Genomic DNA, 72,089 nt, shown 5'->3' with positions numbered 1-72,089 from the left:
AACTCCTGTACTTGAGAGACAACAGATTTGCTATCTATAATTTTGAAGTTCAGGAACCGTGCAACAAGGAATTTCATAATTTCCACATCCTCCGTCTTATATTTTTGTTCAAGTGCCCTCCACAGTTCCTTTGATGTCTTGGTTCCACTATAAACATTGTAGAGTCGTCTTGGAGACCACTCAGAATATAATTCCTGCAAAGGAAGTCCAAATGTTTTCAAGCTTCTACAATAACGAAGCGGTCTTTGTCCGAGGTTCCCTCGGGCACCTCAGGAGCGTCTTCGCTAGTGAACCGTTGCAGACATAAAGTGGTGAAGTAAAAGAACATCTTTTGCTGCCACCGCTTGAAGTCAATGCCCAAAAAATTTTCGGGCTTCTCCACCGGTGCCATTATTGGCGGAGCATTTGTGCGACTTGATATGGCAATATTAGTTGCCCCCACAGACGTTGTCGCATCCATCATTTGACTTTCGTTAGTCATCTTTCCTGTCAACACAAGACAGAAAAATTTAGTATTTTCAGAATACTACTTATAAAGTTAAATAACTTTTCAACTTTTCTTCTTGTTTCTAATTAACGATGAAGTTTTTATAACTTCAAATCGTCAACCGAGTGAACTTTAACTTGTGATGAAGATTTTATGTCTTCTAATTACTAGTTAAATTCAAGCGGAGTAGAAAGCTTAAAGCTTTAATCTCCAAAAATAAGTTATACAGATTTTGTAAGATTATTCCTTAAGATTGTTATTTCCTTCTACGGGTACGCAGAATCTGTATATGCAGAACAACAACTTCAACAAAAATTCAAGTATAAACAAGAACACAATGAAGTATATCAAATACCCTCAACACAAGATCAAAATGACCTTTCCAAAAGGTGTATTTTATTCTTTCAGAAAGTAGATGAAACAGAAATGAATAAGGTCAAGTCGTCCGAATTCACAGACTTTCCTTAAGGAATAATTCCACTCACCGTACCCGAAGTTATGGAATCTTCCTCCCAGGACAAAATTGTCTTCAATCCGACTATAGCGGTACCTCAAATAGGCGGATTCTTCGAACGCACAGAACTTTTTGATTGATCACATAGAATATTTGTAAAGAAAAGAAGAGAGTTTTCATTTTGAAAATTTCATAACAAAACCTGTGAAGGAAAGCAGGTTTATATAGCCTAGCAAATGCCTTTTCGAAAAGGTGGCATTGGTTCACTTAAATGGTGTGATGTTTCTGAAAATGCATGTCTACAGCTTTTTTGTTGAAGCAGTATACCATTTCACCAAACAGTGCACCTTTTTGAAACAGTGCATCACTTCATTGAAGAATTGCATCCATTTAGTTGAAACAGAAACAGTATATCAGTGCAGTGCATGCATCAGTTCAGTCGAAAAGAAATACTGCATCATTTCAAAAACAGCGTATCAGTTCAGTCGAAACAGTGCATCAGTTCTGTCGAAACATTGCATCTGTTACTGTTACTGCATGCATATAAATGGAGTATTGATCAGATTTCATCAAATAAAGTTTGTCCAAAAAAATAGATCTCATCAGTCGTTTTCCAAATCCGAAGCCAAGCAAGCAACAACGACAACGACGACAACGCGAGGCATCTCTTATTTCTTGCCTCACTTATCATGTGGAGTAAGTATTCATCATTATAAACACTCCAAAGTTCCTTTCTCCCACCAATGTGGGAGAATTAGTGAACTTTCCAATTTTGGGAGTACATTTCCAAATTGGTGTCTCCTCTTTTCCACCATTTTTTCTCCATTTTCCATTCACACTTCTATGAACCCAACATTCTTAATATAAATGAATTTTTAAATAGAACAACACACTTTTGTGGAGTTTTTGCTAAATATATGAAACCAACATGCCTAAAATGTTGATAGCATCATTAAATACTTATCAAAAAAAAGATATCATTTTATTAGACGGACTAAAAGGAGTTTTTTGCTAAATATATGGAAGAACCAACATGTCTAAAATGTTGATAGCATCATTAAATACCGATAAAAAAAAAACGATCATTTTATTAGACTGACTAAAAAGATAAGTGTGTCACATGACGCGGCAAGAGTAGAAAATAACAAGAGAAAATAAAGAAAGAATAATGCATCCTATACTCATAACTATAACAGATAATATTACATATTTATATAGCAGATCTATTCAAAAACTCCTATGCACATTCTACTGCAAAATGCAAGTAGAAGAACTCAAATTTTGGTCATGATAAACATACAAAATAAAAAGGAAACACCATTTTCTCACACTCAAAATGATATGATGATCAATCATATGAATGAAACAATATACATTACTTAGGATTTAGCCCCATTTTCTTCCTGGTTTTCCCTACATATAAATCTTTAGACTTGATCATCCCGGGGACTAATCCAATGATCGTTGTGAACGGAAATTGAGCCACTGCATCTTGCCTTCCCAACGAAACAATAATCTTTGGTGATGAACGAGGCTCGTATTTTGCAAGTTTGCTTTCATTTCCCCCGCTCATCAAAACTTTTAAGTTCTTCGCAGCCACTAGAGAGTGTTTCTGAGCCGCGTATCCTTGTTTAGGTTCCTGGTATCAGAGAAGCATTAGAATTCAGTTGAACAGTAGAATCGAAAAATTCAAGTATGTATTCTCGTACTCGAACTAATATCAGTCCACGACATTTCATGAATAAAATGTGATCAATTTAACCAACCAATGTATGACCAAAGGCATGGTGGAAAATGCCCCCCATCATCGAGAAATAGTATTGACTAATCCTAAGCAAAGTGGTCGACAACATTAATATCACTATTCTCGAACAAATTGGAGCTAGTCTTCTTTTCGTACTATTAATAATACGAAAATAATGGTCAAAAATCGGATTCAATTGTCAACTGACCCTATCGGAAATAAGATTGTATACTGATTCAAGAGAAACCAGAGTTACATCTCTTTTCCATTCAAGAGTTCTTATCGATTTCCACACCCCTTAGAGACTATGAAAATGGACAAATTCCTTTTCTTAGGAACACATACAACATTCGTCACTACAAAAAGTAGAAACACACCTTCACATATAATGAAACGGAGGGAGAATAAAATGCTATTGACAGTGCTTACCTTAATATCAGTTACATCTCCAACAGCAAATATGTTTCTATGACCCTTGACTCTAAGATTTTCATCAACTTTCAATCTTCCAAAGTTATCGATTCGATCCTTCAAATATGTCTCCCTTAACCACTCCGAACCCGGTGGCTTTCCCGTGCAAAGAAAATGGAAATCTGCTTTGATAGTTTCTCCGGATGAGGTGAAATATGTTCTGTTTCCACCCGAGGTGTTCGTGTTACTACTCATATCGACTGATTGCATCAATTTCACTTCAACATTCTTGTTTTTCAACCATTCTAAAGTCTTGTCAGACGCTTTTGGACCAATGAATTCCAGTAGTCTGGATCCATCGTGCACTAAAGTTACTTTCTTCTGAGGAAAATCGACAGCGATTTCTGCAGCAAGTTCAACACCAGTAGGACCACCACCAACAATCAATATAGAATCAGCTGCTTTTATCTTTTTATTCTCTGTAACAACGAGAATGATACTAAAATCAGTCAAACCTCGCAACATTTGTGACTAGTAATATCGGATTTAATCACTAGTATATCTCGACTACTTCTTTGTGAAATAGTAAAGCAGTCACGATCAAGACAATTGGCTGAATCCCTTGAAAACTTGCCAGAGAAGCTGGTTTACAAGTAAAGAATCTTAGCACAATGGATACAAAATTACAATGCTTTAGTTTCTTTTTATCATTTTTCAAAAAGTTGATAAACTTGGCTTGAATAGATATCTCATACGATTACTTGGTTCTAGCAAAACTTAGCACAAGTAATTTACAACATATCTCGCTTAATCCCATAAGTTGGATCTGGGGAGGGTATAGTGTACCTTGGAAGGTAATGAGGCTATTTGCGATAGACCCTCAGCTCAAGAAAAGCATATCAAAGTAGATCGAAAAAGATATAACAAAGGTGAAGAAATCATGACACGATACTATAGAAAAGGGAACAAATACTACAACAAAATAGTATGATAATCAAAGTATAAGAGAATAGATAGTAACAGAGATCAAAAGACAAGCTTACTAGTAATTTGCTTGCTGGTAAATCGAATGAATTAAGCACATAGATCTGAACAAATTGCTATTGCAAAAGAAGCCTTTGATGCTATTTAAATATACCTATTAGATACTCTTCAAATCTGTCTGCTCTAGTTACAGGCACGGGATCATAGTGACCGGTGGCTACCACGAGATAGTCATAGGCAACTTGATGTCCGTCTGCAGTCAAGACTTCTTTGTGGGTGATACTAGTAACTTTGGACACTATGAGACGCCCATTGACAAGGTAATCTTTGTGGTGGATCAGTGATCTCTCCGCGAACAAAGGCTCTACTGTTGCTCTTAAGCTTGCCCATGGTATCTCAAAATAGTCCTTCCTGTTAAACAGGTGATTCACTACTCATTAAGACACATTGAATTCACCAAATTGAAATGCAACATTCAACTAAGTGCACCAGGAACGTATGTGGTTAAGCTTAGGACAAACGTTTTACCAGATTTTGCATAAGGAGTTGGGTACCTAGGTTCACCTTAGGACTACGTTCCACCCACAAAATACCGATGGTCAGTCTGAGCGGCTTCAAGCCTTGTGAACAATCTTTGGCAAAAATGCAAAGTAAGGCCGCATACAATAGACCCTTGTGGTCGGGCCCTTCCCCGAACTCTGCGCATATTAGTGCACCAGGCTGCCCTTTTTTTTTTTTATATGTGAAGGCTCCTCCAACAAATATGCTTCACATATTAATCTTACAACAACAACAACTATGCCTCTATCCCAAATAAGTTGGGGTCGGCTATATGAATCCTCATTTCTTCATTTAAGCTCATATCATATCGCTTCATACGTTAGTCTTGATTATTCAATATTGTACTACATTAATAAGCTCCACGACGATTTTATCAACTGTGTAAATTATAGTGCCAGACAAAACATTTTAAATCCAAATGATCTGTCAAGCAAATGTGAATTTGCTAGTGAATCTAAAAAGCAACAAGCAAATTTAGCTTTGACATTGCATCCAGAATTTGTCTAAACTCAATAAGCAAACAACAACTAACATATAGTTGAAAAGTTCCTATTTTACCTTTATAAACATGTTCATGTAGCCATAAAAATGTCATGACCCATCTAAGACCACACTTCTTAATGGTGTAGAGATCACAATTTGTGAACTCTACCAGAAAATTCAGTTTCTGTTAGAGTTCTTGGAGGCTAATTTACCCTATAATTTCATGCAACATCACAAAGGGATCAAAATCCTCGATCTTGATAATCAAATACATCAAGAAGATCCACAAACCCTCCATCAAATCTAAATATTCATAAGTTTGAGAAATACGTCATTAACGACCCTCAAATTACAGAGATCAAATCAAACCTTCCTACATTCAAGACATACACCACTAACGCCCCTTCAATTACGGAGAAAATCAAAAGAGAAGAATCACGGGAGGAACAGAATTGTACCCATATCATTTATCAATAATTTCTTCATATTTTTTTTTCATGGTTGAAATTTATTTTTCATGAATTAAAATTATGTTGCAAACAAATGGTACTTGTCATGTTTTTTCTATCATGAACTCTGCGTTTCAGTCAAATATCATTACATAAAATGAAACATAACATGTCAACCAAAAATGCTACAGCAGTGGTTGAGCCAGAATTTTTATCAAGGGGTTCAGAAGTGAACATACGAACTAACCAAAAGGGTTCGACATCTACTATATATACATAAAAAATAATTTTAATCATGTATATATATAGTCTAATTTTTCATCGAAAGGAGCCCATCCCAAGTGTAGCTCCGCCCCAGGCAACAGCACTCGAGTTCGATCCTTCAAAAGTTGTGCACTTTTGAAAGATCCGACACACACCTTGCAGAATTTTTGAAGAGTCCGAGCAACAATAGGGAGAAGGAAGATGAGCTTACGGATCAATAAGAGTTAAGTCAGCATCAAATTGAAGAGACTTAGCAATGAGGGAACCAGCCACTCCACCACCAATCACCACCACCCTCCTCCCTCTTCCACCACCCCACTCAGCTGGATTCTCCATCTCCACTATACTTTCTTTTTCTTAATAGGAATGAAAATGGCAAAATCAAGAATTGAACTAAGAAAGAAGAAGAAAATTAAATATAGATGGACATTGTCAACTCCGCGGGAGCTACAGCTGTTTAAAATAATACTTTTTAAATGACAAGTAATGATGAAAAGGACAAAAAAAAAAAAAAGATAAAAAATTACTCCCTCCGCCCTCCGTTTCAAGAAGAATGATCTTTTTTAACTTAAAATCGAGTTTAAAAATATAAGCGAAAAAAAAAAATTTACTTCCTCTGGCCTCCATTTCAAAAAGAATGAACGCTTTTAACTTAACGCAGAGTTTAAGAAAAATAATTTACTCCGTCCGTTTTAAAAGAATGTCCTCTTTTAACTTAGCATGGAGTTTAAAAATTTTTAAAAGATTTTGAATCTTATAAAAAAAAACGACAGTCCGGTGCTACTAAAGCTCGCTATGCGCAGGGTTCGGAAAAGGACACGATCACAATGATGTATTATATACAGTCTTACATTGCATTCCTACGAGAGGTTGTTTTCAGGACTTGATTCCATGACCTCCTAATCATATGACAACAACTTCATCAATTACTTCAAGGCTCCTCTTTGAATATTTTAATCTTAAATTAAAGTTATATCAAATGTACCAAATGCATTTTAATTTTATGGTATCAGATATCACGTGAAAAACTGAAAATAAATATTGCCAATAAAAATGAATTATGTTTTTAAAACAAATTTTTTTAAAAAAAGTAGAACATCTTTTTAAAACGGAGAAAAATATTTTTTTATTTTTCCTTATAAATGTATTAGCATAAAAGATTCCAAGTAAAAGGAAAAAGTTATTTAATTATTTCAATAAAGTCTCGTCAAAGAAACCTTCAAACTTGTTTAGTGCTTATGAAATTGGTTGTGGTTGGTATGAATATACAAAGATATGAGTCATATATATATAAATACAAATAATAAATTGTACATATTGACAACTAAATTATTCAAATACAAATAATAAATTTATTTAAAATATATAGTATGATATAAATAAATTTAAAACAAAAAAAATAAAAAATGCAATGACAAAAAAAATATGAGGAAAAGAATATAAAAAAATAAAAAAATGACAAAAATTGACGAATCAAAAATGAAAAAGGGGGAAATGAAAATACAAAAAAAAAAAAATGAAAAGAAGTAAAATTGAAAAAGGAAAAAATGATGAAAAAGAAGAAAGAAAAAAAGTAAGTGGAAAAAATGAAAAAGAAAAAAAAGTAAATTAAAGGAAAAAGAAAAGAAAAAAATAGTAAATTAGAGGAAAAAAGAAAGAAAAAATAAAAAAGGGAAAAAAGAAAAAAAAAAAGAAAGAGAAATAAAAGATAGAAAAAAATAACAATAAAGGAGTGAGACTATGTATTATATTTCATTGATAAAAGATGTTATGAATTATATAGGCTAAATGAGATAATTAGAAGTTTATATTTATTAACTTATGTAGGTGTCAAGCGAATATGAATGATGAAATAAGAATGAGAAAAGAGAAAGCGAAAAAAAAAAAGAATACAAAGAAAAAAAATAACAATAAAAAAAATAGATGAAAAAATGAGAAAGAAAAAAAAGAAATTATAAGGAATGAGTAAAAAAATGAAAAAAATGAAAAAGAAAAAAAGTAAATTAAAGGGAAAAAGAAAGAAAAAAAGAAGAAGAAAAGAAATTAGAAAGGAAAAAAATTGAAACCTTAAGCATATTTACTCATTTGAAATATGAGTGATTCAATCACTAAATATGGATTAAATAAATTCTTTTTACAAATATGGGTTGAAATTGCCACCCCTAGATATGACAAAAAAGTATTGGTTGGAGTAATTAGACAAGAGATGATACATTTGTAATTTATGGAGAATATTAAGATATGATGTATTCGTAATTTATTAAGGAGATAATATCATATATGAGGATTTGGAGGTCGAGTATCAGGTTAGTAGATCGTCAAACATTATTAAATTTTCCTTATCAATATTGTCACTATTGTGCTCTTCTATGATCTCCTACTATCTAATTCTTTCATCACTAATTAGAGGTTTCGATTCTGAGTTTTAACTATGAAAAAATCTTAATAGAGAGTGCTATTTTGAAATGAAATTTACTTGACGTGAATTTGGATTAATCGGGTTTCAATACAAATACATAACATTGGATGGAAAACACAAAAAAAAGTCCCATTATTGGTGACAAAATACTCCCTAACAAAAGCAACTATATACCTATTACTCCACCATAATCTCTAGTGTAATAAAAATAAATATTATTATAATATAATAATACATAAAAATATCTTTTAATTTAAATTCAGCCTGCATTTATGCCCTTTAATTTTAAATTTACATAAATAAATATTTAAACTATCATAACTTAAAGAAGAAAACACACACCTCAACCTTCGATTTTCACAACATGCACCTCAAAGTCAATGCTTTAGAAGAGTGAGTTTTTTTTTTTTTTTTTTAAAAACGTAAGTATTATCAAAGAAACTTTCAAACTTGCTTAGTCTACGTGAGAGGTTGGATACGGTGGGTATGAAAGGATGTATAGATATACTTCCTTCGTCTCAAATTATTTATCTTAATTTCTTAATTTATTTTTTTATTTTATTTATTTTTTTCATTAATCAAGAAGAGACGAATTTTTTTTTTCATATTTTACCTTTTGCATTAATTACCTTTTCTTCAAATTAAAATGTAAGCATCATTTAATAGGGGTACTATGATAAATTAGGTATGTTATTAATTATTTTTTTTAATTAATGTATCGTCTCTATTTGGGACGGGGGAGTATATGATAAGGTGATTAGATGTGACATGATATATATGAGAATTTGGAGATCGGGGATTATGTTAGTAGGTAGTCGAGCATTGTTTAATTTTCCTTACCAATATTATTATTATTGCTCTCCTACGGTCTAGTTCTTTCACCACTAATCAGAAGTCCCATTCCAAGCACAAGTATGAAAAAGTCTTGAGAGAGAGTGCTACCTAAATGGAACTTACTCGACATAAATTTGAATTAATCGAACTTTAATGTGGGTACGTAACACCAAGTTAAAACACACAAAAAAGTCCCATTATAGGCTGCAAAATACTCCCTAAGAAAAATAACTACATACCTAAGCCTCGAAAGTGAAATCCTCTAGTTAAGGATAGAAGATCGTACTTACACTCCATCACAATCTATAATGATATATAAAATTAAGTATTACTTAGACTCGACTTGTATTTATATCCTTTAATATTGAATTTACATAATAGACACTTAAACTATTATAAAATTAAAGAAGAAAACAGACAACTCAGCCTTTAATTTTCACAACATGCACCTCAAAGTCAATGGTTTAGAAGAATAAGTTTTGAATTTTGACCAAGTCCCCCATCATGGAGTCCAACAATTTTGATACATTTTAATAAGCATCACAAGAAGATTCTAAGAGGCCACTTGTTATTACTCAAATTTTTGTATTGTCATCATTTACATCGTACAATTAATATGACCAACTATTTTTATCATTAATATCTATCTAACAACTACATCCACCAAATAATCATTATTATCATCGTTATTATTATAGTTTAATCAATACTAATCACTTTCATAAATTGATATTAATATCAACTCATCATTAATTATTTCTATCTTCGATTGTTTTTATTATCAATCACTATCGACAATCGCCTGCAAGTACCAAAATTATCACCTGCCAACATCTCAGATGTCATTACTAACCAGTAGCATACCACCATCTTAAGAATGTGCTTCATTAAATTTACAGCTTTTACAATCCCCATATAAATTATTTTCTCTAAGCTTTGTTATGAATATACTATTGGATTATTTGTTCACTTCATGTGTGTACTTATTTGTTTTTATATAATGACTTGTATGTATTCAAATGTTGTGGAACAAATAACTTAAATTAGTCAGTATCCAAATTTAAAGATAATATCTTAATAACCAGATAAGTATTAAGATTTAAATTTTTAATCTTAAATTTGTTTTTGTAAAAATAAAAAGGAAACAGCAAATGAGACCCAATAATGTCAAACAAACAGGGCTACGCAAAATATCACATGGGCGTGGGCTAAATATGACTTTTGACTTATACGTCAAAACGCATTCAAACAAACTTTTCAACAGATATAATCCATCAAAACTTCCTCTAAACTTGTCACTTCAATTATTTTATTACTTCAACTTAATATGCATTTATTTATTCCTTATTATTTTTAAAGTGAATTAATTTAAACTCTAAATCTGACGTGAAATTTTTCTCTTTTAAAGAGAAAAAAACGCGTGATTTAATTTTTTTTAAAAAAATAATCCCACTTTTATATAGTATATATATCCAAATCACACCCTTTCTTATCCTATATATCCAAATCACACTCTTTCTTCTCCAATGCCATCCACCTCCTCACCCTCATCCTCACCCCACACCCCCGCAACCCCTTCTTTTTTTTTTTTTTTTCTTACGCCTCCACCTCTACCCTCACCCACCTTTCTTTCATTTATTTTTTCTTACACCTTCACCCCTACCCCAAGCCACCCTCCCCAATCCCCTTTCTCCTTCTTCAAATCCATCATCTTCATTTTTATTAGATTTCATCAATTTTATAAGAAAAAAATGTGTATAAAATATTTGATTGTTGATGCAAGTTTTGATTTAAATAAACAAACAATTTTAGATGTTTGGTTTGGATGCAAACTTTGATTTGAAGTGACAACTTGATCTTTATGGATTACAAAATTCGTAATCCATAAAGATAAATTTGAATGTTTGGTTTAATTCATAAATTTGAATTTCGTACCTAAATTTGAATGTTTGATTTGAATTTCGTAAGCTTTATTTCGTAATTCATCTTTATGAATTTTAGAGTGGGGTGCGGGCTGCCAGGGGTGAGGGTGCGGGTAGAAGAAGAATGAGGGGGGGGGGGGGCTTGAAGAAGAAAGGGAAAGGGGCAGGAGGGGGGGGGGGGGGGGGGAAGGGGAGGGGGAGGTTTTTCCTTTTTTTTAAAAAAATATTGTATTATAAATAAATTAGTATGGTCACTTTTTTAAAATAAACTTTGATATGGCGCTAATGTGGTGCAAGTGTAATACACTCTCCATAGTGAGAATGGTGTTGTATTTTTACGGTGGTATATAATCACCAAAAAAATTTAAGGAGGTAAATAATTATTCGTAAAGTTTAAATGTTAAAATAAGTTGTCGAGACAAGTTCAGGGGATTTGATGTATTATCTCTTTTAGTATCAAATACGATATGTTGATGTTTGAAGTTACATAAAAATAACTTTACTATAATTATATGTGCATGAACTTTGAATAGAATATCTCAATTTCAACCACTTGTGGTCTAACTTCAAAACACATATATTGTACATTTAAAGTTGTTTAAAAGTGTCTTTATAAATTTTACACATGTAAATATAACTTAGGTAACTTACATAAATCCCTAAATCTTTGAGTCTCTAAATCTTTAAGTGATATTACATAAAATCCTGATTATTTTATTAATTACATTTTATCCCGATTTTTTGAAATGGTGATACATATGTTTTATGCTGATACATTTTAAAAAGTGATACATTTGAAACTAACAAGATATTTATTTAAGAAAATAATAGATTCTTCTTTATTCATTGTATTCTTTTATTTAAGAAAAGATATTTAATTTTTTTTTCTATTTTTAGATTTAATTTAGGTGTTTTAATTATGTTTCTCTATTTCGTCTTTAATTATGAAAGATATGTTTTTTTTGTCTCTTTTCTCTTTTTTCGTCTTTAATTTCTTCTTTAATTTTAGCCTGTTTTTTTTTTATTTAATTTTAATTATGTTTCAATTCTGTTTTTAGTTTTTTTTTAAAAAAATATTATTACTTTTGTCTCCTACACCGACTACACCATTACCTTTCATTAATAACATATGAATCACCCTAATATCATATATATATCACCCATTAATATCATAATATCACCCATATGAATAATATCACCCAATAATTGAAATAAATAATTATATCTACCATATGAATCACCATAATATCATATATATCACCCATTAATATCATATGAATCACTCAATAATTGAAATAAATAATTATGTCTATCATATGGATCACTATAATACCATATATATGAATCACTCAATAATTGAAATAAATAATTGTATCTACCATATGAATCACCATAATACCATATATACCACCCATTAATATCATACGAATCACTCAATAATTGAAATAAATAATTGTATCTACCATAATACAATATGTATCACCCGTTAAAATCATACAAAATGTATCTATTGTATGAATCACCATAATACCCATATAATGATATCATATTTATCATTCATATGAATCACCATTAAAAAAATAAACATGTATGAATAACTAATATAAATTTATATATGTATCAATGGATTTAAAAAAAAATAAAAAATGGGAGAGATTTTAGGAGAGGAAAAAAAACTGCATGCATTAATGGAGTAGAAAAAATAAGGAAGAAAGATGATTTAAGCATTAATGAAGAGAAAAAATCAGGAAAAAGGATGATTTAATTGTTGAAAATTAGGGAAGGAAATCTTGAATGAGTTAACGGTGGAGTAAAAATAGGATGTGGGGTTTTCTTGATATGTATCAAGAGTAAAGTTAAAAAATGAAATTTTATGTAATTTTTTCAAAAAATAAAGAATAGTAAATAATATACTCTCTTAAGTATGGGATTTGTGTAATTTACCCTATAACTTTAGTGATTTCAAAATCGAGTATCTCCGCACTTCTCCGATCCGATGGGCTTCCCTATATAAGACTTGGGCTTTACTAGAGATCCATCAATTTGTGATGCTTAAAATGTAAATGCTTGTATTGTATTAAGGGAAAATTACAAAATTAGACAAACACCAGCATTTAATCTACATCATCTAACCTTAAAAAAACTGCAAATTTTGTATATCTTCGGATACACATTCTAGCAACGCCTAACGTAACAAATATTCATGTATTTTCAGATACAGATGTACGAGTATTTGAAAATATACGTTTCTTTTTTTTTATATAGAATGTGTATCTGAAGATACATAGATATACGATCTCAGCTAATCTATCGAAAATACACGACAGATACTATAATTTTTTAAAATTTATATTGCGCTATGTAATTATGATCCAAAGCTCTACAATTTTTTTTTTTTTTGATTGCCCTTGTATTAAATCACTATATACATAATAATTAATATGTGTTTGTGTACTTATTTTTCTTGCTTAATTGTGGCTGATGGAGATAATTTTTAATTATATTCAATTTTAAAACAAATACTAATATCTCAAATTTCATAATTTTTATGTCTACACTCCCCTAAGTCGGTCTAATCATATTATTATGTTGTTTCTTATTCTTCCGTGAATACTTTCTCTATTTATATTACTTCGTCTTTGTTGACCTAACATATTTTTTAAGAAGTTTTAACTAAAGAAGTATTTACTAAACTAATCTATTAATGATGATTTAAAATTCATAATTATTTGACAACTGTTATTTTTTGTACTAAAAATAATATGAAAAAAAAAATAAAACTATCTTAATTTACTAAAATAATACATAAAATATAATATTAATAATATTTAATATTAGGCCAATTAAAATGAAGCTAATTATCAAAATTGAGGGAGTAAAAATCTGCACCAAAACCAAAATCAAAGTAGAACAGTGAGACCTTTCAAGCTGCTCACATTCCCTCTTATTATATGAAGTAATAAAATAAAATTGGTGAATAGGACTTTTGATTTGAATTTTGAAGTCAATTAAACAAGATCTAAATTACAAGTAGATCGAAAACTTAACAAAAGCCGATATCATAAGTTCCATTTTTTTATTATTATTTATAATATTCATATTAGTTAACAATTTAGTATCGTATCTTAATTGATATGGAATAAGATCAAGAACACCATAATCATGTGGTATCCTGCATTAAACAATTTTTCTAATGAAATAAATATATCCTATTTTTTGCCATGTTGTTAGTATAAATTTAATTTATATTTGTAGTTTACTCCTTATTAAACTGAATAAAGGAGACAAGATTATCTACATGTCATATATAGTTGTAGAATAATACTAGAGACAAATGATTCAAAACAAATAAATAATTAGTGATTATCACATGTATGCTTGTAATTATAGATCATAAGCATGTGGTGTGTCTAACTAATTGCAAGGCATAGTTTAGCACTTAAAAAATCAAATTAAGGACCACAACAATTAATTCTTGAGTAAAGCATTTGGCAGCCTCTGAACTATGACCAAATTTGCTATGACATACTCAACTTTATGGGGGTTTTATTATCCTCTGAACGAAATTTTAGAGTATTTTTATCATCCTTTTTAGCCGACGTAGTATCTTTTGTCAATATTTTTAAATGACATGCCATTTTTAATATGGGCTCCATTTTATGTAATAAAAGTGTTAAACCAGCATAAAAGGTTGATAAAAAATATGCTAAAATTTAATTTAAGGGGTAATAGGATCCCTGTAAAGTTGAAGTGTATTCTGGATGCTTATCTCTGAATTCTTCAGGAAATCAATTCTTCACAGAGGATAGAGATGGGCTTATTTTTAGGTTTGGACAAGTATGGAACACTAAGGTGTGTGGAATGGTCGGAATAATTACTTTATTCTTAAATAGAGATCTCAGATTGGAAAAAAAATCTTGGTAGAAAACTTTTTCCTACCGTACTTAATTGAAGATTACGAGTTCGAGCATTGAAGGAAATTTTTTTTAGTAGGGATTAGGGACTTCGTTCTCTACTTCTAATAATCTTAATCAGAGATCTCGAATTCGAGCATTGAATGAAGAACTCTTTAGTCAAAAGTTCTTTATTCTGCCTATGTCTATCTCTATCCTTGATTAGAGATCTCAAACTCAAACGCTACACTAGAGTTAGTAAATTTTGAATATCGAATATTGATTGGTGCTGCATTAGGCAAACTATTGTACCAATGCTTAGGACTTAGGAGAAATTAAAGGCGTTGCAAAAGTAAAAAATGGTTTAAATTAATACATTATTTTGTTGTTATTATAATAATTTCAGAAATAATGACTAATAACTTTGCCTATGCCAATTTATAGTATATGCTACAAAATTAAATGCATAATCTTATAATTACATGAATTTTTCCCAATTGGTGATGTAATGATTAAACACGCAATAATATGATTCATATTTTTTAACAAAAAGGGCATCATAGCATTCATATTTCTCTAATAATTTTCTGGTCCCTCCTAATATGCCTTAATTAGTACGTAGCATGCATAAGCAACCAAAATTAACTTCCTTTTATTATGCTCTATAATTAGACATGGAAGTCTCATTATTAAATAACAACATGTCCAGTTTAATTCAACAAAAGTCGAGTCTGAGAAAGATAGGGTGTACGCAGTTTGTATCATTACCTCAAAGGTGAGATAGAGATGTTGTTTAGGACAGACCCCTGCTCAAGACAAAAATAGTCGAGAAAAAAATTGTAGTGTAGAAGCAAGAAACAATAGGTAGTACCAAAACAATAAATAATGTAAGAAACGAGACAACCACAAAATAATAAGATAATTATCAAAAGTAGAAAGATACAAACATCCGCCAAAATCCAAGAACAAAACACTACATGGAAGTCACATCATTAAAAGAAAAATTGATTTCTATATGTAATTGGAGTAACAAAAAAGGTTAATCTTATCAATATCTTTTTTTGGGAAAGTTCAATATGAATAGCATTGCTTCATAAATCAATTAATTTACTCACCACTCAAGTAATTCCATTAATTGTACGTATCATGCTTCTTGTGGTAAAAAAAAAGAAGTTAAAACCCTAAAATCTAAATTGTTTGTAATGAAAAAGTTAGTGGATAACGTAGAAATTAATTTGTAGAGTTATCTTTCACATCACAAGATAAAAAATTCCCCCATATTCGATAATTATATTAAGTAATAAAATCCAAAATAAGCATCTTTTATATGAGAGTATATAAAAAAAATGTTTGTATTGCATGAATTGATTTGAAATTCATCCTAACCATATGGACCATATTTTTGGTACCATATTATGAAAAGAATTATTAATGATGGTATAAATGATGGTTGACACATGTATTTGTTCATCAATAACGGCGGAGTCAAAATGTTTATTAAAAAATATTAGAAATTAAATATCCAAAAACGTAAAATGATTCAATATTTATTATATATTCATATGAAAATAATCTTGCCCTTATATATTATAATGTAAACAAGACTTATAAATTTGGATTTCGTTTTCAATCATGTATACCGGTATTTTTAAAGAGGGGGGGGGGGGGGCGTAAGATAAAATGTTTTATCTGATATGAGGCGAGATGTAAGTCTCAAGTGTTGGGACGTAAGCCCCACAGATTCTTTAATTTTTAATATTTTATAACACAATATAATTAAAAGTAAATATCTTTTGAAAAACACAAATCACCCAAAAAAAAAAAAAGTAAATTGTATCAAAATTGTAAAAAAAAAAAAAGTGAAATATGTATCTAAAATTGCTTCAACAAAAAATAAATCTAATCAAAACCATATAATATAACTACTAAATAAAGTCAAATTTAACCACTAGAGTTGGTGTGGTGGTTCAGCACCTCATCCCTTAAGCAAGAGGTTGGGGTCCGATCCCATCTCTGGTGAATGGAGAGAACTTTGTGGTCAGTTTCCTACCGCTTAGTGCGCTAACCGAGGAATAGAGGATTAGTCTCATAGCTGCCCGCTCTAGGGGATACCTTGGGAAACCAAAAATAAAAAATGAAGTCAACTTTCATATGCTAAACTATTATATGTACTCAAAATCATAAGTTTGTAATAGCACATAATTAATCAACTCTCACCTTCTCGTAACTCAATCAATATATTTAAGCACTCATATATCATATATTGTATTTTAAAAGAGAGCAAAAGAAGTAAATAGGAAAAAGTCATCGTTTATACCCTAAACTATACACAAAAAATCGAAGACACACTTAAACTATTGATGTGACTTATTACACACCCATACTACATAAAAGTGAATTTATTTACTCCCCGTAACACCCATGTCCAGGCATGTTTCTTACACTCATAAGAATCGCGTCCAGCCTTTTAAAAGTAAAAAATAAACGATAAAAAAAGTTGAAATTTAATAAATTGAAGCCTCCAATGGATATATTGACCAAAAAATTTCATTGAAGCCAATTTTGGGTTTTCAAACTCAAGAACCCTGATTCCCGAATTGGTCATCAAAAATCAAAATTCAAACTTGTTTCTTTGAAGAATTGACAACTAAATCCTTTTAATCATTTGATTTCTTACTATATTGTGAGAAAATATAGTTATTTTATCTTAATTTTTTTTTTCAAATTTTGGTAATTATTTCTTCCGTTAAGACCAGACCTCACTATGTGGAAATACACTGGGTTTGTTGTTGTTGTTGTTGTTGTTTCTTCCGTCAAGTGTTTCTTCATCTCTTCGATCGAGTTCAAATTTGCTACTCAACTTGGAATGAAAATTGAAAAATAGTATTGTATTTTATCTTCATGGATCCTCGATGGTCTCAAATTGGGTTTGTCAATTCATATTCTACCCGAATGGATCTGGTTAGAGTGCATTAATTTGAGTTGGGTTGGGTCGGGTCAGGGTGTAGTAATTTGAGTGGGGTCGGGTTAGGATTTAATATTTTGGGTTGAATTGGGTTAGGATCAAATATTATGGGTTTGGGTCGGGTTAGGGTTAAATTTGATAGAAATATATCAAATTAAATACGTGGCATCACCACAGGGCAAGTGTGATACAAGAATAATCACGGAGATGAACTTATGAGAGTGCGCGTCGAACCCGAGACTCGAAGTGTGCAAGTGAAGTGCAAAGAAACACCATATCACACACCAAGAACGGGCAATACACTACACTCCATAGGCACCTTTGTCTTCCCTTCATTAAGGGCATTTGAGACATTTCATCTATGTTTGTAATAAGTCTATAAATAGACTAGTTTTAGGTCTTTAGTTGTTTATTGATATTGAAAGTTGTGACACTTGAACCAAACTCTCTCTAGCATGAAAAGTGTAATACCTTAGTTGTAGGGCTGGAATAGCCACCAAACTGAAATGAGGGTGATGTTAGTGTGGAATCACTAGTATTGCAAAACATTGTTAGAAACCTTGTTGCTTGAGTGGTCTACGCCCTCTTGTGTCATATTAAGATTGTTGGTGTTGCTTTTACATTAGTTAAGGGTCTTAGTGTTTAAGATACACCTAGGTTCTTAGTTCTTGTAAGGGTTAATGTCTCACTACCTATCCCTTTCATTCTTGTAATTGTTTACTGTTGTTCTAGTGAAAACCGTGGGTTGTTGTTATCTCTTGTTGCTGTTCTTGTTATATTGTGTTAATCACGTGTTATCTCTACTGTTTTGGTATCGAAATACACCTTGTGATCCCCTTGGTGTTCTCGGTTCTCTTGTGTTTTAGCTACTGCCGAGAGAGTGTTCTTATTGAGCTCTCGGTTTCTCTTATGTTTGTGTTTTATTTCTGTATTGGGGGTTGGTTCCGCTATCATTTGGTATCAGAGCTAAGGCTGGTTGTTCCTACACTACCAATATTGGGCTCTCTAAGTCGAAAAATCAAAAAAATAAATGTTGAAAAACTGAAAATTCCAAAAAGAAGCAAATCTGTCCATTCTTGTTGTCTTGGCCGAAATTATGTCTTGTTGTTGTTTCGGACCAAGATTTGTGTCTAGATTTCAGCGTGTTTTTGTTGTCTTAGTAGTTTTTTGTGTTATCTTGTTGTTCACTAACACCCTTTGAGTCTAAAGTCCAAGATTTGAGCTCTTGTCAAATTGTTGTTGAAGGGTGGACGGCTAAGAGGTTGTTGTTGTTCATATTGTTCTTGTTGTTGTTCATATTGTTCTTGGGGTGGTGTTCAACAAAAGGAGTTGTTTAATTTTGAAAACATAAGAGAGAGACAAGGCTTTGTGTTTGTTTTGGGAATACTTTAAAGACAACACCAAAGTGGTAAAGAAACAAAGGGCATCCAAAAAGCTTAGTTACTAAAAAGGTGACAAACACTTTTCAAGAAGAGCCAAAAGAGGAAAGAGACAAGACTACTACAAAAAAGTGTTTTACCAAATTAGTGCAAGTTAGTAAAAAGTTGATGGAAGCCTTTGACTCTTGAAAAGAGAGTCCAAAGCTTGTCCACCTACACTACAACCAAATATTCATCATCAAGGAGAGAGATTGAACAACTCAAGTTTGAAAATCATCATACTTCAACTATAACAACAATACGAGTTTAATTTGTGTGGTATTGTTGTTTGCGGTTCAAGACTTGAACATTTGTTGGTGTTGTTGTGTGTGACATTTTGGAACTGTTTTTGTGTCTTTTATTGGATGTTTTTGTGACATTGTGGACTGTTTTGGAGCAATGGAACCCGAGACCTCATCTCCTCAACCCACGGTGGACCACAATGCTATAAGTACCATTTTGGCCCTCCTTGATACTATGTCCCGTGACCTTGCTAGGGCGAATGCGGGTCTTGAAACAATTAGCTCGTATGTGGTAACTATGAGTGGGATTTGAATCGAATGGAGAGTCGAAGGAACTCTTGTGCTTTTACTCCCGACACTTTACTTCCAACGACCAATCCTCCAAGACCATCACCTAATGCCATAATCCAAACTCCAAATAACCCTCGAAACCGAGACATAACTAGGTCTATTTTCCCATAATTCGATCAAGTCCAACAAGGACTTGGATGCCAAATGCCTACACTAAAACCAAACCATTCCATCCAAGATCCATTTACCAAAGACGTCAACTTTCACCAATTCAAATTCCTTCCGTCCAAGCTCCACAACCGAAGCTCCGCTTCACTAAACCAACCCTCTTGACCAAAACTCCACGTTACCAAAACCAATATGTCCATGTAGAGGAGAATGCTAGAAAGAAATATGAAGGATACAGGGTCTACGACAATGTTTGTATGATGGTAGGAGACTTGAATCGGATGAGATTGAAGGTAAAGCTCAAGATGGAGAGGAAGCCAAGATTCAAAATAAAGATGTCGATTGAGATGTGTTGTTATTGAGCTTGTGGGTTCTCCATGTCTTGCGGACTGTTTTGAGTGGCTTCCTTTAAGTGGCCAATTGAACGAGGTGAAGCCGTGAATTTGTGGGTAAATTCCTCTCAAGATAGAGAGGAGCATGAGGAGTGTAATACCTTAGTTATAGGGCTTGGAATAGCCACCAAATTGAAATGAGGATGATACTAGTGTGGAATCACTAGTATTGCAAAACATTGTTAGAAACCTTGTTGCTTGAGTGGTCCATGCCCTCTTGTGTCATAGTAAGAGTGTTGGTGTTGCTTTTACAATAGTTAAGGGTCTTAGTGTTTAAGATACACCTAGGTTATTAGTTCTTGTAAGGGTTAATGTCTCACTACCTATTCCTTTCATTCTTGTAATTGTTTGTTGTTGTTCTAGTGAAAATCGTGGGTTGTTGTTATCTCTTGTTGTTGTTCTTGTTATATTGTGTTCATCATGTGTTATCTCTACTGTTTTGGTGTAGAAATACACCTTGTGATCCCCTTGGTGTTCTCAGTTCTCTTGTGTTTTAGCTACTGCCGAGAGAGTGTTCTTGTTGAGCTCTCGATTTCTCTTGTGTTTGTGTCTTATTTTTGTATTGGGGGTTGGTTCCGCTATAAGAGTGTACTTCACTCCACTCGTTAAACTTGTGCATTATTGTTGCGTAGAGCTAATAGTAATAGATCACATCAACAATTTAAGTGTATCTTTGACTTTTCATGTATAGTTTAGGATAGAAGCGATGACTTTTTTCGAAGTAAATACCTTAAAAATTCATCACTATGCGACTTGAAAAGAACTAAGGAAAAGAAAAGAACTAAGAGGGGAATCTTAGTAGCGTAGTTGGTTAGTTACCTGAACTTCCACCTTATTGGTTAGGGTTCGATTCCCCACATTGTAATCCCCTCCCCCATTCCCCTTCCCCTACCTCCAATTTTTTTTTAAAAAAAAAATCTAAGAAGAAGAAAGTACACCTAGTACCTTCTTGAGTAGCAGTGTCGTCGACACCCAACGGCAAATATGTTTGTAAATGTGACTTTTAAAATTCTTGTTACTTTTGATTTGAATATTTAAATATTTACCAATCATATATTTTAGCAGAGTTTAAATTAGAGATTTAGCAAGAAAAAATTATTTTATATTGTAAACTTTCTACGATTACACCTAATTTGTGCCTCAAGCTTAGGCGAACCCTCAAATTTCGGAACGTTCATTTTTTAATAATTTTATCTTCCCAAAATATCCCGGGATGTTTTTGGCTATGCCTAACTTCGAGACAAGCCTCGAATTGTCTTTTAAAATACTGATCTCGACTTCGAGTTATGAGAATAACTTAACCTTAAGCAAAAAATACATTATCCTAAAGTACAACTTCCCAACTCAAATTTAAATCGGAAAAGGGCCTAAAATGTCCTTCAATTGTATAAAATGGTCCAAAAATGTCATTCGTCTACCTATTGGGCCTAAAATGCCATTTTCGCCTACCTATTGGACCTAAAATGCCTTTCTCACTTATCTGCTGGGTCTAAAATGCCTTTCTCATCTATTTATTAGGCCTATTTTGCCCTTTTACTTAGGCAAATTATATGAAAAGGCCATCCATAAAACTTAATTACATAAATAATAGTACTTTTTCAATATTAAAAAAATAAAAGTTTTTTTCTTCATATATAGCCATTTTAAGAAATAAAAAAAATTATAATTCTTAATTTAATATAATAATTAATTATCAATTCACCTTAATTTAAGATATATATTTTCAATTTTTAAATTAAAAGTAGAAAAGATAATCCTTGTTTTCAAATATTTTTCTCTCTTATAATCAAAATTCATATATTTTTAAATAAACTAAGTATTTCATTATTTGCTCGTGTATGTTTCGTTTTATTTTCATGTATGTTAATCATCTAATATTATTTCATTATTGTGTATTTTTAATTCTAATGTAATGGGATAACCATAATTTTTTATGGATAAATATTTATGAAATAAAAATCATTTTGTTGGAAGTCCAAATATATCACATATTTTTGTTGTATAAATATAATTAATGTAAGAGTCATATTATTATTATTATTATTATTATTATTATTATTATTATTATTATTATTATTATTATATTCTTTATATAATTTATGAGATAAATATTCATGATATTTTTTATATAATTTTTGCACCATTTGATATAATATCAAACACTATTTAATATTATATCAAATGGTGCAAAAATTATATTAAAAAAATAATAATAATCTGACTTTGACATTAATTATCTTTATACAACAAAAATATATAATATATCTGTACTTCCAACATAATGATTTTTATTCCATAAATATTTATTCATAAAAAAATATGGTTAACCCATTACATTAGAATTAAAAATACATAATAATGAAATAATACTAGATGATTAACGCACATGAAAATAAAATAAAACATACACGAGCAAATAATGGAATACTTAGTTTATTTAAAAATATTTAAATTTTGAATATAAGAGAGAAAAATCTTTGAAAGCAGAGATTATTTTTTTCATTTTTAATTTAAAGATTGAAAATATATCGCTTAAATTAAGGTGAATTGATAATTAGTTATTGTATTAAATTAAGAATTATAATTATCTTTTTTGATTTTTTAAAATGATCATATATGAAAAAAAAAATATTTTTGTAGTATCGAAAAAAGTACTATTATTTATATAATTAAGATTTATGGATGGTCTTTCATATAATTTGTCTAAATAAAAGGACAAAATAGGCTCAATAGATAGATGAGAAGGATATTTTAGGCCCAATAAATAAATGATAAATGTATTTTAGATTCAATAAATGGATGAAAAAAAATATTTTAAGTTCAATAGGTAGATAAAAGATATTTTTAATACTAGTTTACATAATTGAAGGACATTTAAGTGAGCAAAAGGCACATGGTTCTGACTAAACTGCCAGAAATATAAATACCCCACCTCGTTTTACACAATTTCATAAAAGCACCACTGTACTAACATGCATTTTCTTTTTAAAAAATAGTTTAATTATGTGAATATTGATTAATATTTTAAAAAATATATGATTTTATATTATAATAATACGAAAAAAAGATAATCTACAATATTTTTTGTTTTATTTTAAATATTTAAAATATTAAATTGATTACTCTATTTAGTCTTTAAGGTTAGTTAATTTAACTATGAAAAGTAAAATACAACGATTAATTTAAGACAGAAACATAGATTATTCAGTCTTTGATTTCATCAGATTCTAAAAAATTGCAATAAAAATACATTAAATAGAAACTTAGTTAAAGTATCATTAAAAAAGCTGTACATCAAATTTTATAAATAGATCAAAAATAACAAAAATTACACCTACAAATATAAATTTTCTGCAAAATTCTTTTTTCCTTCATTAAATATAACCGAAAAATCTATTAATATTTGACGAAAACCATAAGGGCTCACTTGAAATATATTTCTTTGTTATTGCCGAATAATAAGTTGGAGGTTTGGAGACAAACCCTGGAAGCTAAAGGTTTCAGGCTGAGTAGGACCAAGACGGAGTATTTGGAGTGCAAGTTTAGTGACTCGAGACAAGAGGACGAGGTGGTAGTGAAGTTGGAGTCTCAGGTGGTGTGTAAGAGGGATAGTTTTAAGTACCTTGGGTCTATGATTCAGGGAAATGGAGAGATCGATGAGGATGTCTCTCACCGTATTGGGGAAGGTTGGCTGAAATGGCGGCTCTCTCGGGAATTTTATGCGATAAAAAGTGCCCCCAAGCTTAAAGGCAAATTTCACAAAGTTGCAGTCCGGCCGGTTATGTTGTATGGAGCGGAATGTTGGCCGGTTAAGAATTCTCACGTCCAGAAGTTGAAGGTGACGGAAATGAGAATGTTGCGTTAGATGTGTGGTTTCACGAGGGCTGACCGGGTTAGGAATGAGATTATTCGGGAGAAAGTTGGAGTGACATCGATGGAGGATAAAATTCGTGAAGTGAGGTTGAGATGGTTTGTGCATGTGATGAGAAGGGGCACGGATGCTTCAGTTCATAGGTGTGAGAGGTTGATCTTGGATGATTTCAAGTGGGGTAGGGGTAGACCGAAGAAATACTGGAGAGAAGTGATTAGACGTGACATAGAGCAATTACGACCCATTGAGGACATAACCCTTGATAGGAAGGTTTGGCGGAAGAGTATTAGGGTAGAGGGCTAAGGGTGGGTGGGTGGGCAAGTCATAGGCTGTAGTTAGGAGAGTTTGGTGTAGCTTGGATGGTAGTGCTAGGGTTGGGGGAGTGGGGTGTCCTTTGTTGGTTAATGTACTTTATTTTTGGTGGTTGTTGTATCGTTGTTATTTTCATCATGTTGTATGCTTGTGTCGTTTGAATACGATCCTTTGTCTTGAGCCGGGGGGGTTTTTCGGAAACAGCCTCTCTACTTCTTCGGAGGTAGTGGTATGGACTGCGTACATTCTACTCTCCCCAAACCCCACTATGTGGGAATATACTGGGTTTGTTGTTGTTGTTGTTACTGCCAAATGATATGATATAGTGAATGACGTTGCTATTTTTTAATTAGAAATCTTGAGTTTGAACCTTGTGGTTTATAAAATTCTTGATAGAAAATGCTTCTCTTAAATTGATTTTACGTGGTGTAATTTTAAATCGAAAAAGGGTCAGAAATACCTTTCAAGTATTGGAATTAGTTTAATAATACCCTTCGTTTACCTATCAGGCCAAAAATACCCTTCCATCTATATTTTTGGATCAAATATACCCCTATAACTTACAGAATTCTTTTAAACCATAATTAAAAATTCTATTAAACACGTGGCAGCTTTCTATTGGTTGTAAATTAAATTAATTAAAATATTAAATTAAATTCGAATTCAATTAAAATACCTTACCCAAACCCGATGAAAATCATTAAATCGCCCCAACCAGTTAAACCAAAAGGAGATTTTGAGAGCTAACCTAATTTCACCACCAAACTACTGAACTTGGCAGACTCATGTGTTGCACAATTCTATGAATTTGTCAGTGAGTATTTAGTGATTGAACTTACCTGTGGATAAGATATGATATTTTTTTGGGGTCATTAAACACGCAACTTGAGCGAAAGAATCTTCAGCATACTGTGGAAGAAATGCAAAACAATTGATATGTGTATGGGGTGACTCAAAAGCCTAGCACATGAATAGAAGTACACTTGAGAATGATGGCACTTTGTCTGATATTGTGTCCAATCCTGAAGAAGCTTTTATGACTGATAAGATGAGAGTGGTGCTAGGTGAAGTTGCTGATTGATTTCCTACAACAATTATTAGTGGACGAAAACAAGAAAAGGTACAAGATTTTGTACAATTGAAGAATATTTATTATGCTGAACGTCATGGGCTAGATATTGAAGCTCCGTCGAATTCTTTGAAGTATACAGATCCTAATGAAATGGATAATAAAGTTGTGCTTTACCAACCTGCGAAAAAAAAATTGCCTGAAAAAGATAAGGCTCTTAATCTGTTGAGTGAGAGAAAAGATATAAAAGGCATCAATATTAAAGATAACAAATTCTGCATTTTTATACACTTTAGGCATGTTCACTCAAATGACTTTGGCACACTTGAGAATTTCATTTCTATTATCTTTAAAGAATACCTAAACTTTCTTGTATCAACAGAAAAGGTGTATGAGATACGATCAAATATTATGTGGGGCAAAGGTCATGTATTGAAATATTTATTAGAAAATCTTGGATTTGAAAATTCAAATAATGTCCTTCTAATATATATTGGAGATGATCGAACCGATGAAGACGCTTTCAAGGTATTAAGGAAAGAGGACAAGGTTTTTCATTAATTATTTCTGCTAATCCAAAAGACACCAATGCTTTGTATTCTTTACAAGATACTTGTTGCATCATCAGCTGTGTGATATAGTCCTAAATTTAATTTTTGAAAAATGTCTTTCCAGGAAGTTTTCGTATGAGATGTACTAGGCTTGATTCTCTTTTTGCAGTCTGAAAAATATAGAGCTAAAGATGTTTGGAAAGAATTTTTCTCATTCCATGTTGAAACAATAGAGAATGTTGTTTAAGTCATGGCATGAAATTTCAAAAGTGGATCCTAGACTTTATTTCCTTCCGAACAAGGAGAAGACAGACACTGAAGTGCAGTTGGATATATAGCGTATATTATCTAATTGTGTACTTTTATTCATGAGCTAGGCTTTTGAGTCACCCCATACACACAATTATTGTTTTACATTTCTTCCACAGCATGCTGAAGATTCTTTTGCTCAAGCTGCGTGTTTAGCGACACAAAAAATATCATATTTTATCTACAAGTAAATTCAATCACTAAATACTTACTGACAAGTTTAGAGAATTGTGCAAACATGAGTTTGCCAAGTTCAGTAGTTGGGTGGTGAAATTAGGTTTAACTTTCAAAATCTCCTTCTGGCTTAACAAGTTAGGGCGATTTAATGGTTTGGGTTGGGCATTTTAATTAAATTTGAATTTAATTTAATATTTTAATTAATTTAATTTACAACCAATAGAAAGCTGCTACATGTTTAATAGAATTTCTAATTATGGTTTAAAATTTTTTGGTTAGTTATAAGGGTATATTTGATTCAAAAAGAAGGATGAAAGGGTATTTTTGACCCGATAGATAAGCGAAGGGTATTATTGAACCAATTCTAATACTTGAAGGGTATTTTTAACCCTTTTTTAATTTTAAATTAATCAAATTTCAATACAAATATCAAACATCGAGAAATAAAATTATAAAAAGGTATAGTTCTTTGTCCCATGCCATGTTCCTCTTATGTTCACCAATTATTTTAAGTTCAATATCACTATGCCCGACAAAAAATTATTAGGAACAACTTTATAAATTGCAAAAATAACCCTCCTTTCAATCAATGTAGTCACAAAATATTTCTTTACAACGAGGACACATAGACAAAATTCACTTTCAATTTTGACCATAGAACATTTCGTCGACAGGTTAGAAGATAAAATGCTAAAGAAAAATAAGTTATTTCTTTAAGATGAAGACAGACGGGGCATACAATCTAATTGAAGGTTATATATATATCATAAATAACTCAAAAGTAGATATTTACATACCATTTTTAACGGTTAAAAAGTATATACGACATTTTTCCGTTGACATAAATAGTTTAACTGTGTGTCTACGTCACTGTGTGAAAGAGAAAAATTGGTTGGAAGGTGTACTGGCTTAGTTGAAGCTAAACCTACCACCTTAACCATGATTAAACTATAAACCAAATCTTTCAAAAAAAAAAAAAAACTTTAATTAATACTAGAACATTTTAATTTTTAATTTAACACTACTTCCTCCATTTCAATTTATATTATTTTAGGAGTACGTTTTGCATGTGTAACATTGCATTAGATAGAATATTTGTTTAAATAATAAAGATGAATATAATAATTAAATTTAATATTTTTTTAGTTGTAGAGATGAAGAATTTATTTATTAAACCTAATCTTTACCAAAAATATTTTTAAAAGTCGATCGACATTCATCTACCATCTGTAAATTCCAATAAAATAATACAATGATAGAGAAATCAAAATAATACAATTAAATCTAACCTTTACACATCAAAATTTTCTCAAAGTCGTCCGACACTCATCTACTGCATGTAAACAATAACAAAATAATACGATCATAGAGATATCAAAATAATACAACTAAATCTAACCTTTACATAAAAGAATTCCTCAAAACCGACTAACATTTATCTATCATCTATAAACTGCAACAAAATAATACGATAAAAGTGATATCAAAACAATACAATTAAACTTAAATTTTACACACAAAAAATTCTCTAAGCCGACCAAGAATCATCTACGAATTGTAAACTACCACAAAATAACAAACTAATAGAGATATTACGATAATACAATTAAACCTATCCTTTACCTATTTTTTTTTTAAAGCTGACCCACATTCATCTAGTATTTGTAAATTAAAATAAAACAATAAAATAATAAAGATATCCAAACAATACAATTAAACCTAACTTTTTCACAAAAAAATTTTCAAAGACAACTGACATTCATCTACGAACTATAAACTATATAAAAAAAATATAATAGTAATCATAAAAATTTGATTTTGATCCAACTAATTCTTGTCTGAGCGAAAAATTTGACCTAAAGAATGATTTTGAATGAAAATAAAGAAGTTATATATATACACACATGTTGAATTCTATTATACTGACAAAAACAATGAAGAAGTTGAGAGTTAAAAAATCAAACATCCATCATCTAGACATGCAATCGAATCAAGTTGGATGAACATCAATCTTATTCTCTTAATAGGCAAATCGGTTTGTTCTCTAGTTTAACATATATATCAATATTTATAGAAGCATTTGCTTAATGTAGTCTTATTTTAGGAGTACTTTTCTAATTGAACAGTAGAAAGAAAAATATTAATTAATTCTCCTACCATATATTTTAGGAGTCCCGTATATTTTAGGAAGTTGAGTAGAAAGAAAAAAATATTAATTAATTCTCCTGTCATATATTTTAGGAGTCTCATATATTTTAGGAAGTCTAGTTAATATAATAAAAATAATCAAATAATAAATTTTAAAAATAGTAAAAAGACAGTTTTATCTAAAGAAGAGTCTTTTTAATGAAAGGGTAAAAATTTCAAATCACTTTCCTAATGGTGTTGACATTTTTAATAAATTATAGATATAGATTATAGATAGATTATAGATAATGTACTTCAATTGAGAAAGAGGAAAGATAATTTATAATCAATAAATTAATTCATAATTATTTGTGTGATTATAAATTATTTTATTAATAACTAATTTGGCTCGTTATTACCTATTATCTTGCTATTTTAAATACATATATTTTTCTGTTATTACTTAAAATTTATTGCATTTATCAAATATATATATATAACAATGAACGATGTGATTTTATATAATATTTGATCTGGTGTGGAGTTTGATTGCATTCTGTCTCATTTCCCTCGTGTCTGTTATTTAACAATCTTATTTTATCACTTATTCTATCTTTTCTATAATAACTCTATTTAACTATATAGAGTAAATAGCAAAATGCATCTCAAAATTTGAAAAAAGAGTTAGTATTACTAGGACGTTTTGAAGTAATCGATAAAATTGATATTATAGGACTAAAGTCTAAAAAGCCATGAATTCAAGTTGTAATCGTAAAAATAGCCTTTTTTTTTTTTTAGAAATACAAGGTAATAAATCTTTATAGTTTGATTTTTCTTCAAATATTCCTACGTAACAAAAACTTTAGTGCATCAATCTGTCCTTTCAATGAGTATCACTTATTTAATTAAATAAAAATGTGGCTTTTGTAGAAAAGCAAAGTAATAATTCTCTGTGATTCGATTTTTAACCTCATACATAACTAGAGTTTTAGACTTTTAGTTCACTTATTTAATTGAATTATTTAATTTATAGATCCACCTTCTTTCCACATATGCATTCATCAGAGTTATCTAACTGTGACAACTGTTTCTGCAGATCAACCCCCTTTTCTTGAACAACAAAGAACCAAATATGTACTAGTAGTATATAGTATAATATAATAATAATTTAGTAGTACTAATAATACAGTAAAAAAATAAAAAAGAAAAAAGAGGAGCAGTACATCACACACACTCTCACAAGATCAACTCATTTTTCTTTTTTCTTTTTTTTCTACATTTGATTTCTCACATAAAAATGCAATCTTTATGTATTTTATGTTCATGGGGTGACAAAGTTTTCTTTTGATAAATGATCTGTAAAAGTTTTTTTTTGACTGATGAAGAAAATGTTGTGACTGATTTTGACAGTTCTTGGCATTTTGAGTTCAAATTCACCATTCTTGAATAAAAATGCAATCTTTATGTGTTTTTGTGTTAATGAGGTGTCAAAGTTTTGTTCTTTTTTTTTTTGATAATTGATCTGTAAAGATTATTATTATTATTATTTTTTTTCATTTTTTGAGTGTTTGACTGATGAAGAAAATGCTATGACTGAATTTGAGATTCTTGGTGTATTTTTGTTAGATTTTTTAAGTGTTTTAGTTTAGGATTTGAGTAATGGAGTCAAGAATGGATCATTATGAGATCATGGAACAAATTGGGCGTGGAGCATTTGGTGCTGCTATTCTTGTTAATCATAAACAAGAAAGAAAGAAGTAATTAATTAATTTTTTTGTGTTTTCTTGAATGCTTATAAAGATTTGAATTTGATGCATTATTGATTTTGTTTCTTTAAATTGTATTGTTGAATTCATAGGTATGTGCTCAAGAAGATTAGATTAGCTCGACAAACGGAACGTTGCAGGAGATCTGCTTATCAAGAGGTAATAAATTATGTTGTTTCTCAATTTTTTTTGGTTATGGTTTTAGTATTTTGTGTTTTTTTTTTTTTTTTTTCATTCTGAAGTTTGTAATAGCCTGTTTCGCCAAGTTTTGAGGAAGCTAAAAGTGTTTAGTTTATAGAGTTGAGCTGTTTGGGCCGAGCTTTTAGGAAAGTAAGTGCTTCTGAGTAGTAGCAGAAGCTGTATTTGAGCTGTTTGGCCGAGCTGTATTTTGGAAAGAAGCTGTATTTTGGAATGCCCCTTTCTTATTTCATTTTGAAGGGGAGCCTTGGAGTGTCTGGTAAAGTTGCTGTCATGTGACCAGGAGGTCACGGGTTCAAGCCTTGGAAACATCCCCTTGCAGTAATGTAAGGTGAGCTGCGTAGAATAGATCCTTGCGGTCGGCCCCTTCCCTGAACCTACGCATAGCGGGAGCTTAGTGCACCGGGCTGCCCTTAAAAAAAGTAGTTTTCTCCAAATGCACTTCCAGGACCTTGGCCAAGCCAAGCACAAATTGTCTAAGTTGCTCGGACTCTCCAAAAATGTTGCCGCACGCATGTCGGGTCCTTCAGAAATACACTATTTTTAGAGGATCCGACACGCATCCGTGGACGTTTTTGAAGAGTCCGAGCAACTTAGCAAATTGTTGCTCTAATATTTGTAGGAAGTGCTTTTCGAATTGATTAGCCAAATACAAACTGCTACTCTCCCAAGTACTTTTTTCGAAAAGAACTTCTGACAAAAAACACATTTCAAAATAAGCAGATTTTTGAGCTAAATAGTCCATTAAATAAGGAAGCAGAAGTTTGGTGCTGGAAGAAGAAAAGGTTGTCTTTAGATTAAATTGTTGAATATAATGGCTTTTGTCCTGAATACTTTATATTCAGGCAGAGTGTATTGGAGTAGAAAAGATTTTTTAGCTTTTTTTGTCCTGAATAGTGAATAATTTATGTTTCAACTGTTGACTTTGAACTTCACATCTATTAGGGATCCTCTTTTTGCCGATTCTAACTTTACCCGATTTTTTGTCTAGCTCTTGTTGTCCGTTGCGAATGTTTTCATATCACCCAATAAAGATTATACTTCTGAGGTTCACTCTATGCTGGGAACTTGAGTGAAACTTCAAGCAGTAAACGTGGATAGCTTCTTATTTTTCTAGTTGTCCTCCATTTTGCCTCTATCATATACATTTTTCATTTCAATATGTTCTCGTCTTGGCTCTTGTTGTTCATTTGGCGAGATACTCATCTGTATTGTAAATTTATGCAAATGCATAGCAATTCAAAATTCTTGACGTGGATTTTATTGCAACTTGGGTGTGCAGATGGCACTAATTGCTCGGCTTCAACACCCATATATTGTTGAGTTCAAGGAAGCATGGGTAGAAAAGGTGAGAGGCCTCATTTTGTTTTCAAGAGCTGAGTTGAGTATAATTTCCTTGAAATTGGTGATTATTTGACTCTCGTGTCAATCGTACTGTAGGGCTGCTATGTTTGCATTGTTACCGGCTATTGTGAAGGTGGTGATATGTAAGTCTCTTAATAGCTTTTCATTAATTTAACTGCTAAACTTAAGTTTAACGATGCCTATTTTGATAGGGCTGAACTGATGAAAAAAGCAAATGGACAGTATTTTCCGGAAGAGGTACGTTGACTATATATTTTAGTTTATCATTTAACTGGGACATGTTAATTATACATCTAGATTGTAGACTACGGAAACGGGAAAGCTAGTTTATAGCTAATTACGAGTTAACTTTTTCATTTGTTTGTGGTAATGTATTATTGCTCCAGTATAAAGTTCAGTTGGTTGCCATTTGCGGTGTCTTATCCTTCAACGAAATGTTCATAATGCAGAAACTTCTGAAGTGGTTCACTCAAATTTTGTTGGCAGTGGAATATCTGCATTCAAATTTTGTATTGCACCGTGACCTTAAAGTGAGCATCTTATTATCTGTTAATATCATTTTTAATTTTTTTTTTCTCTCAAATCTATTTTCTGAGTAATTTTTGTACCCTTCTATGACAGTGCTCAAACATCTTTCTGACCAAGGAACATGCCGTTCGCCTTGGTAACTAACAATGCTTTCGTTCTTTTATTGAAGTTAAGATAAATGCAGTCGATTTTTCTGATGTAGGCCTACATATACTTTTTCCCTTATAACTTTTTCCTCAGGGGATTTTGGCCTTGCGAAAACATTGCAGGCTGATGACTTGGCTTCTTCAGTATGTATCTGATACTCAGTGCTTTTCTTTGTCATTTGCACCTAAGCTATGTAGCTCAAACTAGTTTCTTGGTATTTATTGACGATGTCCTCTGTGTCCAAAATGTGTCATTTTGGATCAGATATGAACAACAGTATGGACTTGCGTTATGATTAAGCACAATCTGTGCTATATTTTGCCTAAATAAAACCTGGCATTTTGTTTCTAAATATTTTCCCACTTAGCAAAGGCATAAAGCGAATGCAACCAAGGATGCAAACACTTAGGAGCATTACATTGGGGATGAACCTAGCCTACATCCCAGCCCCACCCCCTAGGCAAAAGAAAAAACAACAAGAAACAATGAAAGATATCGCTTGATGGAACTAGTTGAGCTAAAACTTCCAGTGGAAGAGATGTTTCAGTAAACTGATAGTGTTGTTCTATATTCCAGGTAGTTGGAACTCCCAATTACATGTGCCCTGAACTTCTTACGGATATTCCATATGGTTTTAAATCAGATATTTGGTCCCTAGGTATGTAACCGTCATTTCATAAAGTTATCTTCTTTCCCAACGCTGAGGATACTGGTTTGTTGCGCCAGTAATCTCGTGTTTATTTGATATATACATGTCATGTGGACTTCTTCTATGTCTTAAATCCGTTCATTTCTTGACCAGGCTGCTGTATGTATGAAATGGCTGCTCATCGCCCTGCATTTAAAGCATTTGTAAGACTTCTTGAATTTGTTTCTTTTAGCTCTGTTTCAATTCCTGGGATACATAATGAACCGGAAATTGACGTTTTATTTTATCTTTATTGATTAATTTATATATGGAAGCTTAAATAACTGAATATATAGCGACTTTGGGATGGGGGTTTCCCTTTCTAAGTTAGTGAATTCAAGTGACAAGTAAATTCTGAAGCAGATAGCAATAGTTCATCACCTTCTACTGTAAAACCCACCCAAATCTCTTAAAATCCGCATCAGAAGATCTTCCAACATGCTGGACTTATGTTCACTCGTTCAGAATACTAATAAACATGCTTGTTTGATGATACAGTTTCTAGATATAACTTGCTTTAGGTCTAGATACTTTTCCACAGAGAGATTTTAGCTACTTAAAGTGAAAGTGCGTCTACAAATTGAGAAAAGTGCCACTAATGTCGTGGCGAAGGAGGTCTACTAGACGTTTATTGGATTAGTTACTGGTGAAATACCGAACTAGACAAAATTTCAGTGAATTAGTGAAGCTATCAATGTGATTGATCAATGATTTACTGTGGCATAATCTTGAAAACAGTTCACTCTTAATGATGCGGTCACTCTTGGTCGTGGGAGCAAATAAGTGCAATTTCATCTTATATGTTCACCCTATTGTATGTCTGTTTCCTCAAAATGAGAACCTTTTGCTACTTGTACTGAATTTGACACTTCATAATGATTCAGGACATGGCAGGACTGATAAGCAAAATAAACAGATCATGCATTGGCCCATTGCCATCTTGTTATTCTCCGTCCTTGTAAGTCAGGCCTTTGTTTTGCAAGCATAATTTGTTTCTGCTAAAGCTTCTGCTCATAGGTGTTTTAATTGATAATTTGCGTCTGAATATTTAGTCATATTTTAGGATACAATTTTTCTTCTTCTTTCCTTTCTTGTGACAGTTAATGCTCTGCATTACTCCCATTATCCACGGAGTTCTGAACCATACACCACTAGCCTCGAGGATTTCTCGGATCAAAAAAAATTGTTCTGCAATACTATATCTTCTCCTGACTCACGACACTGACAATTTCTTTACATTTGAAGCGACTGTAAACACTTCAAAATGCTAAATTTCAGAATCATGTATACTCGTAATCCTTATAGAAGATGTTACCAGTTCAAGTTATCATGGAGGTGAACTTCCATCAACATTTTAGGAATTTCATCAGAAACTTTCTGGAGGGGCCCTAGAGTGTCAAATCAGAGATATTCTGAAGTTAGGGGTTATTGGGTAACTGAGAAGTTGTCCCTTCATTACGTTACAGTTAAAAAAAAAAAAAAATTATCTCATCAGTTACTTTAGGTTTCATCGGCTTCTCTTATTTGATCAAATGCTTGTTGGAAATGTAAGGTAGCAACTTGGTTTCACTTAGTTGTTGGTTATTCTATTACTCAAACCCATGCAAATTGTAGCTTAAGAAGCTAAAAATCAAAGAATTTTGTGTCATTCCTATCGTTCTTCTTCTCCCTTTTGTTAGCATTGATATGGGTTGTACATATAATAATATTGCAATGCATAGCTACTAAACTTCACTAGTTTTTCAACTTTCAACAGACGACCTATGTGAGTCTCAGTCTTGACATTGTGAATGCTCTTTTCTTCTGTTACGCACTTACTTGAGATGTTGCATTTGTTTGTCATTATATTTTATTTGGATATTATTTTCACAGGAAAACAGTTATTAGAGGAATGCTGAGGAAGAGCCCCGAGCATCGGCCTACTGTAAGCTTACCAATCTTGCAATTAAACTTTTGTGTCAGAATGTCATGTCCATTGTCTGACTTCAATATTTTCAGGCAACGGAACTCCTGAAGCACCCATATTTGCAGCCTTATGTGGATCAGTACCGACCATCCTTTAGTCCTCCTCCGTCAATTTCTCCTGAAAAATCCCTCACTGCTGATCGTAACTCCAAAAATAATATGGCAGAAAGCCAAAGCAGTACCAGTTCCTGCAGTGATAAAGATAGTCTGAAGTCGAGCGAGAAGAACTTGCAGGAAATGGCTTGCAGTGATGATCATAAAGGCAGCAATGCAGATGTTGCCTTTGTTGATAATGAAGACTTTGAGCAACATTATTCTAGCGAGGAATATCATGGAGCCGATGCGTATCCTGAAGATGCCGAAGACTACAACTCTAGGACTATTTTACATGAAGAGAAAAAATGTGACACAGAAGCTAAGCAACCGAAAACTATAAAAAATATTATGTTGGCTTTGAAAGAGGGAAAAACGAGAGAACATAGTTCTCCAATGAGAGGCTGCAAGGCAAAGGTTGGTGGTACTGGTGCAAACAAAGCCAAAACTGAAGCACCACCGAAAGTCCTAAAACCAAGTTCACCTACTCCTACCTCTAAATCTAATGCACAGACACCGCCTCCCACATCAGCAAAGGTTGGATTTGATTCCACAAAGCAGATTCAAGGAATGCATACTTTGAAACATCAGGTATCGGTCCTTAATCCTCATATCGTGACTAGCACATGCATCTGAGTTTGATAAATATGTTTATTTTAATTACCTTCTCCTTGCAGTTTCCTGCCACTGAGTGCACACCAAAGACTAAACCAAGAAATGAGGGGATCTCTCCGTCTGGCACTACAAGACAAGTTGCCGATGATACGTTACCTACGAGGCCAAGACAGAGAACACCTCCCAAACTCACTAAGCAACCGTCATTTTCTGGAAGGCTACAGCCAGTGTGTCATGATGCCTTGAATACAGTTAAAGATGATGTAGAGTGTGGTCCAAATGACCAGTCACGTGACCCCGAAAGGATTCCTAATTCTTTTACTGATGGTAGTGATATACGTGCCACCAAGAAAGGCCCCGAAAGGATCCCTAATTCTTCTCCTGACGGTTGTCACATGCATGCTACAAAGAACAGCATGCTACATTCTCGAAAGACTTCATCAGGAATCTCAAAAGGAATACAAACAGAGAGCAGCAATTCTGCTTCTTCTTCAGTGTCAATCCAAGGATTTGAACTTTGTGATGATGCAACAAATCATTTTATTAACTTGACCGAACAAATGGTTGGAAGTCCTGAACAAGCAAGTGAAACCGAAACCGTAGGGTCAATACCTTCCTGTTCAGTTACTACATCATCACACTCAGATAATGCTTATAGTTCAAGGGGAAACCATGAAGATAACCAGAGATCAGAAGCAGGCTCCATTGAAAAGTTTGAGGAGCATCATCAAAGTTTAGATGTTGGTACTTGTGAAGAGAGATCAAATTCATATGGAGCTATAGATACTGCCTCTCCGCGCTTGATAGAGACTGCTCTTTGTGAGGGTGATTCCACAACCAACAAGCATGATCATCAAAGTTTAGATGTTGGTACTTGCGAAGAGAGATCAAATTCGGATGTAGCTATAGATACTGCCTCTCCGCGATTGATAGAGACTGCTCTTTGTGAGGGAGATTCCACAACCAGCAAGCATGATACTACGACTGATATTTTGCATTTGTCTAACCCCAGTTTAACATCCTGTGGTGACGAGAAGTCTATGGCAAAGTTGTCATCTTCCACAACAAAAAGTGTCTCTCCCGCTGCTCCACTCGTTTCCTCAAGCCAAAACAATCTGCTCCACTCCAACCTTACTTCAAATGCCAATGGTGACTACAAGGTTTTGACCAAGGAACTCTTTCCCTCTACAACTGAAAGTGCCTCCCCTTCCACCTCTCCTATTTCAGCCAGCCAAAACAATTTGTTTCCGGACAAGGGAAGTGTTCCACCACAGAATGTGGTTCTTGAAAAGGCAGCTTCTCCTCAGCTCAAACCAGCTTTTGATGATATCATACATGTCATAAGGCACAGTAGTTTCCGAGTGGGTATTGAGCAACCAGTGATTGACACTGTGGAGAGAAATGTTGATGTTGGGAAACTTATGAATGTGGTAAGAGATGAGATTGATAGAAATATAGCTTCTCCTGTTGCTCTCAAATCATCTACTTCTGGACCGGTGAGTGTTAAATCCAATATAGCCGATAGTGTCCATAATAAGGAAATGGATGTAAGAAACCAGGGCAGTTCCACCTCTTCTCGACCAAGATTAGATTCTTCGGAACCAGCAAAGACCAGCGCAACATCTGAGGAGCACGAACGACCAGTGAAGGAAACATTAGATGTCAAATCTTTTAGGCAGAGAGCAGAGGCACTTGAAGGGCTGTTGGAATTATCGGCTGATTTGCTGGAGCACAACAGATTAGAAGAGCTGTCTGTTGTTCTTAAACCATTCGGGAAGGACAAGGTGTCGCCAAGGGAGACAGCTATCTGGTTGGCTAAGAGTCTGAAAGGAATGTTGCTTGAAGATTCTTCGCGAAATTCATGATCCATTATGCAGATGGCATGTCCATTATGTTTTTGCCTTCGACTAGTATTTTAGCAATTCTTTCTTTCTACTAGTAACTGTAAATAGAGAGCACACTAATTTGAAGGATTTTAAGGATGTCTCCTAACATTACCTTTTACTTGCTTTTATCGCTATTTTGATATGTTGTATTCTGCTATTTTGTTGATTCATAAACTTTCAAGTCACTTCTAATGTATTACATATTTACTTGTACAGTGTTCCAGCTACAATCGCGCGTCGATTAATATTTTCATATGCCAAAAAAAATTTGGATTCTGTTTCAGAGATTTGATTTTTCATGTTTCTGCTCTTGATCTTATTGATAATGTTCTGATTTGATAAGTATGAATATGTGATTGGCAACATTACACATTTTCCATGTCTACTTTCCTTAGAGAAACTTTTGCTATGTTGCTGTGGCTTTTAAAAATAATTGTTGCATTCGTATTGGATTCTCCGAGGTGCCCTTCCTTTTTGAAGAGTCCGAATGACATATATATGTGTTCGTATCCTGCTCAATTTGTCACGATCCAAAACTTGAATCGCGATGACACCTATCGTACTCCCATGATAGGTAAACCAACTCGATACTCGAATAAATAAACTAATAAGCAAATACGCATGAATGATAATCATATTATACTAAAAGTAGAAAGCTTCAGAGTGTAAACATGGATTATCATTTTATCCCAGTACTAAATCAAAATGTTATAAAATATTTAATTAATTAAATATTAAATAGAAAATTTCTGATTACTTAGAGTGTAAATTACACGTTACCACAATAAATTTGGTAAATGAGAAGAGCACAAATCATTAATTTACTCTAAATTAATAATTATAACCTCTACACCTTTTTCAGATTTTTTTTTTACTCCTTACGTTTTGTATGCATGTACCATCATTTAATAGCTATTTCACAATTTCCATGCATGCATCACCATTTAAAACTAACTTTTATAATTTCTAATTGGTTGTGAACAATAATGTCATTAGCAAACTTAATTATATTAATCAATGTTCTTTTTATTGCTAGGGAGTTTGATGAGTTGGTTTGGGATTAATAATGTTCAGAACCAATCTACTTAAAATTTTACTACCCCATAATGTTTATTAATCGAATTTGTGCTAACATATTCTAGCATCTTTTTTTAAAAAATATATATATGCGCTAATTGAATTTTTATGCCTAACATTATTTAGGGAACATAAATTTAAAGAGAGCCAAATCAAAGGTATGTTGTTCCTGCTGTATTTTCAGTTGTTTTGTTACTTTCATAGTTTAGAATGTCTCATATTGAAAATTAATATATTTTTAACATTCAATTTTAGTACTGTAAAATCATTTTTATTTGATTTGTGGGGTGGGATATAACAGTCCCGAAATAAAATACGAGATTATTTTATTCATATTTGATTGTGGATATTAATTAGTCCTGGAATATATTTTATACTAAAATATCGGGATAAGTCATCTCATGGAGAGTGTGCGATAACTGATTCCATAAGCTATTTGTTTGTCTTATTTTCGTAACAAAACGATAATAGTTGTCTGGTGTATTTCAGTTCAACTCCTTTTAAGTACATAGTGAAGTTCAAATTTCAAAATAGAATGATATTTCAGCAAATTATGACGTCAAGAACTTGACTTACTTTAGTGTCTTCTTAATCAATTTTTTTTTATTTTACAATGTCTTTACCATTGCAATGTTGTATAGTTCTTAAACATAATAATTATTGACAATAATCATATGTACTCTAATAGAATTTTAAAATATTTGTACTAATTAATATGAGATACATGTGTAATACACGTGACCAGAAACTAGGACTTAGAAGGTTTTTGAAATGATCTTTGACTGTATAAATTTAATGTTAATAACTTTATGTAAGTATCGGTTTATATATAGATACTGATGTTTTCTTATAAGTTATACGAAACATGACAAATTGTCTCATTTTCGTAGAAATTAATGCTTTGTATCTGCCAGTTACTTATTTATTAATATTTCATTAGTAAGATTCGAAATTTATTACTGAGCGTCTTATGACCAACAATTTCAAATCTCCTTAACTTTCTATTATAGCCTACATTATCTGTCAAGTGGTTGACGTTGTCACTAAGTTTACACTCAATCTTTGAATGTTTTATTATCAATAGTCATTGTTGACAACATTGCAATGCCATCATCATTAACATGGTACAATAGAAAAATTAGCAAAACAAAAAATTCTGCTCTGATATCCCCTAAGACTGAAATAGTACTTACACATAAAGTGCAAACAAGCATGAGTACTAAGAGCAAAATTAAAATTTTGCTCTGGTACCTCCTAAAAGCTAAATAGCTAACTTATTTGGGAGTATGTGGAGTTATATTTTTTTGTATGACTCAAATATTGATAAATTTATACACGCATCAATTTATGTTTTGTTTAGAGATAGATACTAACTTTTTTCAAATGATACACGTGTTTGACTCTCACAAATTGAACACTATCACATAAATTGAAAAGAAATAATATATATTTTTATTTTTTAAGAAAATATTTACTACATTTGATCTTAGTTACTACATTCAAATTAAGATATCTGGCACTGGCGTATTGGGTACTATGCTTTCTTAGTTTTTTCTCATTTTGTGTAACTGCAATTTTTACCTTTAGAAAGAAGTTTTATAGGCTTGACACTACAACCTCTTTTATCGCCACACTTATTTTCTCTTTATATTTTTTGAAAAGAAAAGAAGAGGAAATGCATAAAAAGAAAAGAAAATCTCTCGATGCCTAAAAAGATTTCGCTCAGTACTTACAGATAAAAGATAAATAAATATGAAACTAAGAGCAAAATTGAAATTCTGCTCTAACCTCCTAAAAGCGAAATAGCCAACTTACTTTGGGGATATACAGAGGCGAACCCAGGATTTGAAGAGCGCGGGTGCACCATTATCTTGACATAAGCGGTCAAGAATCTTCCAATGATGACTGATCTTGACATAAGCGATCAAGATTTGTTAAATGATGAATGATCTTCACATAAATGATCAAGAATCTTCAAGTGACAACTGAGGAATAGTGTCGTGTCTAACTAACTGGTCGGTAGAGGTTTAAGCAATGACAAAAATAAAAACATATAGGCCAAATATGGGTTTTAAGGTAATAAATAAACCTCAACTCTATAGAAAATGAGTCTTCTAGCCCAGTGGTAAAGGGGATAGTATCTAAACAAGATGTTACAGATTCGAATTCCTGCTACCACTTTTGTTGTTAAATTTTTGTTTTTAAAAAGCAAAAGAATGTTGTCTGTTGGACTCAATCCTGGGTTGCTAGTGTGGAAAAGATCAGCTAGAACCAACGGAATAACAGTTTCTTAAGATATATACATGTACATATGCAAAACTTTTTCCGAACTTAACGGGTGCACGTGCGCCCCATCCTAAAACGTGGGTCCGCCCTTGGGGGTATGCAAATTTTTTTTATTTTTTTTTGTATGACTCAACTATTAACAAATTTATACAATCTTCAATTTTGTGTCCTGTTTAGAGATAAATACTAACTTTTTCAAATGATACACGTATTCGATTTTAACGTGACACTAGTTAGTATTTTCAAACCTTTCAACTACCTTTTTCATTGTCGTACTTATTTTTTCTTTATATACTTTCGAAAAGAAAAGGAGAGGAAATGCATAAAAAGAAAAAAATAAATAAGAAGAGAGAAATCCTTTCGACGCCTGAGAATATTTCACTCAGTACTTGCACATAAAGTGCAAACTAGCATGAGTACTAATCTACATAATTCAGTAATATCATCGACTGACCTTAATTCAAAATAAATACGATGACCACCTAATTTGACAATATCTGACATAAATCATATAAGTCTGCAATTAAGAATACAATATTTAAGGTATTAAGGACTTATAATACTTAATTTTATATAGCATATTTATTTTTTCTTTTTTTTATAAATAAAAAAGGGTTAGTATGTCCTTAAATTTGAAATTTCGAACTGCTATATTCATTAAAAATTTAATATTTTTTACTCCTATCATTATATAAATAACCGAGATATATCCTTTTCGATTGAAGAAAAGAAATAATAATAATTTTAAATTCATTATTTAAATTTACTATTTTAATTTTTATTAGAATAAGCGTGATATATGAATGTATTTGATCCTTTTCATCAAGTTAAGATGGATGTTTGATATTTGTATCTAGTCCCCCAAAAAAAGGTAAATACTTTTTGAGTTTTATATCTAAAAAATAAAAAATATCAAACGTGTGAGTTTTGATATTTAATTAGCGATGGTTAGGGGCACCTTTTCTTAACCATTCATGCAAAAAGAAATAAAAAAAAAATCTTTAAGGGTTGTTTGATTGAAAATAAATTATTTTAAAATAATTGATTCAGTATTAACTCTCAAAATTAACTAATATTTCTAATAAAAAATAAAATAAAAGGATGTGGTGCACCAATATGGATTGTGATGCAGTGGATATGACTGTTCTATCCTTAATCAGAGGTCAAAGGTTCGACACGAAAAAAATTCTGTTGGAAGCACTGCTACCTTAGTGGGTCCTACAATGCGCGATTCGAATTAGTTGGGCTACAATACAGAATATCGAATGAGAAACCAAAAGAAAATGTGGTGCTAACTAGAGATCTTTGATTCGAGCTCTGGGGAGCGTTTCCCCTGAATGGGGCCCTACGTGGCGTGAATTTGAATTAATCGGATTAGTGGCGCGAATTCAAATTAATCAGATTCTAATGCGTGTACCGGACAGCAAAATCAAAAAAAAAAAAAAAAGAATGATAGTATATTTTATCTATAATAGGTGGACCATCATTCCAATACTCCTTGGTACTTGTTCAGAAAGAATTGGATAAAACAAAATAGATGAAACACTTGTAGAGAAAGAAAACATTGAAACACTTGTAGAGAAAGAAAACATAGTGTTTCTTGTCAAAGAATCCATTGAGATTCTCCATGTCTGAAAATCCATTGTTGCTTTTATTCAAAACATATGAGAAAGTATCCAACTCTGTCCAAACCCAACTTGCTCAATTCATTGGTCTAATCCCAAATGTCCCTTCATCCCATAGTAATAATAATAATAATAATGGTCACCATTCCTCCTTTTCTTTGCTCTCTTCATCTTCCAAGAATCAACTTGCCACTTCAACTGTGTTGCTTCAAGATTCTGAATTGCCCAACAAGGTACTTTTAGTGGCTATTCATTCATGTATTTGTGGTTTTGGATTGTTGGGTTTAGTGTTACTTAAGGGGTGTTTAGATAATGCATAGTAAATGTTTGATGAAAGTTCTAAAAGAGTCTTTTTTAATTACTCTCTCCGTACCATTTTATGTATTGTCATTTGATCGGACATGAAATTTAAGAAATATATGGTGACTTTATGAAGTTTACAATATTGCACCTCTTAAATCTTGGGAATGATGCCATTAAATAGTTACCAAATGTGACATTCTTTTTGAGACGGATCAAAAAGGAAGTAGTGACACATAAAATGGGATGGAGGTAGTATTAAAAAATAACAAGAACAACAAACTTAGTGTCACAAGAGGGAGTTGCTCGGACGGGAAGTAACAAAAAAAAGTTGGGAGATCCTATGGAGGGGTTAAAACAAAAAAGATACACAAAGAAAACTGGTGTGATTATGTAATCACACAGGTGGAGTCTAGGGAAGGTAGAGTGTATGCAAACCTTATCTCTACCTTGAGAAGGTAGAGGGGTTGTTTCTGATAGACCCTCGACACAATGGAAAAGAGGCAACAGTAACAAGAAGAAGAACAACCAGAAAATAAGATAACGAGGTTTATTAATATGCCTAATATGACAGACTCCCAAACTTGGTCTCAAGTGAATAGTAGGCGCTTCAACTTTGAGAATACACATGTAAACATCTCAACTTGGTCTCAGTCGGCAACTGAGAACTCCAACTTGTCGCATTGTTTCTCGTGGACATCCAACGGCTATGTGACACATAAATTTTGGTGGTGTCTAGGTGATCATTTTGTAAGTTCGAGTGTTCAACTAACAAACTGAGCTGAGGTGTCTACACCTGCATACTGAAAGTTGGAGTGCTTAGTTGCCAGTTATGGTTAAGTTGAAGTGTTTGTCTATGTATTATGCCTAAACAGTAACAGGTAGTGATAGTAATCTAAAGATAGGGAAAAAACAAGAAGAATAACACTAATACGACGGCCGCCTAGCTACTAACTTCTATCGTAATCTTCGACCTCAACCCCACCTTTCAAGTGGCATGTCCTCGTTTGAGCTGAACCTGCATCATATCTTTCCTAATCACCTCATCTCAATACTTCTTAGACGTGTTTCTATCCCTCCTCAGGCCCACAACAACCAACTATGGCTGATTGTACCATAAAAATATTGTTGAATGCCGAAATCAGTTTTGAGCTATTTTAACTGAATAGACAATGGTGCCTTGACCTAGCGTGGGTTTTATGTCTTATGGATCTATGTTGTCTCTAGTAGTATATGCTAGAGGAGGCTAAGTTTTCACCAGATAGTACTAAAGAAAAAGAAAAAAATGTTTCTTTTGAATCAAAGGTAGGGGTAACACCTACCTTCATTCTACCCTCTCCATACCCCACTTGTGGGATTACAATGGATATGTTGTTGTTGTCGTTCTTTTGAATCAAATGCATGAAGGGTTTTGAACTCTGCCTATATCTGGGTGTTGATGCATCAACTAATATTAGTCTTAGGCTCTTATCCATCAAGCTCTTTGGTATATAACTGTTTCAAAATAAAGAAAAAAAAGGGGAAAATACCAACATATAGTATGTGAACATAATTTTAAATCAACTATCTTTGTCAGGAGAAAAGTGCTGGCCCAGTGACTAAAGAAGAGCTCGGAAGAGCTACTTGGACTTTTCTTCACACACTTGGAGCTCAGGTCAAGTATTAACCTTTTCTATATCAGCAGTTGACTTTCTACTAGGCTTTAAAAACCTTTCAGTGAGAAATTTTAGCCGAAGTTGTTTAGGCATTTCAGTTGAACATTATTTAGAAATAAGGCATGTCCATTAGTAATATTGATACCATAGTTAAGGGAGGTGAGACCACTTATTACACCTCTAATTGCTTGATCATGTTCATTAATTCTTTTTGTCTGTTCCTCTGCTGTTTGGTCTCGAGCCGGGGGTCTATCGGAAACAGCCTTTCTACCTTACCTTTCAGGTAGTGGTATAGACTGCGTACACTCTACCCCCCCATACCCCACTTTGTGGGAATATACTGGATGTTTTGTTGTTGTTCTTTAATTCTTCTAGTTAGACAATAAATGGTCTGGTTTTAAATTTATTCTACAATGTTGTTATATATTTAGTCTACTCGATCCTCTTGGCTGTTAATAACAATGTCTTTTAATCCTGGACACCACAGTTGTAGGAAAAGGTCTTTTGAAAGTGTAGCTATACAATAATGTTCCACAGGGTAATCCTTTTCCACATGGCTCTGTTTTTTTCTCTTTTCGTGCGCTTGAAAGTAATTTATGCTTTTCTTCATTGAATATTCTTACCTGTTGACCTTTATGATCATGAGCTGACTTGTTCTTTTTTATCCAGTATCCAGACAAGCCAACCAGACAACAAAGGAAAGATGTGAAAGAACTGGTATGGTACTCTGTCATCTTAGATGACTTTTTTTTCTTGATATCAGAACTTTGTGTTTGAAAGATGATATTGCATTAGGTCAATGAAGCTAGTTTAGAAAGTTTTAAGGGCTGTGTTGACGTTTAAGGTGACTGTCAGTATGGGATATGTTACGCACCAATGCATCCACCTTTTTGCTAGTTCTTGACCTTGATGTCCATATCACATAAGGATTCTGCTCATAGGGTTGGAGAAAAAAATGAGCTTTTTAGAAACTAAAGGATTGCTTTTGTTGTTTGCCCGCAGATGGCAATATTATCTCGCATGTACCCTTGCAGTGAATGTGCAGATCACTTCAAAGAAGTTCTAAGGTACCTAGTTTATGAGCTTGCATGAGAGCAATAGGTACATTTTCTTTTTAAAGATTTGTCCAGTTCATTTTCCAATTCTCAGTTGTTAAACCTATATTTTATGGGACTGGCTTAACATTCCCATGTGATAGGCTTTGCTAGGTGCAGTTTTCTTTTAAAATGTGGTTGGGGTCAAGGTGTGGTTTGGTGGCGAAGCGAGCCAAAGCACCTTCGGATGCACTACAGAGCTTACTGCATGTGAACACTGAGGAGATGATAATGTGTCTTGCGCCTAACACAGAGGCGCACGCCTGCCAAACTTTACACATCTAAGCCTGTGAAGGACAATTTGTCTCTTAGTATACAAAGTTTTCTATTTTGTGATGGCCCACTTGTTGATTAACTTCCATGATATTCTTTATGGTGTCCCTGTACGTAAAGCAAAAGATTTGAGTGAAAAAAGAGATGAGTTTCAAGCAACCGTGTCAATGATAAGTAAGGGCAGAAACCAATTAGCATTTCAAAGATACAGGAGGGAGGGGCGTGGTACATAAATAGGAACGCAAATATCCGATGGAAGAAAATATCTTTTGCATTTAATAGAGTACCAAGTTAAGTGCTGTGTTGAAGGACCTGGGAGCTCGGCCACAAGAAACATGATGGAGGAATTAGGAGATAAGAAGAACATTCAAGTAAAAAATAGAGTGCTACAAGAAGCGCCACTAAAATCAGAAGACAAAGAAGCCTTTAAAGAGTGTAAGAGAGTTAGGGAACTAAGAGGGCTATTAGTAAAGCTCAAGGAGAAGTGCTAAATAACTTGTATCAAAGCTAGGACCTAGTAGGGCCAAAAGGTAAGAGACATGTGAGGGGAAAAGGGTAAAGACTTAAATCAGGTAAAGTACTATTAAGATGATTCTCAACAAGTGTTAATAGATGATAATGAGATTAAGGATAGATGGTGAGATTGTTTTGATCAATTATTCAACTTGGATCATGGGGATAACTCTTTCATGTATCTATGCATGATAAACTTTAGCTACACTTGTAAAGTTGGGACTAAAGTGTGCCATAAAAATAAGGATTAAAAGCATGCGTTTTGCTGGTATTTCATAGAGGGTTGGAAGTATCTTCGAAAGGTTAGAGTAATACGACTTCAAACTATTTATAGCTATATTAAGGAGTGGAAGAATGCCCTATAAACGAGAAGGAGTACCTTGATTTTTAAATATAAGACAACGGGGATAAAGTTGTACTAAATATTGCAGCTGTAGGCTTTTTTTTTTTTTTGGATAACCACTATTGCGGCTTTAGACTTATAGCCATAAGCTGAAAATTTGGAAGGGGGAGGGGGGGATCATAGACTATAGACTTAGAGATGCTACAAGAGTGGCGGAAAACTAGTTTGCATTTATGCCCGTTGGATCTGCAATGATAACTATTTGCTAAGAAGATTGATGAAAATTTATAGGGAGAAAAAAGGATCTACAGAGTGTATACATTGACCTAGAAAAGATATGATAGAGTGCCGTTTTGTAGAACACGAATTGCTATTAAATATATATAGGCCATGAAGATATGTATTGGATTCCCCATTTAGTTGGGAATTTCAGAAGAGTTCTCCAACTAGGTATTGGCCAGCGTCAAGCAGTGAGATCACTGGTCAAGGTGATGCGAGATTACTTTTCTCCGTGATGTTACTTTTTTCTGCCTTGACATGCTCAAAAAGCTTTACAAGTTTCGTCCAATATGTTGATGAACTTTGTTTCTCATGTTCTCTACAGAGCAAATCCTGTACAAGCTGGATCTCAAGCTGAATTTTCACAATGGCTATGTCACGTGCACAATATTGTCAATAGAAGGTAATACTGCATCTTAATGATTTTTGTGTATGTTCTTCTGTGCGTCTTTCATGTCAAGAAAGAGGACAAAAAACTCTTTTAAGTATGATATTAATGTATAAGCTCCAAACCTTTTGTAATTTGAATCTTTTTAGTACAATCTTCCACGGATCTATCGGAAACTATCTCACATCTGAGGTAGTGGTATGGACTGCGTACACTTACCCTCCCCAAACCCCACTTTGTAGGAATATACTGTTTTTTTTTTTTTTTTTGTTGTTGTTAGTACAATCTTATTTGAAACTTCTTTTTTGACCCTAACTTGTCAAGCCCTCTTGATGTTCATTATAGAAAAGATTTGCTGGAGTTGAGATGCATCCAGTGACAACTTCCCCCATTCATAGTACCAATAGTACTACAGCATTTTTCTCGTAGTTGCTCATCTTACGATCTTTGTTACTCGTTATTTCCTATGCTTCGGTTATCGCATTATTTGGGTGTTGTTATTGCTCCTTGTTTTCTGAATGCTATGTTATGCTTTCCCTATCATTTGCTATGTCCTCTTGTATTTTTCTTAAACAGCCTTTCTACCTCTACGAGGTAGGGTAAGGTTTGCATACACCTTACCCACCGATACAAAATGTTATTACTTTATTTCTTAAGCAAATCCATATAATTCTATACAGTTTGAGCAAGCCTAAATTTCCATGTGATCGGGTTGATGCTCGGTGGGGCAAGCTTGACTGTGAGCAGCGCGCATGTGATTTGCAAGGGACTGATAAGTTTTGGTTTTGACAATATAATGAAGCTCTTATATTAGGAAAATGACATACAAGGTAATCCCAGAATTTGTTGCATCATTCAAAACTCCTATCCAAGGAAACAAGATACATATTTTGCGCGGCAGACACTTTCGACTTTGAGAGCATTTAGTTGATATTATCAGTATCTCTTCATTGGTGAAAAACTTTATGTGGCAACCCTTTCCAAGGTGAAGCCAATGTTCCCAGAGGAATGTAAATTTATTCTACAATGCTAAGTAGCATCTGTATCTATATTGTTAAGTGCTGGTTATAAACCTTTGAAAGCCTGGAAGAGACTCTAGTTAAAGTGTTAATGTTACTCCTAAAAGATTCTTACCAAAGGACATTGTAAAATATTCTTCAAACTCCCTTACCATTTATCTGTACTATCAATTTATCTAGAGTGAAGGTCAAAAACACGCCTAAAGTATCTCGGTTTTCGAGTTTCATACCTGAACTATCAACAACAATTTATCAAAACACCTTCAAGTATCAATTGTTCCCTTTTTCTAATTGAAATATCACTATCGTTCAAGTAGAAAACTCACGCTTAATAGTTCTGAAACTCAAAAAATTAAAATACTTTTAAGGAGTGTTTTTGACCATTTAACTCAATTATATAAGTTTCAAATTTCGATAGATCGCTAATTGCTGCTTATCGAGGTGATTATCGAGATCATGCCTATTTTTGTTACAAGAATAAAAAAGTATCCAAAAGGCATTCTTGCAGAAGTGTCAAATGCACTTTATTTTGGTTAATCAGCCTTTAAAATTGATAGAACTCCTGTAATACTCTTGAAATGTAAACGAGAATCGGAGCAATTGGTATTTTTATTACTAATCAGTGGAATACCGGTCAATACACGAAATGGAATTACACTGCAAATGGAAACTATAATTGGAAATTAAGCTCCTCCAATGGTGATTCCAGCTCCTGTAATGGAGAAGATGAATAGGAATTTAGAATTGGAAGAAGAGGAGAAGAGAATTAACGAGAGAAAATCTGTTGAGAGGGAAAATGTACCAAATCCATAACTGCCTTCCCTCCGTATCATTAGTTAGTTATGAATAACTAATCATAATGATTTCCGCTGTCCGATCATATATTTTGTGTGAGATGTAATCTGAGTCTTCCTTTTCTTGACGTTAGAGATTATAACACGTATCCTTGAATCCTTGTTCCTGATGTTGCCATGTCATGTGTACACTTTCCTAATATTAATCCCAGATTAGAAGCCTCTTCACACTTCAACTGCTAACACCTAAATCATTACAATATCCCTTCGATGAAAAAGGACCTTGTCCTCAAGGTCATGTTTGAGACAAACTTTGGAAACTGACTGTGAATATAGCCCCAATCCTCCCAAGTTGCTTTATCTGGGCTCATGTTAGCCAACTGCACCAAGACCTTAACACCAACGTTGTTGTTAACCTTCTCCATTCAGCGTTGTAGTATGGTGATCGGTTGAATCAAGACATGGCCTTTCCCATCGCAATCTGGTGGTTGTGATTGTACTAGAATAGTAGGTCCCACCCATTCTTTCAGCTGCGAAACGTGGAACAGGGGGTGAATAGTAGCTCCGGTCGATAGATCCAGATGGTAAGCAACAGATCCAATCTTCTTCAAGATTTTATATGGTCCATAAAACATAGCGCTTAATTTGAGATTTTCTTTGAATAGCCACTGATGATTGACGATATGGTTGCAGCGAAGAAATTCATACGAGATTGGGCCTGCAGTAGATTCTCCCTTAATTTCTGAAGCATGGCCTACCGTTGCGCAAAACAAAGACCAACTGGAGAACGTGTGGAATGGGACAGTGAGCCCATCGAAAGCTGGGGAGGTGGATACCCGTAAAGAGCCTCAAAGGGGTCGTCTGCAAGGAGGTATGATGGTTGGTGTTACACTACCACTCCGCTAAAGGTAACCACTACAACCATTCTTTGGGTTTGTACTAGTCATGGCTCGAAGATATGCCTCAACGCAACGATTAAGCCTCTCTGTTTGACCGTCCATCTGAGGGTGGTAGGCGGTGGACATAGCGAACTTAATGCCCATGGCTTTGAACAATTGTTGACAAAAGAGACTAGTGAAAATAGGGTCTCGATCAGTCACAATGGATTGAGGCAAGCCATGTAATTTGTAAATTTCAAGTAAGAACACATCTGCAACATGCTGAGCTGTAAATGGGTGTTTCAGGGCCAAGAAATGGCCATATTTAGTCAATCGATCCACGGCCACAATTATGAGATCCTTGTGGTTAGATAGAGGCAGTCCCTCTACAAAATCCATGGCTATATCTTTCTAAGGACTGATGGGCATGGGTAGAGTCTGAAGCAAGCCTAAGGGGTGGATGTTCTCATTCTTTGTCCTCTAGCAAACGTCACAAGCTGCAATCTACCTAATCACATCCTGTTTTATGTTAGTCCAATAGAAAATAGAGTGAATTCTTCTGTAGGTACCCAACTGTCTTGAATGACCCCCTAAGGGTGACAAGTGCAGTACCTCAAAGACTTGAGACCTCAAATTAGTGGCTCTACCCATGAAAATTTTTTGCTTGTATCGGATGACACCATGCACTAGAGTGTAGTTGGGCTTTCTCATAGGATCGACAATCAACTCTGTGAGTAATTGACTGGAGAATGGATTATGTTCATAACTAAGAACAACCTGTTGCATCCAAGTTGGTTCTGATGAAGTAAGGGCATATGTAGAGCCTTCCCCTTCTTGTCTCCTAGAAAGGGCATCAGCCACTCTGTTATCAGTCCCCCTTTTGTATTGTACTTCGTAGTTAAGGCTAAGTAACTTAGTCAGACTGCTCAAGCAAATATTTGAGACTTGGTGGTCTGTCTTAATAATGAAGTGCCCCCCTTGTAAATAATGCCTCCATCTATTCACTACTGCCAACAAAGCCATATATTCCTTTTCATAGGTAGATAGTCCCCAATGCTTAGGACATAGAGCTTTGCTGAAAAAAGCTAAGGGTCAGCCCTCCTGCATAAGCACAACACCCATTCCCTTGGAGCAAACATCAGCCTCCATTACAAATGTTTTAGAAAATCCACCAAAGCAAGAACAGGGGCAGTAGTCATGATTGATTTTAGGTGCTGAAAAGCTGCATCTGCTTCACTATTCCAGTGGAAGAATTATTCTTTAATAAACTGGTTAAGGGTTTGCTTATCACCCCATATAATTGGATAAACCTCCTATAGTAACCCGTTAACCCTAAAAAACCCTCTCAGAGCCTTAAGAGTTTTAGGTAAAGGCCAATTAACCATTGCATCAATTTTAAAGAGGTCAGTAGACACACCTTGACCCGCGATGATATGACCCAAGTATTCTACTTGTGATTGTCCAAAAGAGCATTTGGATCTCTTGGCATACAAATGCCCTTTCCTCAAAATAGTCAGCACTTTCTTCAAATATAAAATGAGGTCTTGCATAGTAGGACTATACACTAATATGTCATAAAAAAAGACTAATACAAACTGCCTCAAATAGTCTTTGAAAACTTGATTCATTAACCCTTGAAAAGTGGCCGAGGCATTAGTTAAACCAAATGGCATGACCTTGAATTCATAGTAACCCAAATGTGATCTAAAGTCTATTTTGTAGATGTCCTCCTCATTCATTCTAATTTGATGATATCTATCCCGTAGGTCAATTTTTGAAAAGAAAAATGATCTACTAAGTTCATCCAATAAGTCATCAACTAAAGTAATAGGAAACTTATCCTTAATAGTGAGCTTATTGAGCTCCCTGTAATCAATGCAAAACCTCCAACTCCCATCCTTTTTCTTCACTAACAGCACCGGGGATGAAAAGGGGGAATGGCTAGGCTGAATAATGCCACTATTCAACATGTCTTTAATTTGTTTTTCAATCTCATTTTTCTAAAAGAAATTATACCTGTAAGGTTTGATACTAACTGGTTCTGCTTCTGGTTTAAGGGGAATGGAGTGGTCCTGCATCCTCTTAGGTGGCAATGATAATGGTTGTACAAATACATCCTCAAAAAGGACCAATGTATCAGTAATTTCTGCAGGTACAGTCTCTTTCTCCACCACCTCTATTGCTGTGATAGTGAAAAGATGTGCCCATAGTCCTTCCCCTTCTTCAACATGTGTTTAATGCTGCCCGAAGTCATGCTTTGAAGAATCCCTTCATTATACATACCCTTGAGTTCTACTCTCCTTCCTTTATGCGCCACTTGAGTTGAGTAATCCATAAAGTCCAACAACACTAGATTGTGGTTTTTCATATAATCACCTCCAAGTATCATGTCACTTCCTCCCACCCCCCCCCCCCCCCCCCCTCCCAAGTCTCAAGGTGTCTTCGAACTCAATACTTTGTTTCTTCCATTTAAACTTAGGAAAGAAATGCAAACTCATTAGTTTTACCCTATTAACTACAGTGACTCTCATTGGAATAGCTTCCTCAATCACACAACCAATTTGTTTAGCTGTACTCATGTCCATAAAACTATGAGTGTTACTAGAGTCTAGCAATATTATCAGTTCCTTCTTCTTAGATTCCCCTTTAAGTCTGATGGTATTAGGAACTATAGTACTTGAAAAGGCATGCAAACTAATTGCTTCATCCATAGGAATCTCCTCTGGAAGCTCTTTAGTATATTTTCTTTCTCAAGCTGGTTCCCTGATTCTTCTTCCTTAGACTCCACTACAGCTGATATAGTATTCAATTGTTTGTTTCTACACTGATGATATTTGTCTCCACATTTGTAGCATAGCCCTTGGTTCCTTCTCACTTCCCAAAGCTTGTTTGCATTAGCTATAGGGTTTGTAGACCCTTCCCTAGCCCCTTAGATAGTAGGCTTAGTACTGAAATTGTTGTTGGTGTTTGATTGGGGGGTCCTGCTCCACACCATTTTATTCCTCTTGTTCATGGTATCCCACACCTTCTCTTGATGTCTGGCTTTGTCGACTGCTTAACTCAATATAAATGGGTCCAATATCTTAACTGTGTGCTTGATTTCATCCTTAAGCCCTTCAATAAAGAATCCCAAGAAAAATTCCTCTGAAATTGTGGGATTTCTAATCAAGACCCATGCCTTCAATTCCTCAAACTTCTTTAAGGTAGTCATTAATTGTACCTTTCTGCTCCAACTTTTTAAATTCGCGCAGAAGATTTAAGCCACTATTTGTAGATTCCTCAAATCTTTTACATATTACTTCACTAAATTCAGCCCATCTAACTGTGCCTTTGCTCAGGTGATATGAGAAGTACCACTACTCTGCTTTGCCATTCAGGTGTAGCACTGCCATATCCAGTCTTTGCAGCCGATCCTCAACATGGTTAAAGTAAAAGTATCGCTCACACTTCCTCAACCAAGACTTGGGGTTGCTGTTCTCAAAATATGAGAATTCGATCTTATATGCTTTGTAAAATTTATTAGGCCTGTTCAGCGGTGGATCAAAGCGTCCTACTATGTGAGGTTGCTGCCCAGACCCTTTCGCTTGTTGTTGTCCCCTAGGAGGACTACCCAAAATACCATCGTGAGCTGGAAGAAGCCGCTCCATTAACACATCCAACATGCAACCTCGTTCGTCGATCTTCGCGTCACTCAACCCCAATTTCTGATTTATATCTGCCATGTATTGTTGTAGCTATGTGTCAATTTTCTTAATGTGCACTTCTGCAGCTTTTGCCCTAGTTTTCGCCATCTTTGATTTGGTCAGGATTTTTCTCTGATACCACTTGTAATACTCTTGAAGTGTAAACGAGAATCGAAACAACTGATATTTTTTATTAGTAATCAATGGAATACAGTTTAATACACAAAATGAAATTACATCGCAAATGAAAACTATTACTAGAAATTAAGCTCCTCCAATGGCGATTCTAGCTCCTATAATGGAGAAAATGAATAGGAATTTGAAACTAGAAAATAGAAGAGAATTAACGATAGAGAAAATCTGTTGAGTGGGAAAATGTACCAAATTAATAATTGTCTTCCCTCCGTATCATTAGTTAGTTATTAATAACTAATCATAATGATGGAGAAAATGAATAGGAATTTGGAACTAGAAAATAGAAGAGAATTAACGATAGAGAAAATCCGTTGAGAGGGAAAATGTACCAAATCAATAATTGTCTTCCCTCCGTATCATTAGTTAGTTATTAATAACTAATCATAATGATTTCCGCCATCCGATCAAATATTTTGTGTGAGATGTAATCTAGGTCTTCTTTTTTTTGACGTTAGAGATTATAACACGTGTCTTTGAATCCTTGTTCCTGATGTTGCCACATCATGTGTACACTTTCCCAATATTAATCCCAGACTCAAAGCTTTTCACATTTCAGCAGCTAACACCTAAATCATTACAACTCCCATAGTTTGGAGTATAACATGCCTCACTATAGTAGCTCACTTGCAAATCACGTTAATTTTTCATTGTTAGAGCTAAATTGAGATTAAAATACATAATACATACCATTAACACGTGGAAGAATGAATTATTAGCCTAATTAACAAACACCATTTGGTATTCTGTAGTGTTGTGAACCAATATAAATTCATCCAATTAATTTTAGGAACAGATCAAACTTCTTCACCAATCCATGCCACGACCGTGAATCATTCAAGAAAAGTGAAATGTGTCAAGATTAGAATAAAATTTTCTTATCACAGCGCGAATTACAAGCATGTATCAATCTTATCCCATCTGGTAAAAGATATAAAGATAAATAGTATGATATGTCACTGCAACACCTAGTCCAAACAAACTAAACGAAAGATTCAATACTATTCTAAGCAGTCATTCAATAGTAGCGTGAACCAGTATCATAGACACGACCACCTGGGTATTGGACTCTTGGTTCATATCCGTGATCCCTTCCACTGTTGCCAAGAAAGCGCGCATTCTCCCTATAAGAGTCATAACTGTCAGCGTTATAGGCTGCCTGTCGTTCTGCTGGTGAGTTATAGGCAACTTGTCGTTCTCCTGCTGGAGAGTTCATTGCCACATATCCACGAGCATTGCTAGCGGCCATGCTACTGTGTCGGTAGTTGTCCAAAGCAACTTGCTCATACTGTTGTTTTCTGGCATGAGACTCCCTTCGAAGGACTTCATCTCTGTGACTAGCTTGCCTGGCGCGAAGGGCAACTAGCTGTTCTTGATATTGTGTGTTGATTGCATTTATCCGCTGAAATATATATGCCAATAATGTTACTCTCATCGGAACAAGATTTTGATACCAATAAAAGCGTTAACACGCAATAGTTAACCATAACTGATATAAAAGCAATCCTAAGATAAAAATTCCTGCAAGTTTTTGCACTGTATTGTCCAATGTCCATATATGTATGACTACCGCAATAATATTACTCAATGTTTCAAACTTTCAATATCAAATATCAAGATTCTTTACAATAATAAAACATAGTTACATGACATGAATACAAAGTAAAGAAGAGAAGCACGCGGGGTAACATCATAAATTGGGAATCTTAGCTTTCTTATAGAAGAAATAGATGTTGCGAGTGCCATGCTGATTTTCAGTTTCATGTATGGGAAGATTTTCTCTACTACTTCTATCTATCTATCTACTTCTCGTGATGTTTTGGTTCTCTATTTGACTTTACTTTTCACAAGAAAAAGTATCTTCACATTCTGAATGTGGCTCTAGGGAAAAGAAGCATCATTAGAGTACGAAAATGACTTTGCATGCAGTTATTCTTATTCCCATATAAAGTTAGTGACCAGTTTGAAATTAATTGAATATAAAACTGCCACTCATCTCCATCCCAAGTAGAACAATGTTGCAAAACTGAGAATCCATAAAGGAGACAAATGTTCGGCTAGGGTTAGAAGGAATGAAATTCATGGTGATGAGGTATTTTTTTAATACCATGCTATCCGAGTCAGCTTGTCCATACCTTGACTAATTCCATGGAATACCTACTGCCTCCCAGCATAGGTCTCAGGTAGCTCTGTACAGCAATGCTAAACAGATGGGAATAAAATCACCCAGTGTTATTGCCTCCGCTAAATTTGAACCTGAGACATTGTGGTTCTCAACCCACTTCACTGGTCACACGCTTAAGAGCACTATAACTCACCTAATTATTTTTTTCTTTTTGAAATTGGTAACTTTGTGTCATATCACAAAACAGAATATGGGTTGTACTGGAACCATATATACAGATGGCACTCCACTTTCATTGCTAAACGTCAATTATAGAGACAGTCATTGCAGTACCTTTGGTTACACCAAAAACATAACCGTAAAATACAGTTTACCTTAACCTTCTGCACACTATTCTCTACATTCTCAAAACACCTAGAATTCCCTTCTTTCCAGGTTGTCCACCATATTCTGGCAGGGATAATTCTCCATCTACCTCTGACTTTTACATGTACACCTGCTTCCTACCAGCTCTTTAAAGCCTCAGAGACCTTCCTAAATCATAACCATTTCATCTTTTAATCTCTACCGACGGGAAAATAAGATAGAGACCCATATTTGGTTTCTTCTTTCCTAAGTATTTGCCAACTTAATGTTTCTACATCAGCTAAATTCTGTCTGACAAACTTGAAGAGAATGAAGACAACCTCAATTGAGGTCAGATACCAAACAAGTGAGGTGACTGCTTGCTCTTCAATGTGTATACATCCTAGGTTGCTGCTATAGAAATTCTGATGGAGACAGCTTAAAGAGACATAATGAACACAAGAAAAAATCCATCTACACTTCTAGTACCCATCTCTGTCAAGACATGCATAGTAGCACATTCTTGTTAATTCTTTCCCTTATCTTTGAATAAGTAGAGAATGATATTCTAGTCTCATAAACAAGCATGGATATAAGCTTCTTGATAATTTTTGGCATAAATACTTTAATATGCATTTCGGCATGAACAATTTTGACATTAATTCCAGCTTATGCTTCGGAATAGCAGGACTTAGATCTGGTTTACAATTTTGCTAAAGCTTGACCAGTAAGTACCGTCTGTCCTAATCCCAAGTTGATTTGCAGGTAAAGCTTAACTGTACAAAATACTGGCTGAAACATTAATAATTTTGCACCAGAAACAGGGAGAAAAAAAGGGGTAATTGAATTTCAAGTGATAACCAAAGAACGGAAATGAAAGTACAGGGATTATGCATTTCCACTGGGAAGAAAGGCTCAGATATTTTAACGCAGATATATGAAGGGAAAATGACGGGGAGCCTTAGAGTAACTGCTAAAGTTGTTGCCATGTGACCAGGAGGTCCCGGGTTCAAGCCTTGGAAACAGTCTCTGGCAGAAATGTAAGGTAAGGCTGCATACGATAAACCCTTGTGGTTGGGCCCTGCGCATAGTGGGAGCTTTAGTGCACCGGACTACCCTTTTTTATATATGAAAGGAAAAGAAGGTTCCGCACTAATTAGCAAAATAGCAAAATGCATAAAACATCAGCAAAAATTTCTCAGAATTTTTTTAACCTCCCAATCCCCCAAGCTTCATTAGTTACATACATATATTTAGAAAGTAGGAAAAATGAATATAAAAACCTAAGAAAAGTTCTAGACTCAGCCGCTGATATCCTTCTTTTATACCATGTACTACCTTATAGAACAAACTTAACTTGTGTATACAAGTTTTCTTGACAAGACAGACACCGTATAACAAGTTGCAGATTTCCGATTCCATGAAAACCAGTATTATATCTAAGAAAATCCATTTGTATCTTATTGCACCAAGTAGGTTAATGTCTCATCTAGTCATAACTATTCACTGCTGTTCTACCTACTCAGGGTGGGCATTCTAGAAAAGCAGCCAAAGAAGGATAAAGTTTCAGTAACCAACATATGGGGGATAAATTATAGAAGGAGCATCAAAACAGTTTAACTTACCTAGATTAGAAGTTCAACATATAATATCTTTTGAGCTAAACGTTTGGTCCTATCATGTATTACAGACTACTTGGTACATTTAAATATTTGATTTGTCTTAATAAAGTCTATCCAAATTTTGGAAGAGGACAGAGACATTGTTCAAACTCATTGAGGGCAGAGACTGCAGGAACGGTGTCCCTAGGAAAATTCACTCATCTACAGGTAGAACATTTGTAATAACCCATGCCATTAATTAATGAGTATTTGTAGTGGCAAAAGAAAAAAAATATAAAGGGATGAAAAAGTGGGCTGAAGCCCATTTAAAAAAAAATAATGGGATGAAGCCCATTTAACCAAAAAAAAAACAAAGAAAAGAAGAGAAAGATTAAAAAAAAAGGAAAAGGGAATGCGCTTTATGCCCATCTGCACGTCTAAAGCAAAGTTAAAAAGGGATCAAGGGAAAGGGGGATGTTCTTCGAGTAGCAACCTAAACCAAAAAAGAGAAAGAATCACTAGCCACCTTCTTTCTTTTAAAAAACAACAACAAAGAAAGCAGTGAGAGTTCTGGCTTTTGCGATCTTGTGAAGGAACACGAAGAGGGCTCAACAAGTGAAAAGAAAAATAAAGAGAAGTAGAAGAGGAAGGTAAATTCCTTAATTTGGATTATACATTTAATTTGTATTCCATGATTATAGATTTGGGATTGAGAGTTTTAAGAATCAAGAGGTTAAGAAGCGTATAAAATTGTTCACTCTCATGAACCGAGAGAGTATATTAAATGATTGAATTGTAACTTTTATACTTTCGGCTTAACCAAAGAATAGTGCACAGACAACAAGGTCATCGTGGTTAAGATATTGAGAAAAATCAACTATAAGTCTGTTTCCATGGACTGAAGCAAAATTTAGTATAAGCTAACAAATCGAGAGTCAATCATGAAATTTCTAGAGTTGGATAGTTTAAAGTAGTTAAGTTTAGCCTAAACGAAGAAATTGACATAAGATTGATATGATTATAGATTAATCGAAGGAAATCGTACGGATTTCTTGAGGTGACAAAGTTAGTATCAGAACGCCTAGGTTATTTTTGTGACTATTGGAGCACACAGTAGTAGTAGAATCTCAATTATGGTTATGTTGTTGGTCATTTCTATAATCATGATTCTGTGAGAGCGTAACAGGATATGTCTTGATTTTCTTTCACATTCTTCCTTGCATATGTGACGTTTAGGACCGCTTAGATGAATCTAACCTTATTTGTTTTGTTAATCAAATGGTCCACACTCGAGCATCTAATGATAGAGGAAGAGACGGAGCTCATAGAAAGGGGCAAGATAGGGGTTGTGGTGATACCGCAGGGAATCGCACTACCACTCCGAGAATTTCAAGAGAGCCCACTCCTGAAATAAATGCTAGACCACCTCCACCATTGCATGGGGGTAGTACTGTTGAGGCACTTGCTTCCATGCAAAAAGTCATAGAGGGCTTAGACCGACTGGATAGACAAGAGAGGGTTAGACAGCATAATTGTGCACCACCTGATGTAGCACAATGTTTAGAGGAACTCTCTAATGTGGTAAGATAACGCTTTAAAGACAATCCAAATCCACGGATAACAAGAGCTTAATCCAAAGCCCTTAAAATACAAGATCTAATCCAAGATCTTAAAAGAAAACACAAAGTTTCATTAATAGAAAATTGAACTTAAAACTACATAGCTAGAGGTCATTGTCTCTATTTATAGCTTCAAAAGCCTTTGTACAACTCATACATAACTCATTGACAACTCATAGTTGCTAACTCATTTTCTTAATAGCTAAGTATTCTAGAATTATGTAAAAGATAAACTTGACAACTAGTAGCAAAATTCAAATTGACTCTCATTCTATAAGTAGCAAAATTAATTTATGATTCATGAAGGTTCTGGACTAGGTTTAGAATTTTAATATTCCTCATCATTCTTCTCTACTTCTTTGAAACTCGACCTCGAGTTTTCTTCGTAAAGTGTTTGCTCTGGATGATAGAGTGATAGGTCAGCCACATTAAAAGTATTTGAAATATTCATCTCACTTGGCAAATCTACCACATAGGCATTGTCGTTGATCTTCTTTAGAATAGTGTATGGGTCATATTTCTTTTGCCTTAATTTTCCGTGAACACCAGTAGGCAATCTCTCCTTTCTAAGGTATACCATTACTTGGTCATCAACTTGGAATGACATTAGCCTTCTCCCAACTGCTTGTATTTTTTGTTTGATGCTTCTAATACATCTTGAACCTCTTTAAATAATTCTGAATAGTTGTCACCAAAGGTCATAGCTGATCTTGAATTCTCCCTTGTTGGTAGCTTCACTAAATCAACCACATGTCTTGGAACTCTAGTGTACACAATGGAGAAAGGGGAACGACTCATAGATCTACGCTTAGAATTATTATAGGCAAACTCCGCAAGGGATAAAGCTAAATCCCACTATCCTTTCTTATCTCCACAGATGCATCAAATTAAATTTCCTAGAAATTTATTCACCACTTTTGTTTGGCCATCTGTTTGTGGATGGGCAGTGCTTGAAAACTTCAATTCTGTGCTGAATTGTTTCCATAAAGTAAGCCAAAATGCAGCAAGAAATTTGCTATCTCGATCCGAAATAATTGATCTTGGAACACCATGTAGTCTGACTACTTCTCTGAAGAAAAAATTAGCTACATGATGAGCATTCGTTGTCTTACGGCAAGGGATAACATAAGTCATTTTAGAAGATCTGTCTACTATCACGTAAACAGCATCATGTCCTCGCCTTGTCCTTGGTAAGCCAAGTACAAAATCCATTGATAGGTTTTCCTAAGGTGCACTTGGAACGGGTAATGGCATATAGAGTCCGGTGTTTTGAACTTGACCTTTGTATGTTTGGCAAACGGGACACCTTTGCACAAATTTGTCGGTATCTCTCTTAAGTTGTGGCCAATAATAGCATGCTTCCAAATTAGCAATAGTTTTATCACGCCCCAACAAGGCCGCTAAGATTACATGAATGCATTTCTCGAATCAATTTGTCTCGTAGAGAACCTCTGGGAATACATAAGCGGTTTCATTCAAGAGATATCCATCTTGTACCACAAAATTCTCTTCTAATGGTAAACCTTTCGTTTGTTTCACCCAGATTCGCCCGAAGTCTTCATCATTTTCATATAGTTCTTTTATTTGGTCTACTCCTGGTAACTCAGCTTCAAAAGAAACCATGAGACTTGCACGTCGGCTTAAAGCATCTGCCGCTCGATTAGTTACTCCGGACTTGTGGACAATAAGATAATTGAATCTCTCCAGGTATACTGACCATCTTGCTAACATGTGATCCATATGCTTTTGACTTCTAAAATGTTTCAAGGATTGATAACCAGTGCAGACAATGAATTCTTTAGGCATTAAATAGACTTCCCATGTCTTTAATGCTCTCTATAAACAGAATACAACTCTTGCTGGTAAGTACTCCACTTTTGTCTTGCTTCACTTAGCTTCTCACCGAAGAAAGCAACATGTTTCATTTCTTATGATAAAATAGCCCCAATGCCTACTCCACCAACATCACATTCCAACTCAAAGGTCTTGTTGAAATTTGGTAACACTAATACAGGAGTTTGTGACAGCTTTTCCTTAATCTCTATGAAACTAGCTTCAATTTTTTCATCCCATTTGAACTCCCCTTTCTTTAAACATTCAGTGATTGGTGCCATGATAGCACTAAAGTTCTTCACAAATCTTCTATAGAAAGTGGCTAAACTATGGAAGCTCCTTACTTCAGAGATAGTTTTTGGAGTTGGTCATCCCTTTATTGCATCTATTTTGGACTCATCAACTTGAATCCCCTCACTTGAGATAATAAAGCCTAAGAAAACTAGTTTTGTTTAAGGAATACACACTTCTTCAAGTTAACATAGAGCTCATTCTCCTTCAATACATCCATCACCTTTTTGACATGTTCAAAATGTTCCTCCATATTTTTGCTATAGATCAATATGTCGTCAAAATAGACAACTACAAATTGTGACAAGAATGGACGAAGAACCTGATTCAATAGGCGCATGAAAGTACTAGGAGCATTAGAAAGTCCAAATGGCATAACTAGCCATTCATACAACCCCTCTTTTGTCTTGAATGCAGTCTTCCATTCATCACCGAGTCTAATTCATATTTGGTGATATTTGCTTCTTAAATCAAGCTTCAAAAACACCTTTGCTCCACTGAGTTGGCCAAGCATGTCATCCATTCGTGGGATAGGAAATCTATACCTTGTAATGATTTTATTGATAGCCCTACTATCTATGCACATCTGCCAAGATCTATCTTTCCTTGGCGTGAGTAGTGCTGGTACAACACATGGACTTATGCTCTCTCTAACATGTCCCTTACGCAATAACTCTTCTACTTTCTCCCTTAGAATTGCATGCTCTATTGGGCTCATCCTATAGTGTTATAGTGTGATAGGTTGGGAAAACTAGCACTTGGAACAAAATCTATTTGATGTTGAATATTCCTCATAGGAGGTAGATGTTGAGGCTCTCCAAGTATGCTCTGGTATTCAGATAACAGACTTCGCATCTCCACTGGAATTTCTTTTGTTGGTTGCTCATCTCCTTTGACGACTAATGCGACACATAATTTTGATTTCTTCAAGTCTTGAGCAAATTCTTTTGGATTTTGAGTGATGGTTAACATACTCTTCTCTTCTACTTCAGAGGCATTATTAGTAGTCTTGTTTGGAAGTACAATGATTTTTCGTTTGTTCCAAATGAAAGAATACCAATTGTCTCTTCCTTTATGTGTGGTGTTCACATCATATTGCCAGGGTCTTCCAAGAAGAACATGACACGCATCCATATCAACCATATCACATAGAACATTTGATCGATAATACTTACCTAAAAAAAGTGGCAACCAGCATTGTTTGGTGATCCTGATCTTCACTCCTTTCTTGAGCCATCCGATAGTATATGGATTCGGGTGATCATGTGTCTCAAGATTTAAGTGTTCAACCATGTTTTCGGAAACTAAATTCTCACAGCTACAACTATCAATTACCAACTTGCATACCTTTCTATTCACAGTGCATTTGCTTTCGAATATCCTCTTTCGTTGTCTCTTCAGGTTGCATGGTTGAGCATAGAAGGCGTTTGACCACACATACTATTTCTTCTCCCTCTTCTTCACATAGTTCGGGTTCACCTCCACTTTCATAGTTGTCCACCTCTTCATCACTTTCATCACGACGAGTGGTATTGACAAACTTCCTTCTTGGACAGTTGCTTGATATGTGTCCCTCTTCGCGGCACTTGTAACACTTGATCGTATTACAACAACAACAAATCCAGTGTATTCCCACATAGTGGGGTCTGGGGGGTTAAGATGTAGCAGTCCATACCACTACTTCAGGAGAAATAGAAAGGTTGTTTTCGATATACCCCCGGCTCAAGACAAGGAATAATAAACAGATACTTAATAAAGCATGGAACAGGATGTCAAGACAAAAATACGCCACCCACAAGGAATAATAAACAAAGAATAGTAAACACATTCGTAATAAAGTATACAACAAAGTGTCCTAGCAAAGAATAATACATCTACCAAGTAATGTCCTACCCCAACGACTCAAACTGGCACTAGCCTTCTATCCTAATCCGTGCCCTCCAGATCTTCCTTATCTAGGGTCATGTCCTCAGTGAGCTGTAACTGCTCCATGTCCCGCCTGATCACCTCTCTCTAATATTTCTTCAGCCTACCCCTACCTTGCTTGAAACCATCCAAAGCAAGCTTCTCACACCTACGAACCGGGGCATCCGTGCCCCTCCTCATCACATGCCCGAACCATCTCAATCGGACTTCCCGCATCTTGTCCTCCACCGAAGCCACTCCAACCTTTTCCCAAATAGTCTCATTTCGACCTCTATCACCCCTATTAAGCCCACACATCCAACGCAACATCCGCATTTCCGCCACCTTCAATTTTTGAATATGAGAGTTCTTGATTGGCCAACATTCCATTCCATACAACATGGCCGGCCGGACTGTCACCCTGTAGAATTTGCCTTTAAGCTTGGGCGACACCTTCCTATCACACAACACCCCCGAGGCGAGCTTCCACTTCATCCATCCCACTCCAATACGATGGGAGACATCCTCGTCAATCTCACCATTCTCCTGAATCATGGACCCCAGATACTTGAAACTATCCCTCTTACACACCGTCTGGGAATCCAACCTTACTACTACCCCGTCTTCCTGCCTCACATCATTAAACTTGCATTCCAAATATTCTTTCTTGCTCCTGCTCAACCTGAACCCTTTAGACTTAAGGGTCCGTCTCCACACCTCTAATTTATCATTCACACACCCCACGTCTCATCAATCAAAACATCATCTGCAAAAAGCATACACCAAGGCACCTCTCCTTGAATACGCCGCATCAACACATCCATCACCAAAGCAAACAAAAACAGGCTAAGAGTGGAACCCTGATGCAATCCCGTCAAGACAGGAAATGCTCTGAGTCTCCTCCCGCCGTCCTCACCTGAGTCTTAGCTCCATTATACATGTCCTTGATTGCTCTAATATACGCCACCGGTACCCCACTCACCTCCAAGCATCTCCAAAGCACCTCCCTAGGGACTTTGTCGTACGCCTTCTCCAAGTTGATAAACACCATGTGCAGATCTCTTTTCCTTCCCCTATACTGTTTCACCAGTCTCCGCACCAGATGAATTGCCTCCGTCATCGAGCGCCCGGGCATAAATCCAAACTGATTTTTCGAGATAGACACTATCCTCCTCAACCTCAACTCGACCACTCTCTCCCAAATCTTCATAGTGTGGCTCAATAACTTAATACCTCTATAGTTATTGCAACACTGAATGTCACCCTTATTCTTATAAAGAGGGATCATAGTACTTCATCTCCAAGCCTCGAGCATTTTCGCCGACTTGAAAATGTCGTTAAATAATTCAATCAACCACCTTAAGCCAGCCTCTCCAGAGAACTTCCGAAAATACACAGGGATCTCATCAGGCCTCGTCGCCCTACCCCTACGCATCCTGCGAACAGCCTCTCTGACCTCTTCTACCTTAAAACGTCTACAATAACTAAAATCACGACACTCCTCTGTGTGTTCCAGCTCCCCTAAAACAATAACTATATCCCCTTCTTCATTCAATAACCTATCGAAGTACGACTGCCATCTCTTCTTAATGTGACCATCCTCCACCAATACTCTACCATCCTCCCCCTTAAGCAATAACCATTGTATTAGATGGTTGCTTATCATTATTTTTGCTAGAAGATGGTGCCTTTTCATTTTTCTTTGCTTTAGATGGAATAAACTTCCCCTCCTCTTGGCGTGGAGAACTTTTTGATATACTTTCTGGGCGAGAATAAGACGCGGCTTTACAAGACTTCTTGGTCTTTATATATCTCTCAGCTTTCAAGGCAAGAGTTTGAGCTTGATTTATTGACCAAATTTGTGGTATGCCAAGACATTCTTAGATAGAATCATTGAGACCATTGATATACCTTGCGACTTGTTGGTCTTCATTTTCAGAAAGATTGCACCTTACTTGTAATCTTAAGTCCTCTGTATAATCAGAAACAAATTTATTACCTTGAACACAGTTATGGAACTGTAGGTACAAGAGTTGTTCATAATCCACAGGCGAGAACCTAGCCTTTCGAAGTGCTTTCATTTGTGGCCAATATCTTACACAATTTTCACCCCTCAAACGAAGCTCTTCTTGATGACGATTCCACCAAGCTCCAACACCTCCTTTCAATTTATATGCCACCAATGGTACTCGACGATCTGGAGGGATGTTCATAATCTCAAAGAATGTCTCCACCTCATAGATCTAATCTTTCTTCTAGGTTATTCACCCTATTTGTAAGATCCTCCATTGCTCTGATACTGATGTAGCACAATGTTTAGAGGAACTCTCTAATATGCTAAATAAAGCAAACCACACAATTTGTTGAAGGAACAACTTCAATGTGTGGTAAGATAACGCTTTAAAGACAATCTGAATCCACGGATAACAAGAGCTTAATCCAAAGCCCTTAAAATACAAGATCTAATCCAAGATCTTAAAAGAAAACACAAAGTTTCATTAATAGAAGAGTTGAACTTAAAACTACATAGCTAGAGGTCATTGTCTCTATTTATAGGCTTCAAAAGCCTTTGTACAACTCATTGGCAACTCATACGCAACTCATAGTTGACAACTCATTTTCTTAATAGCTAAGTCTTCTAGAATTATGTAAGATAAACTTGACAACTAGTAGCAAAATTTATTTTTGATTCATGAAGGTTCCGGACTAGGTTTAGAATTTTAATGTTCCGCATTACCACCATAGCCACAGTTCCAGGCACCTGCTCAGACTTAACAGTTTGGAAACAAGGAGGTATCTTTGCAGAAGTTCCTGAAGTTGAAATCACCATAATTCATAGGTTCAGATAGTTCAGCTGATCTTCAGAGCTTGCTTAATGGTACACTCAAGGCACTGCGTGCGCAAGGATGTTCTAGTGAGAGAGTGGTAGAGCTTGCATCGTACAAAATGGAGGACATGGCTAACACTTGGTAATATATTACTGCTAGGAAGGCCTGCTGGAGCAACACCACTGACATAGATTGAGTTCACGAAGTAGTTCATGGATAATTTTCTTCCTGATCGTCAGAAGTAGAAATATGCAAATCAATTTGAGAAATTAATCCAGACTCCAGATATGGATGTGTCGACTTATAATACCAAATTCTACAAGTTGGTTAGATATGCTCTGTACTTAGTGTCCACAGAAGCAACTCGAGTTCAAAGGTTTGTTAATAGGCTGGTTGCTCATCTCTATAATGCAGTAGCCCCACAAATGAAAATCTTGACCTACTATGAGGTAGTAGATCTTGCTAGAAAAATTAAGGACAAGGGTCGTACAGAGCGGGCAACTATGATGTTCGTAAAAAGGCTAAGATGTGAGGATTTTTCAGTGGTGACTTTAGTGCGATCCACTTTAGTGCAAATCGCAGAGCGCGGAATCAGGGAAAACAACAGGGTCATCAGACAGGGATAGCTTTGGTTTCGCAGTCTGCATACAAGTCACCTCCTAGAGAGGGTACTCAGGGGTCTTTAGCATCTCATGGATATCGTAGTTTTGAGCAGATGTATGCCACTAGTCCATCCTACCAGACTTGCGACAAACTACATATGGCCAGTATCGTGTTTTGACTGGAGAGTGTTCTCATTGTGGTCAATTAGGTCATCGTATCAGGGAGCCTCCGAGAAATGTTAGTCAGGGTTCTGGTCAGTTAGCTGCACCGATTCAGGCTACTCGTAATACTACAGGTACTGAAAATAGAGGTCGAGATAATGGAGATCGAATTGCTGGAAATCAGGCACAAGAAAATGTTGGTATAGGTTAGTCGAGAGTTTTTGCACTTGCTAGACAGGAGGTTCAGGCCTCAAATGTAGTGGTTACAGGTATTCTTTCCGTCTGTTCATTTGATACATATGCTTTGATTGATCCAGGTTCTACCTATTCTTATGTGTCTTCGTAATTTGCTGTGAGATTTTATAGACAGACAAAGATGTTAAATTGTCCTTGCTTGTTGCTACTCTCGTGGGAGATTCTTTGATAGTTGAGTGTAGTTGAGTATGTGTATCGTGATTGCCAGATTATAGTGAAAGGTAGCGACACTCTTACTTGTACTTGATATGATTGACTTTGACATGTTGATGGGAATGGATTGGTTATCTCCCTGCTATGCTACTGTAGATTGTAATGCAAAGATAGTTCGATTTGAGATATCCACCGAACCTAGTTTTGTACTAAAAAGGGGTTAAGTCCGAGAGGTTGGTAAAGTTATATCTTTTATGAAGGCTTAATGACTACTAAAGAAACGTTGCATGAGTCTCTTACTTACTGAAGAAAGGTTGCATGAGTCTCTTACCTATGATAAGTGACGTTAGAGAGGGAACACTTAGTTTGGAGGAGCTACCTGTTGTGAAGGAATTTTCTGATGTATTTCCTGAGGAATTGCCAGGATTACCTCCTGTAAGAGAGAGACTTTAGTATTGATTTGGCACCGACACCATGCCAATATCCATACCCCCATATCATATGGCGCCAACAAAGTTGAAGGAGCTCAAACAACAGTTACAGGACGTGCTAGATAAGAGTATCTAGCAGTTTCATCAGATTGAGTATATCACCATAGGGTGCACCCGTTTTGTTTGTAAAGAAGAAAGATGGGTCTCTAAGAATGTGTGTTGACTACGAGCAGCTGAACAAGGTAATGATACACAATAAGTATTTATTGCCTCAAATAGAGGACCTGTTTGATCAGTTACAAGGAGTTGTCCATTTTTCGAAGATTAACCTTCAATCAGGTTATCATCACCTTAGAATTAGGGAGGAAGATATTTCTAAGACCACATTCAAAACTCGACATCGGCATTATGAGTTCCTTGTGATGCCTTTCGGGTTAACCAATGCTCCAGCTGCATTCATGGACTTGATGAATAGGGATTTCAGGCTGTTTCTGGACAGATTTGTGATAGTATTTATTGATCATATTCAGAATTATTCTTGTAGACAGGAAGAACATGAGAATCATCTAATGACTATATTGAAGACATTACGGGAACATAAGCTCTATGCTAAGTTCTCTAAGTGTGAATTTTGGCTAGGTTCAGTATCATTTTTTAGGCATGTTGTCTCCAAAGATGGAATCACGGTGGATTCTAAAAAGAAAGTAGTGCAGAAATGGCCTAGATCTACTTCGCCTACAGAGATTCGCAGCTTTCCGGGTTTGGCAAATTACTATAGACGTTTTATGCAGGATTTCTCTAAAATAGCAGCTCTATTGACCAAGTTGACCAAGTTGACACAGAAGTTCCCATGGACGGAAGAATGTGAGCACAACTTTTAGAAACACAAAACGTGTTTGACCATCGCACAAGTAAAATATTGTCACCTCAAGAAATCTGTACGATCAATCTATAATCATATCATGTCATTTTTTTGTTTAGGCTAAGCATAACTACTTTAAACTACCCAACTCTAAAAATTTCATGATTGACTCTCGATTTGTCAACTTATATTAAATTTTTGCTTCGGCCCATGAAAACAGACTAGTAGTTGATTTTTCTCAATATCTTAAACTACAATAACCTTGTTGTCTATATACTATTCTTTGGTTAAGCTGGAAGTACAAAAGTTACAATTCGATCATTTAATGTACTCTCTTGGTTCATGAGAGTTAACAATTTTCTACCCCTCTTAACCTCTTGATTCTTAAAATCTCAATCCCAAATCTATAATCAAGGAATATGAATTAAATCTATAATCCAAGTTAAGAAATCTACCTTCCTCTTCTCCTTCTCTTTAAGTTTCTTCTCACTGGTTGAGTCCTCTTCGTGTTCCTTCACATGATCGCAAAACCCAGCTTCCTTTGTTTTTTTCTTAAGAAAGAAGGTGGCTAGTGTTTTTGGTTTAGGTTGTTTTTCGATAAACAAACCCCCCCCCCCCCCCCCCCCCAAATCCCTTTTTAACTTTGCTTTGTGCAGAAAGCCCATTCCCTTTTCCATTTTTTTTTTAAATCTTACTGTTGGGCAGATGGGCTTTGGCCCATCTTTCTCTTCTTTTCTTCTTTTTTTTTGTAAAATGGGCTTTAGCGCACTTTCTCATCTCTTTTTATTTTCTTTTTCCACTACAAATACTCATTAATTAATGGCATGGGGTATTACAACATTTTACCAATCACTCATCTGAAAATGCTATAAACATTTCCATTGACAAGCTGTCTTTATGAGTAACAGCAACATCAAACAGTCCTAATCCTGTCTTTCACTCTTTTGTGTGCAGCTGCTAATACCAGCCTTTCCTTGCTCTAAACTGTTTACCCAGTGATATGTAAAATATTTGACACTAAATCTATAGATCATATCAATCACAATTTCTGAGATGATGAGATCATTAAGCAAACACGACTAAAATTACGAAATACTGTCAACTGTCAAGCAAACTTCATACAAGCTCCAAACCTGATATATACAACTAATTGACCAATAATAAGACTATTCAAGTGAACTAAGCATTGAAACTCCATCACCAAGAAAACCGATTCAAATATAATATGAGGTATGAGTAAAGCTTTATCAGGCACATATAAGCACAGTTTGCAAAGTATTTTTTGCTACAAGCCTCGGATATGGCAGTTTAACAGGTTTACTTGGCTTTGATCTGATATATTTTTACGTCATACTTTGAGATCTGTTTTAGTAGCAGATAGTGCCCGTTAATCTAAAGATGGATGGACACAAAATATTAAGGCAAGGCATTGAGTTTCTGTTCCAAGAAACTTGAGGAGAAGATAAGTTTTGAGGAATTGCAAGAATGCTCTTTATTGATAAGAACTAAGATGTTAAGGGAATATTTGTGTCTCTCAGTTGGAATCATGCAGTCACACGGGGTTGCAGCAATGGATATTTGTGGAAATCGAAAGCTGGGCAGAAGAACTTGGAAGGGAAGGGGGTATCTATATGTATGTAAGCATTAGTATATGAATATCTATCCTAAAAAGATGAAGATAATGCATATTGTGGCATTACCCTTTTGATGCACCTCATTAGAACTCCTCGAATGAATAATTTACTATGTTATTGGAGCACTTAAGTAAGCTGAACAAACCTCCCTATGCCTAGAATTTTCTGCATCCTCTGCATCATTTTGCTCCTTGGTCAGTTTCATTATATCATCAAGGAATTTCTGTTCAAGCCCTTCAAAAGTCTGCTGCACAGGCTTATCTTCATAACCAATATCCATGTCTTCTTCACGAGGCTGTGCTCTGGGATCCTTTCCACCTTGATTCTCTAATGCTAACCTTGGATCCCTCTGGCTCTGGTAGTAGGGTCTTGATGCTTCACTCCCCTGGCCTATAGGGAAGGCACTGTTGAATGAGTTGAAACATAGAAAAGACAAGCACTTTCTCCAAATATAAAAATAAAAAAATGCAGAGTTCACCACCTTATAAAGTTACCTAGGTATCACTAGGACTGTAGAGTGCCTTAAATCAGAATGAGCAAATTCAGTACTTCCACACACATTCTAACACATTCATATGTCACGTTATTAAAAATGGGAAGGTACAAAGAAGTAAACCAATATATGAAAGGCAGCAAACTCTGAAACAGCTACAAGGCTGCATTATCAAGTTTTTGAATATATTCGTGACATGACTTCAATGGTAGTTGCTGGGAGCGATCAAGAGGTTGAACCTCATAGTACCCATATATGACAGCCCTGTGGAGCTTTTTAGCATTGAAAACTTAACCAATAATCAAGTGGGAAATATAGCTACGGATGCCACAGACTGTCTAAGAGAATGCAAGTGTATCTTAAAAATGAAATTTGCCTAGCAAAGAATTGGAAGAAAACTACTACTGCACCACCACCAACTACTACTAGTACTAAGCCTCAATCCCAAAGATGTTGAGATTTATCATAAATTCACAAGTTTTAGCTAGATATCAACCTCCCAC

The 72,089-nt window shown here is 34.6% G+C and overlaps 4 protein-coding genes and 1 long non-coding RNA gene across 6 annotated transcripts; 2 read left to right on the top strand and 3 right to left on the bottom strand.

Moving 5' to 3' along the window:
* Positions 1-2,096: 2,096 nt before the first annotated feature.
* LOC107848476 (apoptosis-inducing factor homolog B) lies at positions 2,097-6,283 on the bottom strand. Its single transcript, XM_016693247.2, has 4 exons — positions 6,049-6,283; positions 4,235-4,491; positions 3,115-3,575; positions 2,097-2,580 (listed from the first exon to the last, which is right to left on the bottom strand). The coding sequence occupies exons 1-4, from the start codon at positions 6,171-6,173 to the stop codon at positions 2,317-2,319; spliced, it is 1,107 nt and encodes a 368-aa protein (XP_016548733.2). The 5' UTR covers positions 6,174-6,283; the 3' UTR covers positions 2,097-2,316.
* A 23,551-nt stretch (positions 6,284-29,834) lies between these two features.
* LOC107847701 (serine/threonine-protein kinase Nek5) lies at positions 29,835-38,261 on the top strand. The gene is made up of 14 exons (XM_047399824.1): positions 29,835-30,554; positions 30,656-30,722; positions 32,044-32,109; positions 32,202-32,248; positions 32,318-32,363; positions 32,576-32,656; positions 32,748-32,790; positions 32,895-32,944; positions 33,378-33,459; positions 33,604-33,653; positions 34,374-34,447; positions 35,362-35,413; positions 35,488-36,138; positions 36,225-38,261. The coding sequence occupies exons 1-14, from the start codon at positions 30,457-30,459 to the stop codon at positions 38,025-38,027; spliced, it is 3,210 nt and encodes a 1,069-aa protein (XP_047255780.1). The 5' UTR covers positions 29,835-30,456; the 3' UTR covers positions 38,028-38,261.
* A 4,640-nt stretch (positions 38,262-42,901) lies between these two features.
* LOC107847700 (FAD-linked sulfhydryl oxidase ERV1) lies at positions 42,902-49,019 on the top strand. 2 transcript variants are annotated; one of them, XM_016692112.2, is made up of 6 exons: positions 42,902-43,269; positions 44,913-44,990; positions 45,661-45,708; positions 45,994-46,058; positions 47,819-47,896; positions 48,562-49,019. In XM_016692112.2, the coding sequence occupies exons 1-6, from the start codon at positions 43,039-43,041 to the stop codon at positions 48,668-48,670; spliced, it is 609 nt and encodes a 202-aa protein (XP_016547598.2). In that variant the 5' UTR covers positions 42,902-43,038; the 3' UTR covers positions 48,671-49,019. The 2 variants fall into 2 exon arrangements, with proteins under 2 accessions (XP_016547598.2, XP_016547599.1); XM_016692113.2 differs by lacking the exon at positions 44,913-44,990.
* A 472-nt stretch (positions 49,020-49,491) lies between these two features.
* On the bottom strand, positions 49,492-50,382 carry LOC124888723. Its single transcript, XR_007047509.1, has 2 exons — positions 49,703-50,382; positions 49,492-49,612 (listed from the first exon to the last, which is right to left on the bottom strand). It is a non-coding gene; the product is annotated as an uncharacterized LOC124888723 (long non-coding RNA).
* Positions 50,383-55,309: 4,927 nt separating this feature from the next.
* Positions 55,310-71,483, bottom strand: LOC107847710 (the record flags this gene model as incomplete). Its single annotated transcript, XM_047399825.1, is given in 2 exon segments — positions 55,310-55,849; positions 71,239-71,483. Coding segments are annotated over 2 exon segments (629 nt in total), but the record flags the coding sequence as incomplete, so codon positions are not given.
* Positions 71,484-72,089: the final 606 nt, after the last annotated feature.

This window comes from Capsicum annuum, chromosome 11 (assembly GCF_002878395.1).
Source record: "Capsicum annuum cultivar UCD-10X-F1 chromosome 11, UCD10Xv1.1, whole genome shotgun sequence".
Lineage (NCBI taxonomy): Eukaryota > Viridiplantae > Streptophyta > Magnoliopsida > Solanales > Solanaceae > Capsicum > Capsicum annuum.
This window is presented reverse-complemented; position numbering and strand designations above follow the sequence as displayed.

What these genes read in the sequence shown, in the direction of transcription:
- LOC107848476 (XM_016693247.2), bottom strand. Translation starts at nt 6,173, where the DNA reads ATGGAGAATCCAGCTGAGTGGGGTGGTGGAAGAGGGAGGAGGGTGGTG. An exon ending in GACTTAACTCTTATTGATCC is followed by an intron (nt 4,492 to 6,048) that starts GTAAGCTCATCT and finishes CCTGTTTAACAG; the next exon opens with GAAGGACTATTTTGAGATAC. An exon ending in ATTTGAAGAGTATCTAATAG is followed by an intron (nt 3,576 to 4,234) that starts GTATATTTAAAT and finishes TCGTTGTTACAG; the next exon opens with AGAATAAAAAGATAAAAGCA.
- LOC107847700 (XM_016692112.2), top strand. Translation starts at nt 43,039, where the DNA reads ATGTCTGAAAATCCATTGTTGCTTTTATTCAAAACATATGAGAAAGTA. An exon ending in TTCACACACTTGGAGCTCAG is followed by an intron (nt 44,991 to 45,660) that starts GTCAAGTATTAA and finishes TTTTTTATCCAG; the next exon opens with TATCCAGACAAGCCAACCAG. An exon ending in CACTTCAAAGAAGTTCTAAG is followed by an intron (nt 46,059 to 47,818) that starts GTACCTAGTTTA and finishes TGTTCTCTACAG; the next exon opens with AGCAAATCCTGTACAAGCTG.
- LOC107847701 (XM_047399824.1), top strand. Translation starts at nt 30,457, where the DNA reads ATGGAGTCAAGAATGGATCATTATGAGATCATGGAACAAATTGGGCGT. An exon ending in GACAGTATTTTCCGGAAGAG is followed by an intron (nt 32,364 to 32,575) that starts GTACGTTGACTA and finishes TTCATAATGCAG; the next exon opens with AAACTTCTGAAGTGGTTCAC. An exon ending in TATTGCACCGTGACCTTAAA is followed by an intron (nt 32,657 to 32,747) that starts GTGAGCATCTTA and finishes CTTCTATGACAG; the next exon opens with TGCTCAAACATCTTTCTGAC.